This window comes from Musa acuminata, chromosome BXJ1-1, assembly GCF_036884655.1.
Source record: "Musa acuminata AAA Group cultivar baxijiao chromosome BXJ1-1, Cavendish_Baxijiao_AAA, whole genome shotgun sequence".
Taxonomy (NCBI): domain Eukaryota; kingdom Viridiplantae; phylum Streptophyta; class Magnoliopsida; order Zingiberales; family Musaceae; genus Musa; species Musa acuminata.
This window is the reverse complement of record NC_088327.1, coordinates 30,361,230-30,433,318: the sequence shown is the minus strand read 5'-3', so window position 1 is coordinate 30,433,318 and position 72,089 is coordinate 30,361,230. Positions and strand designations below refer to the sequence as shown.

Below are 72,089 nucleotides of genomic sequence, written 5' to 3'. Positions count from 1 at the left end.
GTTCAAGAAAGAGGAGTGAGACTTGTAAGGGTTATCTCCTAAACACGATAAAAGGAGATAGAGCTGTAAAAAATAGTTGGTCTTCATCTATTAAAGGAAGGCTATTAGTAGACACCGGTTACCTCGACGGAGGAGGAATCTGAAAGTGGATGTAGGTCACAACGACCGAACCTCTCTAAATTCTGGTTTTTATTTCATCTTAAGTAATTTGTCTTTCTTGCAAGCTACATTACCTTCTTATTTCCTTCTCTTCGCTCCAATATGCTTTCAAGTTAAAATCTTTACGAAACAATTTTTATCGGAATCGGGTTTAATTGAAACGAAGACTTTTGAAACGAATAATTTTTTCGCTGCACTAATTCACTCCCCCTCATAGTGCAACTCTTGATCCTAACAATTGGTATCAGAGCGAGGTCACTCTCATTTGGTTTGAAACCCAAGAGAGATGGCATTTGCCGATAACCAAGAGTGTCACTCAATTACATGTTCGCCCATGTTCAATGGACCGGATTACATATATTGAAAGACTAGAATGAGGATTTTTTATTTCTATAGATTTTGAACTATGAAACATTGTTGAAAATGGTTTTCAAAAGTCTTCTCTTCCAATAAACGATTTGAATGAGTTAGAGAAGAAGACTTTCGCTTTATACGCCAAGGCTATGAATGCCTTGTTTTGTGCTTTAGATAAAAACGAATTCAATCGAGTATCTATTTGTGAAACAACTTTTAATATATGGCACACTCTCAAAGTGACTCACGAAGGCACTAGTAGAGTAAAGGAGTCAAAAATTAATCTTTTAGTCCATACTTATGAGTTGTTTTGAATGAAACCAAGTGACACCATTGGAGACATGTACACCTGATTTACGGATGTCGTCAATGATCTAAAGGGACTTGGTAAAGATTTCTTAGATTTTGAACTTGTTAATAAAATCTTAAGATCCCTTCCAAAGAGTTGAGATCCTAAAGTAACGGTCATTCAAGAGGCCAAGGATTTAAATACTTTCCTCTCGAAGAACTATTCGGGTCACTAATGACCAATGAGATGACTTGTAATGCTCATGAAGAGCTTGAGAACAACCTTCCAAAGAACAGGAAGGATATGACACTAAGAACTCAAGAAGACCACTTGAAAGAAAAATCAAGTGATGAGGACTATGATGATGACTTGGCACTCTTGACAAGAAAGTTCAAAACATTCATAAAAGGAAATAAATTTAGAAATGACACTAAAAATAAATCTGAACCCAAGAAAGAACAAGTCATATGCTACGAATGCAAGAAGCCAGGATATTTCAAAAGCGAATGTCCCCAAGCAAAGAAGAATTAACCAAAGAAGAAGAATGCTCTTAAAGCAACGTGGGATGACTCAAGTGCATCCGAAGAAGAGGAGCAAACCAACACTGAGCAAATTGCTCACTATGCGCTAATGGCTATTGGAGATAAGGTAAGCAGTTCAATCGATGCAAATTTATCTTTTGATGAATTACTATGTGCCTTTCATGATTTATTCGATGAATATAAATTAGTTAGTAAAAAATATAAATTATTAAAAAAGGAGCATGCCTCTCTTGTGAGTGATTATGATAGACTAAAATTGAGCATGATGATAGTTTAGCTCGTTACACAAAATGCGATCAGTTAGAAACGCTTAGAAAGAAAAACTTGCTACTAAAAAAAATCTTAGAAAAAATTGAGGTTAGTAGTAAGTCCTTGAATATGATCCGTGCCAATAAAGGTCACATTCATAAAAGAAGTAGAATTTGATTTGTGAGTAGCTCTCACCAAAATCCAACCGCCTTTGTTAAAGGCCCTACTTTGCATGTTTCACCCCAAAACAAATACAACTTTTGTTACAAATTTGGACATGTTGCGTACAAATGTCCATTTAAGATATATAGTCCACATAAATTGATTTGGGTTTCTAAAGGAACCTCAAATGACTCAATGCAACATGATAAGTTGTGTAGATCGATTTTTAAGGCACCCAAGATCAAATGGGTACCTAAAAATCACCCTTTTTTTAGAAATGTTTACCATCACAAGCTAGGAGCAAGAGATAGTACCTTGATAGTGCATGCTTAAGGCATATGATCGGAGATCCATCTCAATTCTCTAAGATCACTAGCCTACACGAAAGATATGTCACATTCGGAGATAACAACAAGGGTAAAATCATTGGCAAAGGAACCATAGGTAACAAATCAAACTTCTTTATTGAAGATGTGTTATTGGTTGATGGCTTAAAGCATAACCTTTTGAGCATTAGTCAATTGTGTAATAAATAATACATCATTAGATTTGAATCCAATGCTTGCATTATTGAAAAACCAAACAAAAACACATCTATGATTGCCCTAAAACAAAATAATGTATACACTATCGATCTTGATAATCTTTTACAATAAAATGTGTTTTTCGATTTTAAATGACGATGCTTGGCTTTGGCATAGGAGATTATGTCATGCTAGCATGAAACTAATCTCTCAAATCTCATCTAAAGAACTTGTAAGAAGAATTCCTCACATTAAATTCGTTAAAGATAATGTGTGTGATGCATGGCAACTAGGAAAACAAATAAAAGGTAGTTTCAAACCAAAGAACCAAATAAGCACCTTAGACCATTGCAATTGATCCATATGAACTTGTTCGGACCAATTGCTATATCAAGCCTAGGAGGTAGCAAATACGCTTTTGTCATCATAGATGATTATAGTAGATACACTTGGACTTATTTTTTTGCACATAAAAGTGATTGCTTTAGGTATTTTTCTATGTTTTGTAAACTTGTTCAAAATGAAAAGGGTTTTATGATTTCATCAATTCGAAGTGATCACGGTGGTTAATTTCAAAATCATAATTTCCAAGAATTTTGTGAATCTAATGGATACAACCACAATTTCGCTACTCCAAGAAATCCTCAACAAAATGGAGTAGTAGAAAAAAAAATAGAAACTTATAAGAAATGGCTAAAACCATGTTAAACGAACATAGCCTACCCAAATATTTTTGGGCCGAAGCCATAAATACAGTATGCTATGTCATGAATAGGGTTCTAGTAAAGACCATTACTCTCCAAAACTCCTTATGAGTTGTGGAACAAAAAAATACCCAATGTTTCATATTTTAAAGTTTTCGGGTGTAAATGTTTTATCTTGAATGAAAAAGATGTCTTAGGAAAGTTTGATATAAAATCCGATGAAGAGATTTTTCTTAGTTATTCTTCTATTTCTGAGGCCTTTTGTATCTTTAATAAAAAGAACTTTAGTTATAGAAGAATCTATTCATATTGTTTTTAATAAAGTTTCCAGAGTAAAAAAAAATGATTTTGATGATGATCTTAATTTGAATGCTTTGAATTTAAATGAAACCCTTTCTCCATCTAGCAACTTGGAGCATCTTCTTCTGAAACATCCTTACCCAAAGAATGGAAGTATGTAGATGCTCATCCTAAGGAGCTAATCATAGAAGACACATCAAAAGGGGTTCAAACTCATTCTTCTCTTAAGAATTTTTGTGCCAATGCCGCTTTTCTCTCCCAAATTAAACCTAAATGCATTGACAAGGCCTTAAAAGATGATTCTTCGGTTATTGCAATGCAAGAAGAGTTGAATCAATTTGAGAGAAATGAGGTATGAAAGTTTGTTCTTAGGCCAAATGATCATTTAGTTATTGGTCCTATATGGGTCTTTAGAAACAAGCAAGATGAATTTGGTATCGTGGTTAGAAACAAGGCTATATTATGTTGAATCTCGAATTTTAATGATGAAGTCAATTGTCATTTGTTATCTAATCCATATGTTGAGATAAGTGTGCAAGATTAACTACGATGAAAGTAAGACATGCAGCTTGTTGAATCTCAGAATTTGATGATGAAGTCAATTATCATTTGTTGTCTAACCTATATGTTGAGATAAGTGTGCAGGATTAACTACGATGAAAGTAAGACATGCAGCAGGAGTTGCCCCGGAGTCATGACAATGATCACGTTGGAAGTTCGAGAGCTCGACGGAAGTTCGGACTGTCGTCGGAGGTTCTGCGGGAACAAATCCGAGAAGTCCATAAGCTTGCCAAAGAAGCTCATCGGAACTCGCTCTGATACCAAGTTCGAGAGCTCGACGGAAGTTTGGACTATCGTCGGAGGTTCTGCGGGAACAAATTCGAGAAGTCCATAAGCTTGCCAAAGAAGCTCATCGGAACACGCCAAGTGTATCGTCGCAAGTCCAGGAGTTTGCCAGAAGTCCGCAGGAGAATCACCGAGGGTTCATAGGATGATCAACGGAAGTTCGCCGGAAATTCGCCGGAAGAAGCGATTGACGCACCGGAGCAAGCTGCAGAAATTGTCTTAGGATTTATCGTAGTTAGCACAATGATTAAGTTGGAAATGGGAGGTGATCCCAATAGCTTAATCTTGGGGCAATTGGGCCCTTGAAAAACCCAATTTGGGCCGAATATATCTACCCATTCGGACCCTGATTGCTGTGGGAGGTGCAACCGCCCAAGCCAGGAGGTGCAACCGCTTGGGCTAAGTCTCCCAGGGAGACTGGGAGGTGCAACCGCCCCAGCCAGGAGGTGCAATCGCCTGGGCTCAGTCTCCAAGCGAGACTGGGCGGTGCAACCTCTCCTAACAGGAGGTAGCACCGCCTGAGCTCGGTCTTCGAGCTCTGGCAGGCGGTGCAACCACCCCAGTCAGGAGGTGCAACCGCCTGAGCTCGGTCTTCGAGCTCTGGCAGAGAGGTGCAACCGCCCCTGACAGAGGTGGCACCGCCTAGAGGCTCAGTCTTCGAGCTCTGCCAGGCGGTGCAACCGCCCCAGTCAGGAGGTGCAACCGCTTGATCCCGGAATTCTGGGAATTGACAGTTTTGAGCTCCAAATTTGAACTGGGTTGTGGCCTATAAATACCCCACCCATTCAGCACTGAAAGGTAGTAACTCACACTCAAAATATTGATATCTTTCTATGGTTCTTAAAGCTCAAAATTGTTTTAAAGGCCAAAAGTTCTCCTCCCTCCGTTCTTCAAAGTTTTGAGTTGTAAAGAGAGGAGAGAAAATTTCTGTAAGGGTTGTCTCGTAAGCCCGTCAAAAGGAGTGAAACTGTAAAAGGGTGGTTGGCCTTCGCCTATTGAAGGAAGGCCTCTAGTTGACGTCGGTGACCTCGTCGGTGGAGGAAGCCAAAAGTGGAGTAGGTCAAGATTGACCGAACCACTCTAAATCTCGGTTTGCATTTACTTTGAACATTTTATCTTTACTGCAAACCTCCTAAATAGGTACTGCCTTCTGCGCTTTTACGAACGAGTTTCTAAGTTTAGAGCTTTCCGAATCTGCGTCTAAACGTAAATCGGCTTTTTCGTACGATCATTACATTTCAGTTTACGTTTACGTTTTGATTTCAATCATAACTGAAAACTACCTTCTGCGCATTTATAAAACATATCTCGAAGTTTAATATCTTCAAAATTGACATTTAGATGTAAACCGGTTTTATCGTACGAACGTCGCATTTAAGTTTGCGCTTGCATTCTAATTTTCATCATAAACTGCAAACTGCCTTTGTAGATTTACTTTAACGTCATCTCGCTTAATCTTAAGTTAAAGTAATCTTAGAATCAGCTTTTACGTCGAAATCATTTTTTATTAAACGAACGCAGCTTTCGGTTTTTATCGCTGAAAAATTTCCACTGTACTAATTCACCCCCCCCCCTCTTAGTGCTCTCGATCCTAACAATTGGTATCAAAGCAGGGTTAACTCTCAAACGGATTAAAACCCAAGGGAGATGGCTTACGCCGGAAACCATGAGGGCCATTCTAGTACACGTCCACCCATGTTCAATGGGACGGACTACACCTATTGGAAGACCCGAATGAGGATCTTTCTTATTTCGATGGATTTTGAACTTTGGAATCTTGTCGAAAACGGTTTTTCGAAGTCTTCTCTTCCAATGATCGATTGGAATGATTTGGAGAAGAAGGCTTTCGCTCTTAATGCAAAGGCTATGAATGCCTTATTTTGTGCACTTGATAAAAACGAGTTTAATCGTGTTTCGATTTGTGAAACCGCATTTGATATTTGGCACACACTCGAAGTGACTCATGAAGGCACAAGTAGAGCGAAAGAGTCAAAAATCAATCTTCTGTTACACTCTTTTGAACTTTTCCGGATGAAACCAAGTGAGACTATTGGCGACATGTTTACCCGTTTCACGGATATCGTCAACGGTCTAAAAGGACTCGAAAAAAGTTTTTCGGATTTTGAGCTCGTAAATAAGATTCTAAGATCCTTTCCTAAAAGTTGGGATCCTAAAGTCACTGCTATTCAAGAGGCGAAAGATCTAAACAACTTCCCTCCTGAAGAACTAATCGGGTCATTAATGACCTACGAGATGACTTGTACAGCTCATGAAGAGCAAGAAGACATCCTTCCAAAGAACAGGAAGGATATGGCACTTAAAACTTCAGAAGACCACTTGAGAGAAAACTCAAGTGATGAGGACTGTGACGATGACTTGGCACTTCTAACAAGAAAATTTAAAAAGTTCATTAAAAGAAACAAGTTTAAGAATGACACAAAAAACAAACTTGAACCCAAGAAGGACCAAGTTATTTACTATGAGTGCAAAAAGCCGGGACACTACAAGAGTGATTGTCCCCAAGTCAAAAAGAGAACATCAAAGAAGAAGGCGCTCAAAGCAACATGGGATGATTCGAGCGCGTCCGAAGAAGAGGAGTCCAACACCGAGCAAGTTGCTCATTACGCCTTAATGGCCATCGGAGAGGAGGTAACGAATTTAATAGATGCAGATTTATCTTTCGATGAATTATTAAATGCCTTCCATGACTTATTTGATGAATGCAAGATTATCAATAGAAAATATAAATTGCTAAAAAAGGAGTATGATAGTCTTACTTATGATCTTGATAAGTTAAAAACTGAATATCATGATAGTTTAAATTCATGCATCAAATGCCATGATCTAGAAACTCTCCAAAAAGAAAACCTGCTACTTAAGGACACCTTGAAGAAATTCGAGGTTGGTAGCAAGTCATTGAACATGATCCTTGCAAACAAGGGTCACGTTCCCAAAAGAAGTGGAATTGGATTTGTGAGAAGTTCTCACCAAAATCCAACCACCTTCATAAAAGGCACCATCTTACATGTTCGACACCAAAACAAATACAACTTTTGTTGCAAATTTGGACACAAGACGCATTATTGTCCATTCAAGAAAATTAGTTCAAACAAATTGATTTGGGTTCCTAAAGGAACCATGATAAATTCTATACAACATGATAGACAATATAGATCTATTTGTGAGGCACCCAAAAGCAAATGGGTACCTAAAAATCATCCCTTCCTGTAAAAACATTAAAAACATAAAAATTTTGGGCTGGAGCAAGAAATAATATTCTGCTCCTTGATTCTCGATATTCGTAACCCAAGATCCAAAAAAGAACTCGCAATGCTCTCTAGCCTAAATTACAGACGGAGATTATAAATTTAAAATCACAAATGCGACTTAGATACAACCTTATTTGACTTTTCAGAATTAGAAATGTATGATTCCCAAATTCACATATCCCATGGATTTTCGAACCCATCAATTTCATCCGTTCATAACCTTCGAATCTAACTCTGCATCATGAAGTGACTAAGTCTGTCATGAACTTGCAAGTCTTACCAACTTGAAGAAACTATCACAAACATGTGTACGACATTGAGAGTATGCACGTTAAAAATCTATCTTGATCGTGCAAAAGTCCTTGTCTTAAAATGAAAATTCTTACGTAATTACGTAAGTAAAGTTGATTGCTTTGAATGAAAATTCTCCTCAAGATAGAAAAATTCTCAGATCAGATCACACTGATCAGAACAAGTGCTCACCGCCTGCAGGCGGTGGCACCGCCCCAGCTGGAAGTAGCACCTCCAGCTGTCACGTGTTGCAAGCGGTTGCACCGCTCTAGCCAAAGGTGCAACCGCCCGCAACTCTGCCCCTTTTTAACCCAAGCTAGGGCCGGCGGTGAAACCGACCCCAACTCACTCCCTTCCCTCCTTTACTCTTCCAAGCCTCCTCCATCCCCATTTCTCCCATCTTAGCATCCCAAATACCCCTCATTTCGAAGCAAAGCATCAACTCTATTTTTTGATTCATTTACTCTTGCTCATCACTATTGTTCTAAACAGCAGTAGTTATGGGATCTAGAAGATCCTCAAAGGACAAAGGAAAGAGGAGATTAGTAGAAGATTTTGATCTCACCCTTTTCGATTCAAAATACCATGCTGAAAAATTTTCCTCTTTCGAACTTAGGAGTGTCAATAAGGGAAAATACATAGATTTAAATGAACTAAGAGACTTAGAGACAATCCAATGGTTTGCAAACTTAGATCTACTTCCAATTTTGCAAATTAACGAACCCATCTATCCAAGACTTGTTAGATTGTTTTACAACAACATACAAGTAGATGAAGAAGAAAGAATGTCCACCTATCTTTTAGGACAACACATCTCAATTACGGATAGATTCATTTGCGACATGATAGGCATTCCCATGAAAAGTAAAGGACTTTACTTTAGAGGATCATGGGATGATGAAACTGTTGGAACAACATATGTTGAAGCCTTAGGAACAATTTTTGCCAATCCCAACTTAGCATTTGTTCCTAAAAGTTGTGAACATCTACTGCCTCTAAACACTAAGGTACTTCATCATATCCTAACTAGCATCATTCTCCGTAAACAATACCATCATGATGAAGTAAGCCAATTAGAATTAGGAACTATGTATTTGATCATGAAAGGACATGACATCTGTCTTGGTTATCTTATCCAACAAAACATGTTAAAACTATCTAAGAAAGACATGATGCTCCCATATGGTGGTATAATCACTAGAATAATGAAAACCTACGATATTCTAATACCACCGGAAGAAGAAGTAATAAAAGTAGATAGATTTAGCATAATAAATAAAAATCTACTTCACCGATTAAGATGTTTTTATAGAAACGGTAACTGGGTTAGAATGCCAAGAAGAACTGATCCCCCTCAACCTGAACCAGAACCGGAAACACCAGTATTTAGGGGTACCCAATCTCCTCCGATCTGTCCCTTTGAGGAAACACATCCATTTAAGCAAACTCATACATCATCTGTCGAAGATATTGGGATTCGGATGGACCGATTCGAACAAAGACAAGAACGGCTTGAACAACGACAAGATCAAATCCTATCTGAGCTGCAGCAAATTCATCGTCAATTTGACTCCTTATTTAGGCACTTTAATTTTCCACCTCATGAATGAGCTTGTATGAACACAATCATCTGTTGTTATTGTAAACTTCTTATGTTACTGACCATGATGTGCTTTGACTTGATATGGTTACCTGATATATTTTGAGCATATGTAGAGTTGTAAACATCTATCGTGGTAAATATATGCCTTGTGCCTTGTGGTAAATATAAACTAAATGGTTATCTCGGATTTTATATTGAAACTAAAAGTTTTGAAAACCTTGTGCTTTGATTTCCTTGATAAACATAGTTTGAAAAAGTGATATACCAATGCAGTTGATAAGTCATTTTCATTGATACTAAACATCAACTAGCTGACATTTTTACAAAACCTCTAAGTGAAGAACAATTTGATTTCATAAGAAGAGGATTAGGAATGTTGATGTGTCCGAATAGATAAACTAGTCAAAATTATTGTTCAAACTTTATTGAATCACTTGATTGCCATGTGTTGAAATGTTTTGATTTTTGAAAAACTGTAGCATAATCTTGTCCAAATGCATGAAAGAATTCATCTCATTTTCGGATTCGCTTAACAGTTGGAATGACAAAAATCAAATACACTCTTATGAAAAATATTTTTTCGAAATGGATTTGATAAAATGACTTTCCTCCTTCATGCACAAAGGATTATAACATAAAAGGAGAAGAAGTATTCAAAGCATTATACGTATCATGTCTTCCTTTATATGCTTGATAACTTGCTTATATTGTTCTCCTGGTATCACATCTACCATGCTTTTTGTTGATGACAAAGGGGGAGAAATATATGAATTGATGCTATAAACACTGATGCTATGATTATGCCATGCCTGCATCATCAAGGGAAATATGAACAGATGCCATATATAATGCAACACTTACTAAAATATTTGAAATGTGTACATCATGTAATGATATCAAAATCTTACTTCATAGCTTTACATGTTGATATCTTACAATATGATGAATTGTTACAATTACCATCATTCAAAATTGTTATGTAAGAATGAATGTCAAGTATTGACATCATCTTCAGAGATGTCACTTGAATTCTTAGGTCTTGAATTCAAGAATGACTTATCTCAAGTATGGCATGTAGATAGGGGGAGTTAAGGTTAACTCCATTATCAATTGATTGCCATCATCAAAAAGGGGGAGATTGTTGAATCTCGGATTTTGATGATGAAGTCAATTGTCATTTGTTGTCTAACCTATATGTTGAGATAAGTGTGCAGGATTAACTACGATGAAAGTAAGGCATGCAGCAGGAGTTGCCCCGGAGTCATGACAATGATCACGATGGGAGTTCGAGAGCTCGACGGAAGTTCGGACTGTCGTCGGAGGTTCTACGAGAACAAATCCGAGAAGTCCATAAGCTTGCCAAAGAAGCTCGTCAGAACTCGCCAAGTGTATCGTCGCAAGTCCAGGAGTTTGCCGGAAGTCCACAGGAGAATCACGGAGGGTTCATCGGATGATCGACGGAAGTTCGTCGGAAACTCGCCGGAAGAAGCGATTGACGCACCGGAGCAAGCTGTAGAAATTGTCTTAGGATTTATCGTAGTTAGCACAATGATTAAGTTGGAAATGGGAGGTGATCCCATTAGCTTAATCTTGGGGCAATTGGGCCCCTGAAAAACCCAATTTGGGTCGAATGGATCTACCCATTCGAACCCTGATTGCTATGGGAGGTGCAACCGCCTGGGCTAAGTCTCCCAGGGAGACTGGGCGGTGCAACCGCCCTAGCCAGGAGGTGCAACCGCCTGGGCTCAGTCTCCAAGCGAGATTGGGTGGTGCAACCTCTCCTGACAGGAGGTAGCACCGCCTGAGCTCGGTCTTCGAGCTCTGGCAGGCGATGCAACTGCCCCAGTCAAGAGGTGCAACCGCCTGAGCTCGGTCTTCGAGCTCTGGCAGAGAGGTGCAACCAACCCTAACAGAGGTGGCACTGCCCAGAGGCTCAATCTTCGAGCTCTACCAGGCGGTGCAACTGCCCCAGTCAGGAGGTGCAACCGCCTGATCCCGGAATTCCGGGAATTGACAGTTTTGAGCTCCAAATTTGAACTGGGTTGGGGCCTATAAATACCCCACCCATTCAGCACTGAAAGGTAGTAACTCACACTCGAAATCTTGATATCTTTATGTGATTCTTAGAGCTCAAAATTATTGTAAAGGCCAAAAGTTCTCCTCCCTCTATTCTTCAAAGTTTTGAGTTGTAAAGAGAGGAGAGAAAATTTCTGTAAGGGTTGTCTCCTAAGCCCGTCAAAAGGAGTGAAACTGTAAAAGGGTGGTTGGCCTTCGCCTATTGAAGGAAGGCCTCTAGTTGACGTCGGTGACCTCGTCGGTGGAGGAAGCCAAAAGTGGAGTAGGTCAAGATTGACCGAACCACTCTAAATCTCGGTTTGCATTTACTTTGAGCATTTTATCTTTACTGCAAACCTCCTAAATAACTACTGCCTTCTGCGCTTTTACGAACGAGTTTCTAAGTTCAGAGCTTTCCGAATCTGCGTCTAAACGTAAATCGGCTTTTTCGTACGATCATTACATTTCAGTTTACGTTTACGTTTTGATTTCAATCATAACTGCAAACTGCCTTCTGCGCATTTATAAAACATATCTCGAAGTTCAATATCTTCAAAATTGACATTTAGACGTAAACCGGTTTTATCGTACGAACGTCGCATTTCAGTTTGCGCTCGCATTCTAATTTTCATCATAAACTGTAAACTGCATTTATAGATTTACTTTAACGTCATCTCGCTTAATCTTAAGTTAAAGTAATCTTAGAATCAGCTTTTACGTCGAAATCGTTTTTTATCAAACGAACGCAGCTTTCGATTTTAATCGCTGAAAAATTTTCGCTGCACTAATTCACCCCCCCCCCCCCCCTCTTAGTGCTCTCGATCCTAACACAGCTGAAGTTGCATCGGAGTCAAAACTATGATCACGTTGGGAGTTCAAGAGTTCGACGGAAGTCCGGACGGTCGTCGGAGGTTCTGCAGGAACAAATCCGAGAAGTCCAGGAGCTTGCCAAAAGAAGCTCGTTGGAACTCGCCAAGTGGATCGTCGCAAGTCCAGGAGTTCACCGGAAGCTCGCCGAAAGAAGCGATTGACGCACCGGAGCAAGTTGCAGTAAATATCTTAAGAAATATTGTAGTTAGCATGATGATTAAGTTAGAAATGGGAGGTGATCCCATTAACTTAATCTTGGGGCAATTGGGCTCTTGACAGACCCAAATTGGGCCGAATGGATCAGCCCATTCGGACCCAGATTTCTTGGTCAGCGGTGGCACCACCTGGGTCGACGGTGGCACCGCCCAGGGCTTAGTCTTCGAGCTAGGCTGGGCGGTGAAACCGCCCCGGATAGGTGGTGGAACCGCCTGAGCTCGGTATCCGAGCTTTGCCAAGCGGTGCAACCGCCCCAGTCAGGCGGTGGCACTGCCCAGAGGCTCAGTCTCCGAGCTGCCAGGCGGTTGTACCGCCTTAGTCAGGAGGTAGTACCGCCAAGACCTCGGAAATCCAGGAAATGACATTTTTGAGCTCCAAATTCAAACCAGTTTAGGGCCTATATATACCCCACCCTTTCCTGCATGAAAGGGCACCGAAAATCCAATCTTACTCTATGATTTTTAGAGCTTAAAAGTGTTGTATGAGTTAAAAGTTCTCCTTCCTCTTTTCTTCCAAGTTTTGATCTATCAAGAGAGGAAAGAAAATTCTGTAAGGGTTGTCTCCTAAGCCCGTCAAAAGGAGTGAAACTGTAAAAGGGTGGTTGGCCTTCGCCTATTGAAAGAAGGCCGACGTCGGTGACCTCGTCGGAGGAGGAAGCCAAAAGTGGATGTAGGTCAAGATTGACCGAACCACTCTAAAATTGCGGTGCTCGCTGGTTTGCATTTATTCTTGCTGCTTACCTTACTGCAAACCTCCATATGTGCTTTACTTCCTCTTTACTTTTGCTGCACTCCTTTACGAACTCACTTTCAAGTTAAGTTTCCAAAAACGATTTTACATCGGAAATGATTTCATCGTATGAATGAAGTTTTAAACGTCGAAAATTTTCCACTGCACTAATTCACCACCTCCACCCCCCCCACCCCCCCCTCCCCCCTTAGTGCTCTTGATCCTAACAATTGGTATCAGAGCGGGGTTAACTCTCAAATGGATTAAAAGCCAAGAGAGATGGCATACGTCGGAAATCAAGAGGGCCACTTTATTACACGTCCACCCAAGTTCAATGGGACGGACTACACCTATTGGAAGACTTGAATGAGGATCTTCCTTAATTCAATGGATTTTGAACTTTGGAATCTTGTCAAAAATGGATTTTCGAAATCTTCTCTTCTAATGATCGATTGGAATGAATTGGAGAAGAAGACTTTTGCTCTTAATGCAAACGCTATGAATGCCTTATTTTGTGCACTTGATAAAAATGAGTTCAATCATGTTTCGGTTTGTGAAACCATGTTTAATATTTGGCATACACTCGAAGTGACTCACAAAGGCACAAGTAGAGTGAAAGAGTCAAAAAACAATCTTTTGATACATTCTTTTGAACTTTTCCTAATGAAACCGAGCGAGACTATTGGCGACATGTACACCCGTTTCACGGATGTTATCAATGGTCTACAAGGACTCGACAAAAGTTTTTTGGATTTTGAGCTCGTAAATAAGATTCTGAGATCCCTTCCTAAAAGTTGGGACCCTAAAGTCACTGCTATTCAAGAGGCTAATGATTTAAACAACTTCTCTCTTGAAGAACTAATCGGGTCATTAATGACCTATGAAATGACTTGCAAGGCTCATGAAGAGCAAGAATACATCCTTCCATAGAACAGGAAGGATATGGCACTTAGAACTTTAAATGACCACTTGAGAGAAAACTCAAGTGATGAGGACTGTGACGATGACTTGGCACTTCTAACAAGGAAATTCAAAAAATTTATTAAGAGAAACAAGTTTAAAAGTGACACAAAAAATAAACTTGAACCTAAAAAGGACCAAGTTATTTGCTATGAGTGCAAAAAGCCGGGACACTACAAAAGTGATTGTCCCCAAGCCAAGAAGAGAACATCAAAGAAGAAGGTGCTCAAAGCAACGTGGGATGACTCTAGCGCATCCGAAGAAGAGGAGTCCAACACCGAGCAAGTTGCTAATTACGCCTTAATGGCCATCGGCGAAGAGGTAACAAATTTAATTGGTGCAGATTTATCATTTGATGAATTATTAAATGCCTTCCATGACTTATTTGATGAATGCAAAACAATTAGTAGAAAATATAAATTACTAAAAAATAAGCATGATAGTCTTGTTAGCAATTTTGATAAATTAAAAACTAAATATCATGATAGTTTAGCTCAATGTGAAAAATGTCATGATCTAGAAACTCTCCAAAAGGAAAACTTGCTACTTAAGGATACCTTGAAGAAATTCGAGGTTGGTAGCAAGTCTTTGAACATGATCCTTGTAAACAAGGGTCACGTTCCCAAAAGAAGTGGAATTGGATTTATGAGAAGTCCTCACCAAAATCCAACCACCTTCATAAAAGGCCCTATCTTATATGTTCAGCACCAAAGCAAATGCAACTTTTGTTACAAACATGGACATAAAACATATCATTGTCCATTCAAGAAAATTAATATGAATAAACTGATTTGGGTTCCTAAAGGAACCATGATAAACTATATGCAACATAATAAATAATGTAGATCAGTTTTTGAGGCACCCAAAATTAAATGGGTACATAAAAATTATCCTTTCTTGTAGAGACATTCACCATCACAAGCTAGGAGCAAGAGATGATACCTTGATAGTTGATGGTTTAAAACATAACCTCTTAAGCATTAGTCAATTATATGATAAAGGATATATCGTCAAATTCGAATCTAATGCTTGCATCATTGAAAAACCATACAAAAACACATCTATGATTGCATTAAAACAAAATAACGTATACACCATTGACATCAATGATCTTTGCAATGAAATGTGTTTCTCGGTTTTGAATGAGGATGCTTGGCTTTGGCATAGGAGATTAGGTTATGTTAGCATGAAACTAATCACTCAAATATCATCCAAAGAACTTGTACAAGGAATTCCTCATATCAAGTTCATCAAAGATAATGTGTGTGATGCTTGTTAATTAGGAAAATAAATTAAGAGTAGTTTCAAATCTTAGAATCAAATAAGCACCTCTAGGCCCTTACAATTGATCCATATGGACTTGTTCGGACCAATCTCTACATCAAACCTAGGAGGTAGCAAATACGCCTTTGTCATTGTAGATGACTATAGTAGATACACGTGGACTTATTTCTTGAAACACAAAAATGAATGCTTTAAATATTTCACCAAGTTTTGTAAACTTGTTCAAAATGAAAAAGGTTTTATGATTTCATCAATTCGAAGTGATCACGGTGGTGACTTTCAAAACCGTGATTTTCAAGAATTTTGTGAATCTAATGGATACAACCATAACTTCTCTACTCCAAGAAATCCTCAACAAAATAGAGTAGTAGAAAGAAAGAATAGAAATTTACAAGAAATGGCAAGAACCATGTTGAATAAACATAGTCTATCCAAATACTTTTGGGCCGAAGCCGTAAACACTGCATGCTATATTTTGAATAGAGTTTTAGTAAGACCCTTACTCACCAAAACTCCCTATGATTTGTGAATAATTTCTTATTGAAAATAATTTCACAAAAGGCAAGGTCGATACTACATTGTTTATCAAAAATTTTGAAAATAATTTTCGCATTATTCAGATTAATGTTGACAATATTATCTTCGGTTCTACAAATGAATCTCTTTGTGAATCTTTTGCTGAAACCATAAGTCTCGAATTTGAAATGAGTTTGATGGGAGAATTAACATTTTTCTTAGGCTTACAAATTAAGCAACTAAGCAATGGCATCTTTATTAGTTAAACTAAATATGCCTTAGATCTGCTAAAAAGATTTAATATGAATAGCTCAAAAGCTATTAACACTCCTATAAGCACCTCCACTAAGTTAGAAGTTGATGAAAGTGGAGAAAGCTTCGATCAAAAAACTTATAGGGGTATGATAGAAAGTTTACTTTACCTCACTGCAACTAGACCAGAAATCATGTTCAGTGTAGGACTTTGTACTAGGTTGTAATCGAACCCTAAGATATCACATCTTAAAGCGGTTAAAAGAATACTAAGATATCTTAAAAGTACCACAAATCTAGGATTATGGTATCCAAAATCCGAGAATTTTGAGTTAATTGCATATGTTGATGTGGATTTTGCTGGGTGTAGATTAGATAGAAAAAGCACATTAGGATCATGTCAATTTTTGGGACATTCCCTTGTTTCATGGTCATCTAAGAAACAAAACTAGATTGCACTATCAATAACCGAAGCTGAGTATATTGCAGCTAGTGCATGCTGTGCACAAGTTGTGTGGATGAAAAACACCTTAGAAGATTATAAAGTCCATCTTAAAAACATTCCCATTAAATGTGATAACACAAGTGCAATATGCTTAACAAAGAATCACATTCAACACTCAAGAACAAAACATATTGATATTAGACATCACTTTATACGAGATCATGTCACTAATCATGATGTAATCATAGAGTTCATTGATACTAAGCATCAACTAGCTGATATTTTTACAAAACTACTAAGTGAAGAATAATTTGATTTCATTAGAAGAGAATTAGGAATGTTAATATGTCCGAATATATGAACTTGTTAAGATTATTTTTCAGATTTTTTTCAAATCACTTAATTACCATGACGATTTTACATAATTACATGCCTTAATTACATGTTGGAAATTATGTGTTTTGGATACAAAAATTTTCATGATAATAAGCATATTTTATCATCATGGTTGAATTTGAAAATCTATAGCAAAACCTCGTCTGAATGCATGAAAGTGTTAAATTTCATTTTCGGATCTTCTTAATCCTAACAATCGGATTTTCTTGATACATTATCCTCTTCCAAACTTAATAAACATACATCATATTGAGTTTGATTCTCATCATTGATTTAGATTCTCATCATTGACATATGTAATCAACTAGCAAATACATCTCTCATACACTTATCATGTAAAAAATATTTTTTGAGAAATGGATTTGATGAAATGATTCCTGCTTGTAAATTCCTTCTTATATGGATGATAGTGTTTTTACTTGCAAGGATTTGTTTCACATACATATCTTGATCCTTGTAAAAATGAAGTATGATTTAATCTCTCATCGATTTTAACTTCATTCAAATAAACTCACAAATAGCTGGTATCACAAATAGCCTTCCTCCTTCATGCAAAAATATAATAACAAATAAAAAGGAAGAAGTATTCAAAGCTATCTCCATGTCATGTTTTCCTTGAGATGTTTGTATAATTGGTATCCTATCACTCACTGTTGGAAAATGACATGAACCTAGTTATGGCATAATTACCGCACTTATGCTTAAAATTTGCTTATATTGTTCTCCTTTTTGTTGATGACAAAGGGGAAAAAATATATGAATTGATGCTATGAGTGCCATATTTGAATGAGAAATATATGAATTGATGCTACGAGTGCCATATTTGCACTATGTTATTGCCATATTTGCACTATGTTATTGCCATATCATGATAAAATATCAAGAACTTGCATAGCAACTTTACTTGTTGATATCTTGCCATGTGATGCTATGATTGCTAAACACTTGAAATGTTTGCTTTATGTTAAGATATCAAAAGCTTAAATTGTAAACCTAAATGCATTGACAAGGCCTTAAAAGATGATTCTTGGATTATTGCAATGCAAGAAGGGTTGAATCAATTTGAGAGAAATGAGGTATGGAAGTTTGTTCTTAGGCCAAATGACCATTTAGTTATTGGTCCTAAATGGGTCTTTAGAAACAAGCAAGATGAATTTGGTATCGTGGTTAGAAACAAGGCTAGATTATTATTGAATCTCATATTTTAATGATGAAGTCAATTGTCATTTGTTATCTAATCCATATGTTGAGATAAGTGTGCAGGATTAACTACGATAAAAGTAAGACATGTAGTTGTAGTTGCGCCGAAGTCAAGACTATGATCACGTTGGGAGTTTGGGAGTTCGACGGAAGTCCGGACGATCGTCGGAGGTTCTGTGGGAACAAATCCGAGAAGTCTAGGAGCTTGCCAAAAAAAGCTCGTCGGAACTCGCCAAGTGGATCATCGCAAGTCCAGGAGTTCGCCGGAAGAAGCGATTGACGCACCGGAGCAAGTTGTAGTAAATGTCTTAAGAAATATCGTAGTTAGCACGATGATTAAGTTAGAAATGGGAGGTGATCCCATTAACTTAATCTTAGGGCAATTGGGCCCTTGATAGACCCAAATTGGGCCAAATGGATCAGCCCATTCGGACCTAGATTTCTTAGCCAGCGGTGGCACCGCCTGGGTCGACAATGGCACCGCCTAGGGCTCAGTCTTCGAGCTAGGTTGGGCGGTGCAACCGCCCCTGACAAGCGGTGGAACCGCCTGAGCTCGATCTCCGAGCTTTGCCAAGCGGTGCAACCGCCCTAGTCAGGCGGTGGCACCACCCAAAGGCTCAGTCTCCGAGCTGCCAGGCGGTTGTTCCGCCCCAGTCATGAGGTAGTATCGCCAAGACCCTGAAAATCCAGGAAATGAAATTTTTGAGCTCCAAATTCAAACCAGTTTGGGGCCTATATATACCCCAACCTTTCCTGCATAAAAGGGCACCGAAAATCCAATCTTACTCTGTGATTTTTAGAGCTCAAAAGTGTTGTATAAGTTAAAAGTTCTCCTTCCTCTTTTCTTCCAAGTTTTGATCTGTCAAGAGAGGAAAGAAAATTCTGTAAGGGTTGTCTCCTAAGCCCGTCAAAAGGAGTGAACCTGTAAAAGGGTGGTTGGCCTTCGCCTATTAAAGAAAGGCCTCTAATAGACGTCGGTGACCTCGTCGGAGGAGGAAGCCAATAGTGGATGTAGGTCAAGATTGACCGAACCACTCTAAAATTGCGGTGCTCTCTAGTTTGCATTTATTCTTGCTGCTTACCTTACTGCAAACCTCCATATATGCTTTACTTCCTCTTTACTTTTGCTGCACTCCTTTATGAACTCGCTTTCCAATTAAGTTTCCAAAAATGGTTTTACGTCGGAATCAATTTCATCGTACGAACGCAGTTTTAAATATCGAAAGTTTTCCGCTGCACTAATTCACCCCCGCCCCCCCCCCCCCCCCCCCCCGCCCCTCTTAGTGCTCTTGATCCTAACAGAGTTATGATCAGCAAGAGTTGCCTACCTTTTGGGCTTAGTGTGATTGGTCGAGTCCCTCGAGGTTACACTAAGACACTGATTGGATCCTGATCCCCACTAGAAGTCTGTCGGAGACTTCCATTTCACGTATTGATGGTGTCGTGTGACTCGCTAGAAAAATAGTGCGAGTAGATTAAGATAAAAGTCCATATCTTATTTGTTTATTTTTCTACGAAATCTATATGTTATTTATTTATACTACATCTTTATTTTTAGAAAATGTCACTTTCAAATCCCTTACGTGGCATACTTGACGTCAATCGCCTCACTAGTCTGAATTATATGGATTGGCTCCACAACTTGAGAATTATTCTCATGGCAGAGAAAATCACGTACGTCCTTGATAGAGTGATGATGCCTATGCCTGAGGAAGGGGCAAGCGAGGATGAGATCGCTCGCTACGTGAAGTATATAGATGACTCCACTCTTTCTTAGTGTTACATATTGGGCTCCATGACTTTTGAGTTACAAAGACAGTATAAAAACATGGAAGCCAGATCCATTCTTCTACATGTCTGCAACTGTTTAAGGAACAAGGAAGGACTCCGCAATATGAGATATTCAAGCGTCTTTTTCGTGCTTGGATGACTAAGGGGACACTAGTTCAGAACCATGTCCTAAAGATGATTGAGTGGATAGAGAAACTCATAGGTTTAGGAATTGTCCTAGAGGGTAACCTATATGTAGATCTTGTACTTCAGTCCCTACCAGATTCTTTTTCACAGTTCATAATGAATTTTAATATGAACAAGATTGAGGTAACTCTCCATGAGCTCCTCAATATGTTAAAGGAGGTAGAGAGCACTATCAAGAAAGAGAAGTCATTTCTCTATACTAGTGAGACAAAAAAAAAAAGGAAAGTAGAAAAGTCCCTTAAGAAGGGTAAGGGCAAGGGCAGACCAAGTAAAGCAACGGTTTCTAAGAAAGACTTGGAAAAGGACAAAGGCTAGTGCTTCCACCATAGCAAAGATGGGCACTAGAAGAGGAATTGCAAAGAGTACCTTGTAGAGAGGGTGAAACAGAAGCTTGGAGAGGTTTTAGGTACATTTATGGTTAGTCTCCTTTTGTTAGACTCTTATGATAACACATAGGTATTGGATACTGATAGTGCTTATCACATTTGTAATTCATTATAGGTTCTAGCAAGACCAAGTGTTGAATCTCGTATTTTGATGATGAAACCAATTGATAATTATGTTTATGTTTTAATCTATGTTTTGAGTGATGCAGAATGCTTCGATCATGATGAGATAATTAAAGCAGGAAAAATCATGTTGTGCCGGAGGAACATGTCAGAAGATTAGACGTCGGGCCGGTGGATCGGTCGACGTATCGACAGAAGGCTTCGGGCCATGGACTCGGGCATCGGACCAAGAAGAGCAGTTATTATGCCAAGGATATCGGAGTTGCGGAGTCAACTAGTCGATTAGGCAATAGGCCATAGGAGAGGACGATGCTCCGAATAATCGGACGAAGCATCGAGGGACCAATGACATGCCGGACAACTTGGTTAATTGCTTAGGATTAATTGTCTCGATCAAAGTTTTATTTTACATGTGCAGGATTAACTACGATGGAAGAAAGACATGCAGCAGGAGTTGCACCGGAGTCGAGACCATGATCACGTTGGGGGTTCAAGAGTTCGACGGAAGTCCGGACGGTCGTCGGAGGTTCTGCGGGAACAAATCCGAGAAGTCCAGGAGCTTGCCAAAGAAGCTCATCGGAAATCGCCAAGTGGATCGTCGCAAGTCCAGGAGTTTGCCGGAAGTCCGTCGGAGCATCGCCGAAGGTTCGTCGGAGCATCGCCGAAGGATCGTCGGATGTTCGCCGGAAGCTCGTCGGAAGAAGCGATTGACGCACCGGAGCAAGTTGTAGTAAATGTCTTAAGAAATATCATAGTTAGCATATAGATTAAGTTAGGAATGAGAGGTGATCCCATTAACTTAATCTGGGGGTAATTGGGCCCTCGATAGACCTAAATTGAGCCAAATGGATCAACCCATTCGGACCAGAATTCCTACTAGGCGGTGGCACCGCCTAGGAGATGGTCTCCCAGGAAAGCTAGGCGGTGCAACCGCCCAGGTTAGGTGGTGCCACCGCTTGGGCTCAGTCTCCGAGCGAGACTAGGCGGTGGCACCGCCCAAAGGCTCAGTCTCCGAGCGAGACTGGGCAGTGGCACCGCCCAGAGGCTCAGTCTCAAAGCTACCAGGCGGTTGTACCGCCCCAGTCAGGAGGTAGTATCGCCAGGACCCCGAAAATCCGAGAAAAGACACTTTTGAGCTCCAAATTCAAACCAGTTTGGGGCCTATATAAAACTCACCCTTTCCTGCATGAAAGGGCAACAAAAAGGCACCGAAAATCTAATCTTACTCTGTGATTTTTAGAGTTCAAAAGTGTTGTAAAGGCTAAAAGTTCTCCTCCCTCTTTTCTTCCAAGTTTTGAGCTTTCAAGAGAGGCGAGAAATTCTGTAAGGGTTGTCTCCTGAGCCCATCAAAAGGAGTGAAACTGTAAAAGGGTGGTTGGCCTTCGCCTATTGAAGGAAGGCCTCTAGTGGACGTTGGTGACCTCATCGGTGGAGGAAGCCAAAAGTTGATGTAGGTCAAGATTGACCGAACCACTCTAAATCTCAGTTTGCATTTACTTTGAGCATCTTATCTTTACTGCAAACCTCCTCAGTAGCTTACTGCCTTCTGCTCATTTACGAACGTGTTTCATAATTAAGTATTTACGAATTGACTTTCATACTGAAATCGCTTTTATCGTATGAACGTCGTATTCCAGTTTGCTATTACATTCTGTTGTCTATTTTAAACTACAAACTGCCTCTATATATTTGCTTTAACTGCATCTCACTTAATCACAAGTTAAAGTGATTTTCGAATCAACTTTCTTACCAAAATCGCTTTTATCATACGAATGTAGTTTTAATCGTCGAAAGTTTTCCGCTGCACTAATTCACCCCCCCCCTTCTTAGTGCACTTGATTCTAATACTAAGGAGATTGGCGAGAGGTGAGATGGACCTCAAGATGGGTAATGGAGCAAAAGTTGTTGTAGTAGCTATTGGCGAGGTCACCCTACATCTGCCTAGTGGAGCTATTATTACATTGGATACATGCTATTTTATTCCTTCTATTATCAAAATCATTATTTCAATTTCATGTTTAATAATTAGTGGATATAATTTAGTTTTTGAGAACAATAGTTGTTTAATATTATTAGATGATGAGATAATCACAAGAGTAATATTGCATAATGGTTTGTTTATGCTAGACATTGCTCCACATATCATGAATGTAAGTGTGTCCAAAAGGAAACGAGATGAGGTGAATAGTGCATAATTATGACATTGTAGGCTTGGTCACATCTATGAGAGAAGGATTCAAAAGTTACTAAAGGATGGATATCTAGATCCATTCGACTATGAGTCATATGCAACTTACGAGCCTTGCCTTCGTTGAAAACTAACCAACTCTCCTTTTAGTGGAACTGGAGAGAGAGCCACTGAGTTATTGGAACTTATATATAGTGATGTATATGGACCTATGTCAACTTATACCATAGGTGGTTTTACATACTTTATTACATTTATTGATTATTTCTCAAGGTAAAGAAATGTATACTTGATAAAGTACAAGTTTGAGATATTTAAGAAATTTAGAAAGTATAAGAATGAAGTGGAGAACCATATTAGAAAGAGTATCATGACTCTTTGATTAGATCGAAGAGGTGAGTACTTGAGTATAGAGTTCACCCAATTCCTCAAGGACCATGATATTCTATCACAATGGACACCTCTTTATACACCTCTGCTTAATGGTGTATCTGAAAAGAGGAATCATATATTATTAGATATGGTGCGGTTCATGATGAGCTTCGCCGACCTAACCATCTCATTCTAGGGATTCGCCCTAGAGACCGTAGCTTACCTTTTGAATAGAGTTCCAACTAAGTTGGTAGTATCTAAACCATATGAAATATGGAAAGAGAAGAAGCTCGATCTTAAGGTTGTTAAGATTTGGGGCTGCCCTACCAATGTTAAAAGACACAACCCCGATAAGTTGGAATCGAGGACGGAGAGGTGAAAATTTGTGGGATACCCCAAGGAAACTTGTGGGTATTATTTCTATCATCCAAAGGACCAAAAGGTCTTTATAGCCAAGAGAGTGGTGTTTCTTGAGAAGGAACACATTCTTGGTGAAGACAATAGGAGCGTGATAGAGTTGAGTGAGGTTGGAGAACCTAGCTTAAGCACCACTCCATAGCCCGAGTCTGTTCAAGCACCTAGCACACAAGTTTTGACTTTACATAGATCTAGTAGAGTATCTCATCCTCTTGAGAGATATGTGAGACATATTAGATGAGAGGATGTTGAGGATATTGATCCTCAGACTTACGAGGAGACTATTATTAGTATAAATTCTGGGAAGTGGTAAAAAGCCATGAATTCTGATATTGATTCTATGTACTCCAACAAGGTTTGGAACCTAGTTGATGCACCCAAGGGTATTGTACCCATCGGTTGCAAATGGATCTTCAAGAAGAAGATCGGAGTAGATGGAAAGGTAGAGACCTAAAAGGAACTCCTGAACTAGGATTGTGGTATCCAAAATCTAAAAATTTTGAATTTCTTAGTTATGCCGATGCTGATTTTGCTAGTTGCCAAATAGATAGAAAAAACACATCTGGAACATGTCAATTTTTAGGATACGCACTTGTCTCTTGGTCTTCCAAGAAACAAAACTCGGTTGCATTATCCACAACCGAAGTTGAGTATATTGCAACAGGTGCATGCTGTGCTCAAGTTATATGGATGAAAAACACTTTAGAAGATTACGGAATTCACTTGAAGAATATACCTATAAAGTGTGATAACACAAGTGTAATATGTTTAACGAAAAATCCTATTCAATACTCTAGAACTAAATATATTGACATTAAGCATCACTTTATATGAGATCATGTTAATATCATGATGTAATCTTAGAATTTATCGACACGAAATATCAATTGGCTGATATTTTTACAAAACCTTAGGAATAATTTGAATTTATAAGAAAAGAATTAGGTATGCTAAATTTCTCGGATACATTAGTTCCTCTTTAAATTTTTCTATGGATTTTCTTATCGAATTTTATTTTACAAAATCATTCAATTGAATCATGAACTAGTGGTATTTAATCGAATCTTATACGATGTTTGTGTATGAATTTTATATGATGCATGAACTTATGGTACCAATTTTATATGAATCATGAACTTAAGTTGTGAATTTTTAGAATAGATTTTATGATGTTTGTATAAATGAGTGTGTGCACCTATTATCCTACAAGAAGGAACCACACAATGTCAGCACTACACCTCAATGCAAGCAATGCTCACTACCTGTAGACGGTGGCACCACCCAACTAGCAGTAGCACCACCTAGTTGGTCATGGGCTGTAGGCAGTAGCATCGCCCAGTTGGCGGTGCCATGGCCCGTAACCTACCCTATATATAGAACATGCTAGGGCCAGCGGTAGAACCGACCCCAACCCATTCTACACATCTCCAAAGAGCCCCAAACCTCTTGATCCTCTTGCTCTCCCTCTAGCAACTCAAAAAAAATCCTCATTTTCTACTAAATCAAGGATCAATCTCAAGCAACCTTTTGATGATTACAAGAAGGAAAAACTACTAAGGTAATCCCTAAATTGATACTCCCTTTGCATTACTTATCTTTTGCCTCTTATTTGTCTTCATAATTGTAGTCTCCATGACTTCTAGAAGATCCTCAAGGGACAAAGGGAAGAGGAGATTAGATGAAAACAATGACTCCCTACTTTTCGATTCTCATCAACATGCCCTTAAATTTTTAACCATAGAATCTAAAAATGTTCATATAGGTAAATATGTTGATTTAGAGGAATTAAATGATTTGGAACATATTCAATGGTTTGCTAACCTAGATATCCTACCAATCCTTCAAATATGTGAACCTATCTATCCTAGACTTGTTAGATTGTTCTATAATAATCTGCATGTGGATGAAAACGATAGCGTCTTCATATCTCTCTTAGGACATCATATACCCATTATGGATAGCGTAATTTATAGTCTCATAGGAATTACGGAGAAGGAAAGAGGTTGTTATTTTAGAGGCCAATGGGATGAAGCATCAGTTGGGATCACCTATTCTGAAGCCTTAGGAACCATCTTCGATAATCCTAATTTGTCTATTCTTCCAAAAAACTATGAATATTTATTATCTTTCAATACCAAACTACTTCATCACATCTTGATAAGCATTATAATTCCAAAACAATATCATCATGATGAAGTTAACCAAATGGAATTATGAAAGGATATGAAAATTGTTTTGGCTACCTAATTTAATAAAATATGATTGAATTATCGAAAAAGGATATGATACTTCCATATGGTGGCCTGATCACAAGACTAATCCATACTCATGACATAGTTATCCTACCTAACAAAGAAGTTATGAAACTAGATAGATTTAATATCATAAATAGAAACCTACTTCGAAGATTGAGGTGTACATTCAGAAATGGGATATGGTCTAGATTACCTAGAAGGACTGATCCCCTTCCACCTGAACCAGAACCTGAAATACCAATATTTAGGGGTAATCAATCTCCTCCTACTAGTCCCTTTGAGGTAACACCTCCAACAAAGCAAGTCCCCCCCTCATTTATGTCATTACATAGGGACTCGAATGGATCAATTTGAACAACGTTAAGATAGATTTGAACAATATCATGATCAAATTTTAACTGAGTTGCAACAGATTCATCAATAGCTTAATACCTTATTTAGACATTTTGACTTGCCACCACCTGAATAAGTTGTGCATATCTTTTTGCTAATGACAAAAGGGGAGAAGTGGACGAAATTTCTCTCTTTTATTGTGTTTACTTTGATGTTGTAATCTTATGTTGTTTACTATAATGTTGTAACCTTATATTGTTTACTTTGATATTGAAACTTTAAATGCTGAAAACTTATATGATATTGTGATCTCTTCAATGCTAAAAATTTTTATGATGTTGTGATCTCTTTATCATACAAATGATGCATTATCGAATTCTTAATGTTGTGAACTTTTGAATACTACAATGCAATAATAATGATATTTCATGCAAGTAGTGACGAAAGGCTATACCAAAACATTTTATAATGCATAAAGTGATTGTGCATTTAATATCTTGATAACTTGAAATTATGGTGATGCACAATGCATGTGATTTTTAGTTTCAATCAAAGCTTAGAATTCAAGGCTATGAATTCAAGTTTGTATGGCATATAGATAGGGGGAGTTAAGATTAACTCCTTCACCAATTGATTGCCATCATAAAAAAGGGGGAGATTGTTGAATCTTGGATTTTGATGATGAAATCAATTGGTAAATTATTTGACCTAATCTATGTGTTAAGATAAGTGTGCAGGATTAACTACGATAGTAGTAAGGCGTAAAGTAGATGATGAGCTAGAATCAAAGATTCGGACGATGTACTAGGAGCTCCCCGAGAGCTCGTCTGAAGATCGCCAAGAGTTCGTCGAAAGATCGCCGAGAGTTCATCACCGGAAGCACGTTGGAAGATCGCCGAGAGCTCATTGGAAGATCGCCGAGAGTTCATCGGGAGTTCGCCAGAAGTGCGCCAGAAGACTCGCCAAGAAGTTCGTCGAAGGATCGCCGAGAGAAATCGACATATCGGACTAATTGCTTGCCTTAATTATAGTTAAGTACATTAATTGGGATTGGGAGGTAATCCTACTAACTCAAATAGGGGCCAACTGGCCCCTTAATAGAGTTGATATGGGCTGGATTGAATAACTCATTCAGCATCTGAAATCACGGCCGACAGTGGTACCGCCTAGGACTCGATCTCCCAAGCGTTCTTGGTTATGGTGCCGCCAACATTTAATGCTGTCAGGCGATGGTACCGCCCCTATCAAGCGGTAGTACCATTAGAGCTCGGTCTTTGAGCTCTGTCAGGTGATCGTACCACCTAGACTGAGCGGTGGTACTATCCAGTGTCAGTCTGCAAGCAGTAGTACTGTTCAATTAAAAATAATTTAAAATTATAAATTAGTTAATCATTTTTAAAAAAATAATTTAAAATTATAATTTAGTTAATCAGTTAACTAAATCAGATTGATTAATTTTAAAATAATTTGATTAAATAAATCTAAATCAATTTCAATTTAGATTATACCAAACCAAAAATAGTTTGGTTTAAACTGATTTGAACATCCCAAACATAAAGGATAGAATATCACACAGTTACAAATCAAACTATGAGTTTCACCACTCACATATAATTTGTGAAAAAATATCATTTCATTAATTAATATATTATAATATTTTAGCTCCTTTTAGGGGTTCAAATAAAAAAATATATATAAATATAAAAAATTATAATTTTATCAAATCAGATATATAATTTGTTTTGGAAGATAATATAATGAATTGGTTTGAGAAAAGCAGATAATATTCTTGAATTGATTTGAAAATATTTTTTTAATATTCTTATTGATATACTTCCAAAAATAAAAATTTTAAGATCTTCAATCAAAATTATAATCTTCAATGAAATCGAATTTGATTTCTTTTCTGTTTTCTGTATTTGTTTTTTTTTTTTTTTGCCTCCTTAAGTGGATATTGCTATATGACAACCACTTACAACATATACAAAATATGTTTAAACTAATTAAATTTATTTAATAAGAGATAAACTAAATAGGTTTTGCATGAATGACACTACGATCAAAAGATTAGCTTACATACTCCAATTCCATTAGTTAAATAATCAACATAAACACATAGAATATACTAGAAGGCTTTTATTCTATAAAAGTTCCAAGTTTTCTTTTTCTTCAAAACTTTATGTGGATTATATTTTCGATGAAGGAATGATGTAACTGAGGACATGCAACCAAAGTAGATTTACTGTATTGAGTAGCCTAGTGCAAGACCAAGTTATGTTCATGCTTATAAAGCACAAATTGTTTCGGAATACTTACGTGATTCTTACATACACCTTTACTATGAACAAGTTATGTTAATGTCTATGCAGCACAAATTACATCGATGCTTATAGATATAGATACAGTTACTAACGAACAGTAGAAATTGTAATTGCACTCTGTTTTACCCCTAACGAGTCATTAATGGGCTTATCAAACCTTTAATCCAAAAGAAATCCAACAGTCCGACATACTTGTAGGCGACACTAAGCAGCCTTATGTTTATCCTTGGACGCGATTGGTTGCTGCATGGGTCTCACCAGTGGGTCCTCATTCCCGGGGCAGTCACGTACACGACGTCGGCAATTTTATTTAATGTCGACGGACTTGCTTCGCAAGCCATCACCGCACCGCCTTCGAGTCGAAGATTCCGCTTTGACTATCCGAATGACGGCGTCATCTCAAACGTCACCCTTTTCCCCGCCGCCGCCTCAACGTTGTACAACCCACAATGGTCAACTGTCCCCCATCCTTGGATGCCGTTCACGCCTCTCCAACATTCGTGGCGATCTCGCACTTGCGGAAACGAATCTTCGATCGTCCGATTTCAATCTGACGGTCCTAATATGTTCCTTGTGGGCCGTGCCAAGTCGGCCCGGCAAATCCCTGGTTTGGCTCACCAGTCTCGGCCCAGCATCAGCCAGTAAATTAGAGCTTGCCATTCGTCAGAAGCTGATTGCAGTCGAAAGGTCCCGTGGCGCCGCCAATGAGAAATGGTCTTTTCCTCAGTGATGGCTAGGACAAAACACGGTAATTGCACCCGTTGCTCCACGCGGAATCACGGAGAACCAACGAGGGACCCACTTGCCTTTTGACTGTGGGAAGCTAAGAGAACCGCGTGGGTCCCACTTTTGTTTTCTCTAATCAGAAGGTCGGCATAAGTCTTTAACGGGTACATAAAGCATCACTCCTCATCTCTATGGATCAGCCTGAAATGTCCAAATAAAGACAATTACAATATTATTTACAATATTAATAGATAATAATTACTGTTGCAAAAATTATTATTATTAGGTGGATTAACTTTCTCGTTGAATCTTCCGTGTTCTCTCGATTGCATCATCCATTCTCTCACCACACCACAGCTTTACATATATATATATAGTCCCATCATTTGCATCCCCTTCGCAATTCTCCGTCTACTCTCAGAGCAGATCGATAGACATGCCTTGCGAGGTGATGGCCGCCTGCGTCCAGAGCTGCTGCGCCAAGTCCGCCATGATCAAATCCGTCGCTTTTGACGCTACCCGATCTCTCATCCACGGGACCGGTCTCTGCCAGCTCATGGTCGACCTCTCCCTCGTCGACGAGGTGTGGTGCAGGATACAGGAAGAGGCGCGAGCCGTCGCCGAAGAGGAGCCCCTCCTCCACAAGCTCTACGACGACCTCGTCCTCTCTCATGAAACATTAGAATCCGCTCTCTCCGCCAACCTCGCCAGCAAGCTGGCCGTACCCGCCCTCCTCTCCACCAGCGTCCTCCGGGATCTATTCTCCGCGGTTCTGGGGAACGACCCTGAGATCCGACGGGCCATCCGCGTCGACCTCCGCGCCGCTAGGGACCGTGACCCGGCTTGCGATAAGATGGTACATTGCTTCCTCTACTACAAGGGCTTCATGGCGCTGCAGGTGCACCGGGTGGCCCACCGACTTTGGATCGAGGGTCGTAGGTCGGTGGCACTACTGCTGCAGAGTCGCGTGTCAGAGGTCTTCGCGGTAGACATCCACCCGGGGGCTCGGATCGGGGTCGGCGTGTTGTTGGACCACGCCACTGGGTTGGTGATCGGCGAGACGGCGGTGGTTGGAGATGACGTCTCGTTCCTGCACGGTGTCACGTTGGGCGGCACCGGAAAGGAGATCGGCGATCGGCACCCGAAGATCGGCGATGGGGTGCTGATCGGCGCTGGGACACAAGTGCTGGGAAATGTGAGGATCGGGGAAGGGGCAAAAATCGGGGCCGGGTCGGTGGTGCTGAAGCCGGTGCCGCCGAGGACAACAGCAGTGGGGAACCCAGCAAGACTGATCGGCGGCAAGGAGAAGCCGGTCCGTTTGGAGAGCCGAGCTGGCCTGACCATGGACCACACCTCGTGGTCGGCTTGTACCACCTGAGAACACTCGGTTGCTGCGATCATCATCATTAACAGTGTAATTGTCGAGTGCACTGAGGAAGGAGCTCAGCTCAATTTGTTTTGAGCCGTCTCTCTTTCTCTCTTCCTTTCCCTTATTACTTTGCATCAAAAGGGAGCTTCTGTAATCTTTTTTGTCTGCGTCTCTGTGTCTGGTTTGCTCCATGGTTGATGATAGCTGCAGAAAGCATCCGGTAAGGGTATATGCTTCGGTTGTGCAGCAGTGGCTGCTGCTCCCCTTGCGTGAGATGGAATGGACAAGGAACTGTCTCGCTTCCTATGCTTTTATTGTGGTCTCGGAAGAATCCCCTTACAAGATACTGTCTCTTGGTTTCTTCTCGCATTGTTTTGATCGGAAAGCTTGCACGCCATCGGTTGGAGAATTCAGACTATGTTTGAATGAGCGCCTCTTGTTTTTTTCACACACTTTATAGCGGCGCCCACATTTACTCCACGGATTCATGGATATCGCTGTGCCACCTTTCACTTTGACGACCAATGGAAAACAGCACCCTAACGTGCCACCTCCTCATCCTCGATCTAAAATAAACCCACATGTACCAGTGAGATTTCAAAGTACTAAGCTAGCTTGTGCGTCAATTACGTGTCGTCACCGAGTAGTAAAACAAAAAATATTTTTAATTAACATAAAAATATTTAAATCTTTATTTTACTAGATCCTTCTCTATCTCATCTCTTCTGATTACATCATCCATCTACAAATCTTCTTGGTATATGTTAACGTGTCTACTTAATTCAACTTATTCGCTCTCACTTGCACTGCCTCTTATGTCCTCTTGCTTTATTCGCCCAGTTTTGGGACCAAAGACAAGTTGATGGTGCCGCCTGAGAAGATATGGTTAGATAAGGTAGGATAAGCATAAGCACCAACGTTACCGTTACTTTTGTCATTATCACCAATACCATCATCGCCAAAGATATTATCCCTACATGATTAAATGAACGTCCTCATTCCCATCACTTTCTTAAGATCTCAAATCTTCTCTAAAACATCCCTAATTTCATTTTCTTTCGAGAACAAGAAGCCAATAACTCAAAGCCCTTTTTCTTGTTTTTTTTTTCCTGCCCAGCGGCAAAGAAAACATAACATGGTAGAAGAAGAAGAAGAAGAAATTTGAAAGATTCTACAGGACCATTGAATAGATTTAGAAGTTTTCATCAAATTTGCTTATGCTCCTCTCATGTACAAGAATCTTCCCATGAATTTAAGGTGAAATTAGCCAGCCCAAGATAATGCATTCTACCTTAATGTTGTTCCATTTGCACTAGATGAGATGAGACCTTGCAAACCCCAGCGAGTGAAGCCAATGCCACATCCTTGTGGCAGGCTACCAGCTCAGCATCTGTATGTAGGTCACCTGCACCTTCTCACAGACCTGGCTGATCTTGGCACTCCAAATGGTGTCAGGCTCAACAGAATACCAAGGAAACGCCACTCACTCTCACTACAGCTGACGCAGGTGGGTCATACAATTCCACCTGTAATTTAATTACCATGTTAGCATATCGTAGTCAACCCTTGAATAAAAACCCGAAATACCAGTTTTCTAAGTTGTAGTTAGGAAAGCAACTTATTTGAGCTATAAATAACTCATTTAAAATCCAGAAGCAGAAAGATGAAGGCTATTAGGTCAATCTTAAACATTGTACAATCCATCATTAGAAGATAATTTTTTAGAAACTTTTTATGATGATAATAAATTAAGTTCCCAACAATATTGTACTCTTAGGACACCTAGTCTGACCGAAAAAAACCTTCTAAAACTGTTGCCTAAATTTGACTCTGATAATCCTGGGAAAGAAATATGAACCAATTCTTAGAAGTAATCATTTTCATCGATTTTCTATCAATCAACACAAAAAAGTCATCTGCAAGAATGAAATCTATAGACTGACAAGACCCTACTCCATAAATAAATAAATTGATGAAGATCTACATTGGGTTTTTCCTCCACAACTAATATGTTTGAAGAGTAGAACTCATGTTTTTGGCAAATGCTATCTTTGACTATATTTGATGTCCACAAGTTTTTTCCATGATCAAAAGCCTGACAAGTAGAGCTTCGACCAATCGTGTGATTCAATGTCCTCATGCTAATTGTCATCCACCAATCTATAAAAGCAAATTGAAGACCTGGCATGTTATATACCATGTTTTATCCAAACATTTCAATGCACCTTAAGATATGTTGATGTGTCAAATACCCTGTCTTCCATTGCTTTTAATCATCATAGAGGTGAACTAAACAACACCGTGGATCTTCAAACAGGTCATTTCATATATTAAAAGCATAAGTAACAAAGGGAAAGCCAAAGAAGTTGTTCGAAATAAGCATAAACCTATTAAACCTGCTCTCAAATTTTTGGATCAACACCCCAACAGTTTCCCATATTTGATAACAAGAATTCTTGAGCTAATGGCCACATGTGAACACGTGAAAGGTATTGTATGTGTTTGCTGAGTTTGTACCGAAACATGCCTAAGCTAATGTTTGCCTTATGCTGATCATCATAGAGGAATGTAGGCCAATATCGTACAATGTCATGCTATCGATAGAGGCATCAGCATATGATCTTATCCATAATTATCCTTGTTTGAGGACAGCGAAACTGGACTTGTTTTTATGGAACCAAAAGCTCACCACTAATAACCTGCACTCAAACCTGTTAATCTATGCTGTTAAGGTTCATTCAGCAAATTCTTCAGGAGGAAGGCAAGGTAAGAACTAAGAGACATGCCAATACAGAATTCCAACTTGACTCCCAGGATCAGCCAAACCCAATCTGACTGAGCCAATCAGAATCAGAAGTGGTTGAGTCTGATCTTGAGTAGCCCAGTCACAAGGGGAATTTTCAGGACTCAGAATTAGACAGAGGAGCAATGTCCTTATTTTTGGTCTACTCTGGGCAATCCTGCCCGATACCAACAAACTTCTGCTCGATCTTTATCCTAGCAAATTCCAGAGTTTTGTCCAAGTATAAGCCACTTGCACCAATTGCTTGCTGATGTCCAGATATTGTAAAATAAAACAACCGATAAAAGAATCCACTTAAACTTAAATCCTACACGACCATTTCCAATTCTATGAACCTTGATGTAGAAGGCTCTCTATGAGAAACTATAAATCTCCAACCTTAGAGAAGGAGAATTCTGGTGAACCCTAGGAGAAAAAGGATTCAGAAAAATGATCTTTTGAGGGCACAAAAAGTAAGCAATGGTTATTTAGAACTTAAAAATCAAATTCGCTGCAACTAATTTCATTTTATATTATAAACAGGATGCCACAAGTATATAAGCTTAAATTACTTTAAAAGATCATCCAATAAACTTATTACCATCACTAATAACTTCGAATTTTAGTACTAAACAGAGGGAAAATTACTGATTAAGAAATATATAACAAAGATTATTGGGAAGGTACAAACTTGTCACAAGTCTCCCTGGAGGAGCAATTCTCCTTCATAGCCTGTCTCGGCAGCGATCCGGTTCGCTTCCATCCCACACATACATACTGCATTATACCCTCGAGTCCACCAATATCAAGCAAGCACATCCCCTTTCAAAACACCTTAATCCAAAATTAGAAAAAAGGTCTCATATCTCATTCTCATAACACTAAAAAGTCCTGAAAGAATCATTGTTTGGAACGAGAAAAAAAGAAGAAATCATAAAATTGGATGGGAAAATTACATCAAAGGGTATCTCCCGACGTTGTCGACGTTGGGAAGGGAGCGGCGGTGGTAAGGAGGATGTTCCGGTAGTAATGCAAAGGAAGCCTGGGGGAATTCTCCGCCGACGTGTCCCCCATCGCCAACTCAATCGAGGCGAAACAGAGGAGAGACTAATTAGGTCCGCCGATGGTTTTGTCCACGTTTCCATAGGGATTTCGAAGTAACTGATCGACATTCGTCCGGAAGCCAAACAAGAGGAAGAAATCGCACACGATGATCGTTCATGGGTTTATGACCGTTTGGATTGCCTTAAGATGCGCAAAAAGAAAATCCAACGGTGAATAGAAAATTATTACAAGGAATGCATGCCCTGACGATTAAAATGTGGAACAACTTGCAACGGATATCGAGCTTTTTATTCACACAACCCCCACATTTAAACATACATACGTATATAATGGTTTCATTATTTCATTAATATTTATTCTATCAACATAGGACTTATCCCCTGAAATAGAGTAGGAAGACTTGTTAGCTCACCAATAGCTGATTACCGCGTTATCAGATCAGCAGAAACAATTGATTTCATACTGAGCAATTCACTTACTGTTCTGCTTGTGACACCTACTGTTGAGACACAGGATGAAGACGACAGAGAAGACTTTTTTGAGAATATATATAGATATATATTTGGTGTGCTTTGCTTATTTCTAAGCATAAAATGTTTAGTAAAATGCTCTATCCAACTGTCTGTATCAGCTGAAGTATGCAAACTGATGCACTAGTGTTTCTGGAGGTGGATCCGATGAATGAATCCTTTTTTCTGCTAAAAAGAGATCTGCTATGTTAGTGATGACGCAGGGAATGCTCACCATAGAAACCACTATTTGATTTGTGATTACTGTTCCGATAATAGGAACGAAAAGAACACAGTGACAACCAACAAACCATGAAAGAAGAGACTGACAACCCAGCATACATGTCATAGGTGAAGGACTGTGTGTGTAGGTGGCAGTGTGAGTGATCGCTTAACAAGGAAGCGATTCTGTCTTACTGCATTAATTCACATAAAATGTTGATCCAGGATGATGCGAGGAGAAACTATTTAAGAAGAATAAATTTGTAACAGGTCCTTTTCTTTTGAGAGGCTTGGAAGATGGACTCTTCTCCAGCTTCCACGTCTTCTTCCAATTCTAAAATCTGATCAAACATTTGTTTGGTTACAGAGGAAAAAAATTAAACATATTTGTTTTATTTTATTCTACAGGTGCTTGCATCATCATGGGAGCACCAACACCAGTGAGCCCAGTCTAAGCAAAAATTCTGTTGGATCAGAAATTAAGCTAGATACATCTGATCAAAAGAATTAACAACAAATTTAATGCATGTGAGAAAAAGAGAGTTCAAAAAGAAAGAACCTGGAATATTTTGAGTTTTATCTCTTGTTTCCAATATATTGGTAAGTTGCCTCTAATACCTCATGAGTTGTTATTAACATGGGAGCAGTTTCAAGCTCTTATGTCTGCTAAGTTTTTATACCTTGCCTTGGAGTCATTAGGAATAGCCAGTTTCATAGCAGTTGATGCAAGCCGTTCTTTGTCATGCTTCTTTTTCTTGTTCGGAGTACTGCTATAATCTTCCAATCCCCATCCTTATTTTGCTTGTTCTCTGAAATAGTCCTTTGGATGGTCCTGATTTTCCATTTGCCATGGAATCAAATTCATCAAAATAGATTTTGGGATGAGTTGCAACATGGTCTCTAGGATGATGGATTGACAATAAGCAAATAAGAGCATTATAACTTAAAACAGGACTGTATCATCATTAATGAATCAGCATGCCCAAGTGCCAAAAATATGCCATGGATTACCATCTTTTGGCAATTTCAGAGGGAAGTTTCCACCCTCATAACAAGGTAGAAGCTGATTCAACCTATGGCTTCAAAGAACATTAAGATGCAATCGTGAGCTAGATAACATGAAGGTTTAGGCAGTGAATAACTTAATTTTGGAAGAGAGAAAAGAAGAGTAAAAAATGAGTGAGAATTTGAATGTCTGAAGAAAAGAAAAATAAGAACTTTTCATGCTTAACACAGTTAGCTCTACCACTGATTACTAATTTTCAAAAAATTAAAAGAATGCTGTACATGTTATGATATTAAATAAATAAATGTGTTCCGCTGTTGGAGAAAGGAACAGAACCAATAATTGCCAAGTAAAACTTTTTCTCCTACTAAAGCAAAAGCTAAATAAAGCAAAAGCTATGTAAAGCAAACAAGTAATTATCTCAAGGAAACAAATAAGATACAGTCAAACACAGCAAATTTTATTATAAAAAAATGGTTTGTTTTGACGTGAAAAACACATGGACTGAAAGTCCACACTGCAAACTTCCACTATATTGAATAGCAACCTTATAATGACGTCTTCTTTAGTCAAACCAGACAATAACTACGGCAATTACCATCAGAATAATGCAATCTTGAAATATTAGCATATACATGGCCATCACCATTATTATGATGGAACCAGATCAGGAGAAGAAAATGGACAGATCTCATAAAGATGGGCTGTAAAACATCATACAAAAGGCTGCTGTAAAGAACTCCAGTCCCGCACATGTTGGGACCGAAAATCGTGTAGATTATCAAGGTTGGAAAATAAGGTCATTCACATCAATTGTTAGCTGGTGGCTTTTCTGGGCTTCTTTTCTGGGTAGTCCTCAGAATATGATTCCCAACATTACCACACATTATACTTTCTGAGTGATAATTTATTCATATCAGTGTTATGAAAAGGCACTAGAGTGAAATGTGATGCTTTTCAATATAAAAATTATATAAAAATATATATATTTTTTGTGAGAGAGAGTATAGAGCAGAAAAGAAAAATTTGCATTTAGTTTTTATTGATTTAGAGAAAGCATTGCTAAAGATTTATTATGGTGGTCTTAGAAAACAAAAGTATATCCACTAGTTATATTGATATTATTAAGGATATGTATGATAATGTAACTACTAACGTTAGAGGTATAAGGAGTGTGTCTAGTGAGTTTCCTATTAGCATGGAATTATTTTAAGAATCTACACTATGTCCCTATCTTTTTATATTGATAATGAACCAATTTACTAGTCATTTACAAGATAAACCTCCTTGGAGTATATTATATGTTGATGATATTATCTTAGTTGTTGAGAGCCTAAAGAAATTAATTATAAACTTAAGTTATGAAGGCAATATTTAGATTTAAAAGTTTTAAATTAAATAGGACTAAAATTAAATATATGAGATATAGTTTTAGTAACTCTAGGAATAACAAGAGGATATGGTTAAGTTGGATAAACATGAAGTTCCTTTAAGTAAAAATTTTAGATTTTTTAGATTAATTATTCAACAAGATGAAAAGATTAATAAAGATATTATCCATAGAGTAAAATCAAGATGGTTAAAATGGTAAAGGGGCATCAAGAGTCTTGTATGATCATTAGATATATTTGAGATTAAAAGAAAAATTTTATAAAACAGTTGTTAGAACAACAATGCATTATGGATCCGAGTGTTGAACGGTTAAGAAATTACATATACAAAAAATTTATATTACTAAGATGAGAATATTAAGGTGCATGTGGAGTTAGTAGGAAAGATAAGAAAAAAAATATTTTTTCGTAAACAACTAGGTATTGTTTCGATAGATGATAACGTAAAAAAATTATTTAACATGATATAAACATTTGTTTAGGAGACTTACGAATATGATAGTTAGAAGAGGTGAAATAATTACGTTAGTGGTAGCAAAGGTAAAGGAAGCCCTAATGAGACTTTAGTAGAAATTATAAATAAAGTTTTAAATACATTTAACTTAACTAAATATATGACTTTTTATAGAACTCAATGATGGAAAATGATCTGTGTAGCTAACCCCAAATAGTGGGACTTACGACTTTGTTATTATTGATATGTTGTTTAGGGTGGTTTAGTACCAGTAAAAGATCAGAGGGATGATGAGGGTAGCTTGAGAGCTCTTCTCAAGCTGATTTGGTTCAGGCACTCACCCTAATCTTAGGCTCAATCGTATGCTTGGAATATTCCTAGTTAAAATAACCCATTGGAACCTAAATGAGGTGATCAGACCTCGCCTTACCCAAGTGCCTAAATGAACACCAACCATTATTCGTATACAAAAACCAAAAGTTGCCTATACAAACGAATAAATCTTGGGATTCTTTCACGGAGACAACTTCTTAAGTTCATAACTAATAGACTATAAATACTTGATAAAGTAACTAAAGCAATAAAACAGTTGCCACCCAGTATGATCCACACCACATATAATTTAAACTTTTGGTGCAAAAGTGGTGCATGGACCAACCACGCTGACAATTCCAAGCAGGTTAGCCCAAATCTTAGGTACTCAATTTTGTTTAAGTTTAATATTGGGCTAGTTCCATACTCAACCAGTCCAATACTTTAAGCATCTCAGTTCAAGGTTATCAACAGATTTGGGGTACGCTTGAGAACACATTTGAAATGTACATTGAGGGTTCAATACGCGTTTCAAATCTGAATTGGTGTTTAGAATTTCTTTTTTCAAATTCAATTTGGCTTGGATGATGTATTACCAATGCTTAAACACTAATGCTACCTTTGAATAGCATTAACATTTCAGCATTTGTGGAATACTAATGAAATTTTCAAAATTTTCAAAGTACCCTATGACATTCTCCAAAATCCACTGTATAATAGGAACCATAACCTTATGATATTTTCTTAATGTAATGACATGATTTAGTGAGAAACCAATATGATTTGTCTTCTATAAGGTAAAATTGTATTTATTTATTTTCAAATATTATTTTACACTCATTTATATGATTATTTATTTATTATATATCTAGGCCATATGAATTTTTTTTTTACAAGATTACATTAATTTATTTACTTATTATTTAAATAAAAATATGTATTCGCTTTTGAATGAATATTAAAAATGATACAAGGGTAAATTTATCACATAATATTCAATGAATTTTTGAAATATAATTTTATCAAACAACACTTATGTCAATGCATATTTAAAATGTAATTTTCATATAATTTTTACCAAACACTCAAAGCATTTCATAACTACATATTTACTCAAATCTCTTTCTCCAAATGCACATTAAAAATACAAATGTGTTCGCTAATGAACACTTGATCCTCTACTTCATATATCAATAAGACGAAAAGGATTCTTGCACAAGACAAAAACAGAATAAAAACGATAATAAGCAAGATATGAAACAAAATGACACAAAAGATGCTAGAAGAAGAATAAACAAACAAAAGAAAACAATGTTGCAAATGAATTCCCCCTTTTCCAGTCTCTGCATGGAGAGTCTAAAGTTTGGCTCTTCTATTATTTGTTCTTTTTACTTTTGCAATATCTTATTAGGAAGTTATCTTGTTGTCTTTGGTTGACACAGTAGCAAAAAATGAGATGAAACACCTTTTTAAGGAGGATATTAGTCATATCTAACGAATTACTATGTAATAGAGGCTAAAGATCCTAAAATAACCTTTATCACATATTTGATTGGAGGCTTGAATACAAAATGTAAAATTATGTTGTTGTATCAGCTAGTAACCATATAATCACATCATTTCACACTTTATCAATGAGTCTCATTGAAATATTTTATAGTCAAGAAGAATATACTTTTGAAGTGAACACTTCAATGTACATCTTTATTGTCTAAATAAGTAATCCATCTTTCACAAAGATGGTGACATGCACTAAAATATTATCATTTGACAAACAAATGGGATAATATAATCATCATTGTAAAAAATCTTATTTTAAATTGGAGTTAAATACTACCTTAAAATTGTTTGGATTTCTGGTTAAGAACTTCCGAGCTGTTTCTGCATTTGCTCGAGCCTCCCATTGGCATACTTCACTCATTCTCTGAGGGAAAAATCCTGGAAGTTGTACTTGGTAAGTTGAAAAGAAAAAAAGTAATATAATCTACTAAAAGATGATACTAGCATTTTTTTCAAGTTACACATACCTTTTGTTCGATCCCACTAATGACAAATATGTATTCAGCTGAAAAGTTGATTCTCATGAGAAATGATAGAATGATTACTGCAGAATTAATTTGTCTGAATCTGAAACTCACTTCACTTGGCTTACCATCAATTCAGCAGCTCACTTGAACAATGCCTCAATATTCAACAGCTGAACAAGAAATTAGTCTCAGGTCTCCAGTATCTCAACTATTGAAGTTTTTGATGATTTGTCTTTTGCAGACAATTCTCTGGCCAGAATAGCATGAGTATGTAAAGTGGGCTTGCAACCCTTAGCTTCCATTATCTGGAGAAACTCTGTGCATAGAGTTGGTTTGCCTCCCTTTATAAGTCCATCAATTAGTATTGTCCAAACAACTTCATCAGGGCTCCAGTGCTGCAGAAGCATACAATGGAAAAGATTCTGAGCTTCTTGCACCCTATCAACTTCGCATAAGGCACATATTAGTGACTTATAACCCATTAGACATGGCTCGAATCCAATGGAAGTCATTGCATTCAGTAATTCCAAAGCATGTTCAATTTTCAGATTATTTGCATAAACTTGTAGCAAGGAATTATAGATCTCTTCATCTAGAGGCAGGCCTTGCACAGCCATACTTTTGACAACCTGATCTGCCTCAGACCACCTACCTTCTCCACATAAGCCACATACCAAGGTTCTATACTCATCAATATTCAGTTCATATCCATACTCGGGTAATCTCATTAATAGACTAGAAAAAATATCTACACTGGTAGCTTTTTCATCTATGCTGCATGTGGAGACTGCATTTGGCACAGCTGCAAGTTTCTTTGCTGTCAGTTGTTTCTCCTTCCATAATCCTTTCATCAAAACACTGTATGTCCAATAGTTAGGTTTATTTCCGGTAGTGACCATCCGCTTCAATAGTGAAAAGGCATCATCGACCCTACCTACCATAATCCAACCATCCATCATCGAAGTATATGTAACCTCATCTGGAACTAATCCTCTGTCTTCCATTTCCAAAAACATCTTCTCAGCATCCTGAGCGTTGCCCTCCTGACATAAGCCATGGATGAGAGCACTATAAGTATGAAGATTTGGTGAACAGCCTTGCTCAACCATTTCATCCATGACTCTTATTGCAACAGATGTGGCACCATTCTTGGACAACCCATTGATCAGAGATGTATAAGTTACAACATTAGGCAACAAACCTTGTTGAACCATCTCACTACATAGTTTTTCTGCTTCTGCTAACTGATTTTGCTTTGCAAAACCACTAATAATAGCATTAAAAGTCTGCAAATTTGGCTTGCAGCCATTTTCCTCCATATTATTCAATAAGGACAAAGCAATATCTAGCTTCCCTTCCTTGCTATACCCATCGATTAAGGTAGTGTAAGTGACTACATTCAACCTTAAACCTTGTTCAGCCATTACTTCAAGTGCCTTGCAAGCTAAATCCAGCTCACCTCCTTTGCAAAATCCACAAATAAGTTCAGTATAAGTCCACTCATCAGGCTTGTGTCCATTTTCTTTCATCAGATAAACCATCCGAATGGCATTATTATGGTTGCCAATCTTACAGTATCCATATATGATAGTGTTATAAGTAATCTGGTTTGGTGGAGGACCTGACATGAGCAATCTGTGAAAGAGAACCATTGCCTTTTCAACAGCACCAACCAGGCAGAATCCCTTCATCATCTCATTGTAGGTCTGCAAATTCGGCATGCAACCTCGCCCCTCCATTGCTTCAAAAACCTTTGTGGCAGATTGAATTCTCCTCTTCTCACACAACCCATCGATCAAAGCATTATATGTGATCGTATTCGGAGTCATTCCTTCCCTCAGCATCTTATGAAACAACCCAATTGCCAAGTGAAGTCCATCAGATTTGCAGAACCCACTGATAAGGGCTGTGTAAGTTTGCACATTAGGCATGCATCTCCTACTCCTCATATCAATCACCAACCTGCAGGCCTTGCTTACCTGCCCAGAGTTGCAAAGGACTGAAATTGGGACAGTGTATGTGTATACAGTTGGCTGCACGCCCTTCTGCACCATCACATTCATTAGCCCTAATGCTTCATCCACCTTACCATCATCACATAGTCCATTGATCAGCGTCGAGTATGTCACAGAATTCGGGTTGCATCCCTCCTTAACCATCCATTCAAAGATCCAAAATGCTGAATTGAGATCACAATTCCTACAATGCCCAAGTATCAGCGAGGTGTAAGTAAAAGTATCGGGCTTCATCTCGAGCTGCAAAATCCTACTCAAGATGCATCCAGCCTCCTTGACCTTGCCATCCCTACACAAAATATTGATCATAGTATTGTAAGTCAAGAGATTCGGCTCTATGCCACGGCCCAACATCTGGCGGTAAACATTCATCGCAACCCCGACCATCTGAAGCTTCCCCAGCTGGATCAAGATGCCGTTATAGCAATAAAGATCGAGCACCAATCCGTCGCTCCTCGAGCCATTCAAGAAATCGATGACGCGGATCATATCATCCATAGTCTCGAAAGATCTGACCATCTGGCTGCAGGCGCGATTGGCGGGCGTGAGCATCCTCGCGGCGAGGAGCCGATCGATCAGCGCGAAGTAGTCGTCCGGACAGGGTTTGTAGAAATGCCGCTGAGAGAGCCAGCGGAGGAAAGAGACGGCGCGGCAGGGGTCGAGGTGGGTTCGCAGGATCTCAGGTACGTGGCGGGGGAGGAGGGCTTCGGCGAGGTGGATGAGATCGGGACTATTGGCCCACTTGGTCTGGGAGAGGATATGCTGGGCTTTGGAGACGACCCACTCTTCTTCCTCGTCGTCTTCTCCTCCCCCTCGTCTCGGTCGTTGCTGCAGAGATTCCTGGGAGTGGGGGAGGAAGGAAAGGAAGAGGTGGGAGAGAGGAGAAGCGAGGGAGAGGAGAGAGAAGGATGAAGGGTGACTCGGGAGAGAGAGAGGGAGGAGGAGTCTCACCATTAGAGGTGACGAAGAGTTTCATCTCATCTCATTGGGAGATAACGCAAGTAGGTTTCCAGAAGGGAACCGCCCCGGGGGCGCCCAGGGAGTGGGTGGGTGGGTGGGTGTGTGGGGAGGGGTTGGGTTTGGGGAGAGAGAGAGAGAGAGGAGAAATAACGTTTCTTGGTCAATGAGAAGCCATAGGTTTTGGATTTAGGTTTTGTTAACAGGAAGGGGGAAACCAGAAGAGGATCCGTAGATTTAAGGTGGGATACGTGTGGAGAGAGAGGGGAACGACTTGTGGCCATTTGAGGTAAGTGATGATGTATTATAGACGGCATTATTGTGTATACTAAAAAAAAATTACTATTCACATTTCTCTCTTTATAATCCCTTTATTATTAATAATCTTTAAAAAATAATAAAATATTATTTTATTATTTATATTTTTAATATTACCGATTTTATCATTTTTTTCTTCATAAGTCTCACTTGCCTTGAGCACCATCAAGTATGGTTGTCAACGTTGAGCCGTAGCTCAAACTCAGCCATCCCAACCTTTGTGCGCTCCATATTCTTCCAAGCTTGCTTGTTCTCATGGTGCCTTTTGCGCGAAGGATTGACCATTCCTCTGAATGCCAATCTCATATGCTCGCTCCTCCGAGCGACTCCTTTTCCCTATATCTCCATGCCCGTTTTCCCCCAAATGGTCACGCGTGTGCTGACTGCTCTCAACGCAGCCCCGCTAGGTCCCCCACATTTGTATGCTAAATGTTTCTATGAGTGCTTGTCCCGCTCTTATACTATCTGTCACGGACTTAGCTGGTTTTACCTAAGTCGTACGGCACCCTTGCATGTCCATTCGCAAAGATCAGCCTCCTCGAAGCCTCCCATGGTCCCTTAGGACCCACAAAAGAGAAAACGGGTTAGAGAAAATACCTCACTCGGGATCCATAAGCAAACATTCCAGGAAACACTTCATAGACAATGCAAATTACAAACAGACTTTACAAGCTCTGAAAAGTTGCACAACAAAGGGTCAAAATGATCCATTACAGATCGAAAATCTTTCACAAGTGTCCATATGACATAACCTTTATTTGCATGCCTAAAGCGGCCACCAAACCCAACTAAAATGGGACTATTAAGCCTTCGGTCATCCCTTTACATGTTGTGCATAGCATAAACATACCAAAAGACATGGACATACATAAGTATTACATCAAACATCTTGTTTAGAAGTTTGTTCGTGATAAGTTGTCACGGGTGGTAGGCGGTAGCACCACCCAGCTAGCGATGCCACCGCCCGTAACCTACCCTTTATAAACAACAAGTTAGGGCCGACGGTAGAATCAACCCCAACCCATTCTGCACTTCTCCAAACAGCACCAAACTTGAATCTCTTGCTCTCCCTCTAGCAACTCAAAAATCCCCACTTCCTCTTAAAACATGGATCAATCTCCGACATCCTTTTGGAGATCACTAGAAGGAAAAACTTCTAAGGTAAATATCTAAACCAAATTGATTTCCCCTTTGTATAACTTATTTTTGTCACTTATTTGTCTTCATAATTGTAGTCTCCATGAGTTCTAGAAGATCCTCTAGGGATAAAAGGAAGAGGAGATTAGATGAAAACTATGACTCCTTACTTTTAGATTCTAATCAACATGCCCTTAAATTTTCATCGAGTCTAGAAATGTTCATAAGGGTAAATATGTTGATTTAGAGAAATTAAGTGATTTGGAACCCATTCAATGGTTTGCTAATCTAGACATTTGCCCAATCCTTCAAATAAGTGAGCCTATCTACCCTAGAATTGTTAAGCTATTTTACAATAATTTACATGTAGATGAAAACAAAAAGGTATCTACCTATCTCTTAGGACATCATATACCCATTTCGGATAACATAATTTGCAACCTCATAGGAATTGCAGAGAAAGAAAAAGACAATTATTTTAGAGGACAACAGGATGAAGAATCAGTTAGGACTACTTATACTGATGCCTTATGTCACGCCCCTCCGAATAATATCGATAATATTAAAATTTTCCATCACAAATCAATCCAGGATCCAAACTAACATTTAAGGACACCGAGAAACATTCAGTCAAATTCACATCCATAAAACCTGTGCAGTTTATAATCATGTATCACATCACTCGATAATTCACATTTATGGAAACCCAAGCCAACTTAACAAAACATTAACAACACTTACAAATCCATAAGCTAAACAATTTATACAATCAAAACTTCAACCATTTACCACCGGTTCATATCATTGTAAACTAAATTTAACATTCCGAAATTCCAAATAAGAGAGATCTTCTAACACTTTTACACGATATATCCATTCAAGTTTATCGACAACATTTCATTACGTACAAAATATGCTTATACAACAATAACATAACAACCTACAAGACTTGCCCACAATTCTAAATAGCTCTCCACTGTCTCAGTCTAATTCAAACATCTCAAAGAGTGGTAAGCTAACTTGAAAGATTTATATAATAACGGAGTGAGCTAAAAAAATACCTCAGCAAGTGACAAAACATATCCAGAACAAAAGGAATAGTTTCAAACAAGTAAGGTATCACAATGCAAGGTAGAATACAAGAGATTCAAGGATACCATCTCATTAGATACAAAATCGTAAATGTTATTTCAATCAAAACATATTTGGTTCATAAAAATAGAGCACAGAGTAATTGAAGCATATCAATAGCGTATGAGATGTTCTGGAGCATATCAATGGCATATGGAACATTTCGGAGCATAACAATGACAGATAAAATATTTTGGAGCATATCAATGGCATAGGAAATGTTTCGGAGTATATCAATAATGAATGAAACATTTCGGAGCTTATCAATGGCGTATGAAATATTTTAGAGCATATCAATGACAAATGAAGCATTTCAAAATATATCAATGGTATATGAAATATTTCAAAGCGTATCAATGGTGTATGAACATTTCAGAGGCATAGGGAGCATTTCGGAACATATCAATAGCATATGAAATATTTCAGAGCATATCAACGATATATGAACCATTTCGAAGCATATCAAAGAACAAATACGAAACAGAAGCTCAAACGTCGTATTTGACGTTGCATTCATATCATTCTTATCCAAAGCATGTATAGAAAAACATAACCAAAGCTCTAGATATTATATCAAACATACAGAAGGTGTAGTGGAACCATAGACAGAATGTGATTCATCCATTTCTGAATGACCACCAGACATAAGTCTCCCACGTTTGGGAGCTCCAACCACCTACGTCTAGGTGAAGTCAAAGGGGGCCGGTAGAGCATCGTAGGCTCTATGTATAACTCCCTTTACCATTTCTAGCAAAGGTTCATAGTATCTCACAAACACCAAAGTACAAAAGGACAGTATGAACAATAAAATTAGCACATATCAGAAGCACATGCGGAACAACGAAACATACATGTGCTTTTATAAGTCAATACGATGCAAACATAATCTTTTACAAATGCATTCAAACTTGAAAAGAAACCAAGGCAAGAGCATACAAGGATTTTAGCATATATCATACGCACATGCGGAACAACGAAACATACATGTGCCCATACGAAACAATGCGATACAACATAAACTTTACATAATAAGTTTCAAGAATGCAAATAATTTAAGGACAAGAGCATACAAGAATACAAAGCAGTAATATAAAGCTCATTTGAAGAAAGAATGCTAAATAAAATCAATTTCCAAAGGAAATGGAACAAGAACAGGCGAAATCAACCAAAGCTCAATTTCTAACAGAATTCGAGAGGCACATTGGACAAATGATTCAAACTATCAATTATACTCTAATTTACTCAGGAAATATATCATTGAAAAGATATTTCAACCTACTTTCAGATAAAACAAGCTTTATATGAATTGAAGTTCCCAACAGAGAGTTATAAATAATTTGGTAAACAAAAGTCAGAGAACAAGATCTCTGTTTGGTCGAATTCATAGGATCGGTTTCAACAGATAGTTAGGCAAGTATTTGTACTCCAAATCTTTCATTCTAGGTATCAAAAAAAAGATATTGGAGTCTAGTTTCCAACAAAATAAATTTACATAAATCATTATTCTCAGCATAGACTTATAAGCAATTTAGTATCAAAAGGTTAGAAGGTACGGACTCTGTTTTGTAGAATCCGTAGGGTCAATCGAAACATAAGTTTAGGCAAGCAAATATACTCCAAATTATTCAAACAAGCTGTCAAAAGAAAGGTTTCCGAGTCTATATTCCGATCAAATAAGTTTTGTCCAGATTGAAAATCTATGTAGGGATTTATAGCTAAAACAAGGTGGAAGGGTCAGAATCTCAAAAGTTTTCTATATTCAAATCATTACGTCTAAACAAGAGATGTATCAAATGTAAGGATAGAACAATTCAAAGTTTTAATATTCAAGGCAAAAACAAAGATGGAATTGCAGTAGAAAAGATTGAAACACATGCAATAGGAAGGATCAGAACACTTGCAATAGGAAAGATCAGAACACTTGCAATAGGAAAAATTGAAACACTTGCAATAAGAAGAATCAGAACACTAGCAATAGAAAGGATCATAACACTTGCAATAGGAAAGATCGAAACACTTGCAATAGGAAAGATCGAAATTGAAACACTTGCAATAGGAAAGATCAAAACACTTGCAGAAGAAAAGGTTTAGGACACTTGCATGAGAAAAGATCGGGGCACTTGCATTTCGAAGGTTTTGATCCAAAGATCCGAAGAAGGTGTAAGCCCAAATCCTTCTTTTACTTTTCCTCCATGTCCTCTCCCTATTTCATTTTTTGCACCTATCTTCTTTTTCGCAGTCGCAGACGTAGCCACGGTCGCAGCTCCTTCCACTTCACTACTTCTTTTCTTCTTTCTCTCATTCCTTCTTTTTCTTTCCCAAATGCCGCAGCCGCAATCGTACCGCTGCCACAGCTGCAACCACAACCACTTTTCCCTCTTCCTCTTCCCTCTTTTCTCCCTCTTCTTCTTCCTTTCCTTCTCTTTTTTCCCAGCTGCAACTGCTGCAGTCGTAGCCGCAGCCACGACCGCAACCTCTTCTTACTCCTCTGCTCTTCTTCATCTCCTTCTTCTCTTCATGATGCAGCTGCCATTGCCGCAGCGCAGCCCCTTCTTCTTCTTCTCTTCTTCCTCTCCTTCCCTTCTTTCTTCCTCTTCCTCTTTCCCGGCCACAGTTGCAGCTGCCACAGTCGCAGCCACAGTTCTCCTTTCTTCTTCCTCACCTTCTTTTCTTCCTCTCCTTCTTCTCTTCCAGTTGCAGCTGCCACCGCCGCAGCCGCAGCTGCAGCCCCTCCTTTCCCTTCTCTTCTTCTCCTCGTCGTCCCTGCTTCTCTTCTTCTTCCCTTCTCCTCCCCGATGCACAGCGTCTCCTCTCCTTTGTTTCCTCCTGCAGGAAACAGAGGTGCTGCAGCTACCTCTCTCTCATCTCCATCATCCCTCTCTTCTCCTTCTTCTTCTTCTTTTCTTCTCTTCTCCCTCTTCTTCTTCTTCTTCTCGTCTTCTTCCCTTCTCCTCCCCGATACCCCATACCTTAGTTTCCTCGTCCAGGAAACAGAGGTGCTGCAGCCCTAGCAGCAGCTACCTACCTTTCCTCTCCCTCTTCCCTCTCTTCTCCTTCTTCTTCTTCTTATTTTCTTCTCTTCTCCCTCTTCTTCTCCTTCTCTTCTTCTCGTCTTCTTTTTCTTTTTCTTCCCTTCTCCTCCCCGACGCCTCACACCTCCTCGCTGCAGCCCTTGCCGCAGCCACCTTCCTCTTTTCTTCTTCCTGTTAGGATCGGAGCGGCACTAAGAGGGGGGGTGAATTAGTGCAGCGGATTAAAACTTCGGTTTTAATCAAAAAATCTTTCGTATGTTAAGAACAAAACTTGAGAAATTTAACTTGAAGGCGTGTTCTTAAAGTTGCGCAGCAAGAGTAATAAGGAACTAAAGCAGTAAGAAGATTTGCAGTAATGTAAATGATAATAATAAAAAGCAAACCAGAGATTACGCCGATTTTTAGAGTGGTTCGGTCAAATGACCTACTCCACTTGCGAGGCCCCTCTTCGATGAGGCTCCCACCTTCCACTAGCAAGTCTCTTGAAAGTGAAGGGTGAATACCCCTCTTACAACTTTTACAAGCGGTTCACTCTCTTACAGATTTTCAACAAGAAAGAAGGAGGTGAACACTAGCAAATTGAAAACAAGACAAGCTAACACTTTTCTAAGGCTTTTCTCTCAAACACTTGCTGCTCAAAAAATTGTTCTCTCAGCTGAGATTTGAGGGGTATTTATAGGCCTCAAGAGGATTCAAATTTGGGCTTCAAAATTTGAATTCTCTTTGGGTTCCCGCTGTTGGAGGTGCCACCGCCCAGCCAAGCGGTGCCACCGCCCAGGGCTCGGGTGCTGGGCGGTGCCACCGCCCAGCCAGGAGGTGTCACCGCCCAGCTCTCGGGTGGTGGGCGGTGCCACCGCCTACAGTGTTTTCAGCCCGACTACAGTGTTTTCAGCCACTAGTTGGGCTTCAATCTTGGCTCTCTAGTTCGCTGGTTTAGCTTAATTTTTAGCCTAAACCAACTCTGACTTTGGGCCCAGTTGGCCCCTAACCAGGATATAGGATTATCTCTTAATCCTAATCCTAATTACAAGTGGACTACATAACCAAAACACATCCTAAGCAAATTTTCAACCGCGAACGTCGAGTCTTGTTCTGGCGAGCTTTCCGACGAACTTTCTGCTGACGGGCTTCTAGCAAGCTCCCGAACTTGTGATGACTTTAATGAGTAGCCGAGCCTTCTCGGTGATCTCCGTGAACCTCCGACGATCTCTTCGGCGAACTTCCGAAAATTTCGACAGGTTCCCGATTTCTTCTCGGTTGGTTCTGGCAGCATCTCCGACGATTCTTCGGACTCTTAAACGTCCATCGAACTTGACTCCGGTATTCTCGCTTTGTGTTTTTTGGTTATCGTAGTTAATCCTGCACACACAAGCAAATACTCTACTCCGATCTAGACAATTATTATAACGCAAATTGACATTCTGTTGCCCGGCACGTCATTGGTTGGCGCTTCATCCGATTCTTCGGTGCATCGTCCTCTCTTGCAGCTTGTTGCCCAATCGGCGGTTGACCTCCGCAACCCCGATATCCTTGGCGCAATTTCGCTCTCCTTGGCCCGATGCCCGACGCCCGAAGCCTTCTGCCATCCAATATCCTGACGTGATCTCCTCCGACGCAACGTCAATTCCTCCTGCGTTAATTGTCTAATCCTGATCGAGTAGACCTGTATCACTCAAAATGTAGTCAAACATTTAAACACAATCAATTAGTTTCATCATCAAAATCCGAGATTCAACAATCTCCCCCTTTTTGATGATGACAACTAATTGATGACTAACGGAGTTAACCTTAACTCCCCGGAGTTTAACTAAACTCCCCCTATCAATATGCCATTGATAGAACACTTGGATTATCCCAAATCCAAGTAACATTCATCACATGTTATGAAAAACATTTAAACTATCATGCAAATATATAAAATATTTAATTCAATGCATGAAGTCATCAATATACTTCTCCCCCTATGTCATCAACAAAAAGGAGAAGTAGCTACTCTTATGTGTTTATTATATGGGTTCAAACCATTGCATGAAAAACATAATATTAAATTTTTATCATCATGCAATTTTGAAGATAGAAAATTTAGCAAGTAATGCATCATGCTTGGGACATTCAAGCTATCAAGTTTTAGATATACAAGTTTTACAGCATATAAGATAGCACTTTTGGTAATGTTCAAGATAGCAAGTTCTACATCATGCAAGCTAGCAATATTGAGATGTTCAAGAAAGCAACTCTTGCTTCTTGAAATATGCAAATTGTAAGCTAGCAAATTTTTGCTTCCTTTGCAATGTTTGAGCTAGCAATTTTGCTTCCGTTGCAAAGTGCAAGTTAGTATGTTTTGCATCTTGAGATAAACAATATTGTATTTTTGGTATGCAAATTTATAGTATACAAGCTATCAACTTTTGCACATAAAAAGTTAGCAAAATTTTACATCTTTTGAGATGTGCAAGATGGACTATTTTGCCTCTTTTCAAATTGTGCAAGCTAGCAAATTTGCTATCTAGCAAGTTTTGCTCCCCCTTTGTCAGTGTCACATAGAAGGGAATAACAATACAATCATGTAATTCATTTCTCTTTACTATAATATTCAAATCATGATAAGGGTAAATAATAAAGATGAAAAATGAATGTCAAAAGACATATATCATTTTTGACAAATTTCTTCTTTTGTAGATAGAAAACATGATAGGAAACAATCTTGATTCAAAAAGAAAACTCAAGTTATAAATTATCAAGATGTCAAGTAGCATGTCATGGTTTACAAAAACAAGTTTCTTGCTAGTTAATAGCAAAAAGAATCTCAATTCATGCATATAAAATCTTATGATTCACATAGAACATCTCCTCTTTTATAAAACGAGAGAATCATGATGAAGAATCTTGATTTACATAGAGTTTCAAAATATAATTATCAATATCATGAATACTAAAAGACCATGAAAATTTTGATAAATATCCTTTTAAATAGAAAACAAACTTGATTCATTCAATAGAAAATTGTGAGAAATCAAGATCATGATTTCAATAAAATCCATTAAATTCAAATCATTTTCATAATCCATGAGATTCATAAAAATAATACAAATAGATTCATCAAAATCAATAATATAGAAAAAATAATTTTCAAGAAGAAAAATGTTCTTCTCTTTTAGTTACTTCAATTCATGTGATTTATTTCATTCAAGCATGCCTCCCTTTTTTTTTTTTATGTCAAATAAAAACATGTATCATGTTTAAAACCGAAAGTGCTAGATTTATTATGACAAGGATCAATAAGGCACTTTCATTATGGTAAAAAGAAAATCGATAATCTGTAAATTACAAGATTCATTATGCATAATTTTAAAAATTTTATGCATAGAACAAAATCATCAATCATGATATCAAGACATTTATCATTTAAAGCATTCATGATTCACATCATATGCAATACATCACATATATTATCATAATAAAAGGCATAAGTATTGCATGCATCATTCCAAATTATAAATATTTCAAATCATAATGGTATTAATTTGTCAAATTGCATCCTACCATGCATGATCATAACTTTTCATTTGTATGCATCAAAATAATCTCAAGAGTATTTCATGCATGATTTTATATCACCAAATAAGGAATATCAAGAAGAAAATAATTGGTGATGAGATAAACATTTTATGAATATAAGGAATTACAGAAAAATTTTATCATGAAGGATTAGAACATGTGAATACCAGAAGACATGATTTCTTTTTGAAAAACCTACTCATTAATAATCAAAAGAAAATCTTAGGAGATCGATTAATGAAAAATCTTGATTCATAATAAATCTTAATTTGTAAATATCACGGAATCAAGATCATGATTTTAGATAAAACTCATTCAAATTCAAATCGTCTAAATCATCAAAATCTCAACATTTCTTTCAAGAGATTCAAAATGACATAAATAATTTTATTGGTCTCTTAGGTATAAATCAATAAGATAGAGAAAAAGAAAATTTTCAATAAAAAATCTTTCCTCCTTTTGTTTCAACTTATTGATTGATTCCATGCATGCATCTCCTTTTCTTTCAAATCCATGCATCATCGTTTTAAAACAAAAAAAAATCAAAGATCATCAAGATAAAAAAGTGCAACACATAATTCCAAAAAAAAAATGATTTCAACTCATTACTTCAAGTCAAATCAATATCATGATTTTGATATAACTCATTTGTAATTCAAATCATCAAACCAAAATCATTTTCAAGGGATTCATATAAATCAACAAGATAGAGAAAAATAATTTTCAAGAACAATGCTTTTCTCTTTTTAGTTATTTAAATTCATGTCATTTATGCTAGATAAAAATGTGCATCAACATTTAGGATCGAAAAATGAATTTTGTCATAAAAACCATCAAGACCAAAAAATCATCATGTATAACTTTACAATCTCATGCATAAAATCATCAAATCATAGCATCAAAACTTTCAATAGTTTCATTACAACATCAAGTAAGGTTTTATTGAACATAATTTTGAATGATTCTTATAGATATTTAAAATTTCTTTAGTTTTACTTTATATGATTGACTTTATATTAGCATGCTTCAAATTTTTGTTCTTATGTCAAAACTATACATCATGTTTGAAAACCAAAGATAAGGTTCATAAAAAAATCATAAAACCTTCCATTCAAAAGTCATGCATCGACATTGAAAATCAATATGGAAATCGTCAAAGTACAAATTCTTGCTTCTCAAGCACATATATAAGATTAATCTTACTAGGTGTATAAGCATTATATTTATATCTAACATTTTATTGCATTAACATAACACAAGCAATTTTCAAGAAAATTAATCCTAAACTAAATTAAAAATAACTCAAGAAAGTATTATGTAATTTCGAAATGAATTAGTGGGATTTTGATTACCTCATTGTTGAAAGAGGGTGAGGCATAGTTTGCCACCTCGCCTTTCTTGATTTTCTCCTCGTCTTCGGAAGAGCTCAATTCATCCCAACTTTTGTTCTTCTTGCGTTCAAAGCAAGTAGTTCCATTCTTTTTGCTTTTTAATTTTTGTTTCATTTGTAGTTTAAGTTCACCATCACTTGAGCTTATGCTCGAGTGGTATTCATGTGTTCTATGTCCCAAATCCTTCCTATCATTTGGAAGGTTGTTCTCGAGTTTCTTTTTTGCCACATTGTTCATTTCGTAGGTCATTAGAGACCCAATAAGTTCTTCGAGAGGGAATGTTTTAAGGTCCTTGGCCTCTTGAATGGCCGTAACTTTTGGATCCCAACTTTTTGGAAGGGATCTTAAGATTTTAGTGACTAGTTCAAAATTAGAAAAACTTTTACCAAGAGCTTTGAGTCCATTGATGACATCCGTGAACCGGGTGTACATGTCTCCGATGGACTCACTTGGTTTCATCCGGAAAAGTTCATAAGAATGCACAAGAATATTGATTTTGGACTCTTTCACTCGGCTAGTGCCTTCATGAGTGACCTCTAGAGTTCTCCAAATATCAAAAGCCGAGTCACACATCGAAACGCGATTAAATTCACTTTTGTCAAGTGCACAATATAAGGCATTCATAGCCTTTGCATTTAAAGAAAACATCTTCTTCTCCAAATCATTCCAATGGTTCATTGGGAGAGAAGACATTTCAAATCCATTTTCGACTATGTCCCATAAATTCAAATCCAAAGAAAGTAAGAAAACTCTCATTCGAGTTTTCCAACAAGTGTAGTCCGTCCCATTGAAAAAGGGAGGACGAATGAGAGAGTGACCCTCTTGAAAGCCATAAAGAGCCATTTCTATTTGGGTGTTAAACCAAAGTAGAAAACCGTGGCTCTGATACCAATTGTTAGGATCGGAGCGGCACTAAGAGGGGGGGTGAATTAGTGCAGCGGATTAAAACTTCGGTTTTAATCAAAAAATCTTTCGTATGTTAAGAACAAAACTTGAGAAATTTAACTTGAAGGCGTGTTCTTAAAGTTGCGCAGCAAGAGTAATAAGGAACTAAAGCAGTAAGAAGATTTGCAGTAATGTAAATGACAATAATAAAAAGCAAACCAGAGATTACGCCGATTTTTAGAGTGGTTCGGTCAAATGACCTACTCCACTTGCGAGGCCCCTCTTCGATGAGGCTCCCACCTTCCACTAGCAAGTCTCTTGAAAGTGAAGGGTGAATACCCCTCTTACAACTTTTACAAGCGGTTCACTCTCTTACAGATTTTCAACAAGAAAGAAGGAGGTGAACACTAGCAAATTGAAAACAAGACAAGCTAACACTTTTCTAAGGCTTTTCTCTCAAACACTTGCTGCTCAAAAAATTGTTCTCTCAGCTGAGATTTGAGGGGTATTTATAGGCCTCAAGAGGATTCAAATTTGGGCTTCAAAATTTGAATTCTCTTTGGGTTCCCGCTGTTGGAGGTGCCACCGCCCAGCCAAGCGGTGCCACCGCCCAGCCAGGAGGTGTCACCGCCCAGCTCTCGGGTGGTGGGCGGTGCCACCGCCCAGCTAGGCGGTGCCACCGCCTACAGTGTTTTCAGCCCGACTACAGTGTTTTCAGCCACTAGTTGGGCTTCAATCTTGGCTCTCTAGTTCGCTGGTTTAGCTTAATTTTTAGCCTAAACCAACTCTGACTTTGGGCCCAGTTGGCCCCTAACCAGGATATAGGATTATCTCTTAATCCTAATCCTAATTACAAGTGGACTACATAACCAAAACACATCCTAAGCAAATTTTCAACCGCGAACGTCGAGTCTTGTTCTGGCGAGCTTTCCGACGAACTTTCTGCTGACGGGCTTCTAGCAAGCTCCCGAACTTGTGATGACTTTAATGAGTAGCCGAGCCTTCTCGGTGATCTCCGTGAACCTCCGACGATCTCTTCGGCGAACTTCCGAAAATTTCGACAGGTTCCCGATTTCTTCTCGGTTGGTTCTGGCAGCATCTCCGATGATTCTTCGGACTCTTAAACGTCCATCGAACTTGACTCCGGTATTCTCGCTTTGTATTTTTTGGTTATCGTAGTTAATCCTGCACACACAAGCAAACACTCTACTCCGATCTAGACAATTATTATAACGCAAATTGACATTCTGTTGCCCGGCACGTCATTGGTTGGCGCTTCATCCGATTCTTCGGTGCATCGTCCTCTCTTGCAGCTTGTTGCCCAATCGGCGGTTGACCTCCGCAACCCCGATATCCTTGGCGCAATTTCGCTCTCCTTGGCCCGATGCCCGACGCCCGAAGCCTTCTGCCATCCAATATCCTGACGTGATCTCCTCCGACGCAACGTCAATTCCTCCTGCGTTAATTGTCTAATCCTGATCGAGTAGACCTGTATCACTCAAAATGTAGTCAAACATTTAAACACAATCAATTAGTTTCATCATCAAAATCCGAGATTCAACACTTCCTCCCTTTCTTCTCCCTCTACTTCTTCTTCTTTTCTTTTTCTTCTTCTTCCCTTCTCCTTCCTGACGCCACACACTTCCTCTCCTCTGTTTCCTCCTACGGGAAACAGAGGTGCTGTAGCCCTAGCTGCTGCAGCTACCTCTCTCTCGGCTGCTGCAGCTACCTCTCTTTCCTCTCCCTCTTCCCTCTCTTCTCCTTTCTTCTTCTTCTTTTCTTCCCCTCATCTTCTTCTTCTCCTCTTCTTCCCTTCTTCTCTACTTCTTCTCCCCAACGCCCCACAACTTCTCTCTCGCGTGGGAGGCGGTGGGATAAAACCTTCACCCTTTCATTCTCTTTTTTTTTTTTTTTTACAACTTAACAGTTTAGTCTTTAAAATTTTTATATTTACATATAGGTCCTACGATTTACATAAATTTCAGAAAGGATATTACACCTTAGAAATAATTTTTGGTAATCCTAACTTATCTATTCTGCCTAACAACTGTGAATATTTATTACCTTTCAATACCAAACTACTTCATCACATCTTGACAAGCATAATAATTCTAAAACAATATCATAATGATGAAGTTGACCAAATAGAAGTAGGAATGATGATTGGATTATGAAAGGACATGAAATTTGTTTTGACTACCTAATTCAATAGAATATGATTGAACTATCGAAAAAGGATACGATGCTTCTATATGGTGGCTTGATCACAAGACTAATCCATGCTTATGACATAGTTATCCCACCCGACGAAGAAGTTATAAAACTAGATGGATTTAATGTCATAAATAGAAACATACTTCGAAGATTAAGGTGTATATTTAGAAATGGGATATGGACTAGATTGCCTAGAAGGACTAATCCCCTTCTACCTGAACCAAAACCTAAAACATCAATTTTTAGGAGTAATCAATCTACTCCAACTGGTCCCTTTGAGGTAGCACCTCTAGTAGAGCAAGCACCTCCTTCATCTACCCATGACATAGGGACTCGAATGGATCGATTTGAACAACGTCAAGATCGACTTGAATAATGTCAAGATCAAATTTTAACTAATTTACAACAGATTCATTAACAACTCAATACCTTATTTAGACATTTTGACTTACCACCACCTGAATAATTGTGTCTTTTTGCTAATGGCAAAGGGGGAGAAGTACATGAAATCCCTCTCTTTTACTCTGCTGTTGTAATCCTATGTCGTTTACCTTGATGTTATAAACTTAAAATGTTGCTTACTTTGATGTTGAAATTCTGAGCTTTGATAATGTTGTGATTTCTTTAAATGATGAGCATGTTATCATACAATGATGCAATATCGTGCTTACTTTGATGTTGAAACTCTATGCTTACTTTCATCTCTATGATAGTGTGATATCCTTAAAAGCTGAGAATTTTGAATGTTATATTGGATTCTTAATATTATCAACTTTTAAGTATTACAATGCTATAATTGTTGAATCTCGGATTTTGATGATAAAATCAATTGATGGGTTATTTGATCTAATCCATATTATTGAGTTAAGTGTGCAGGATTAACTACGATAACCAGAAAACATAAAGCAAGGATACCGGAGTCGAGCTCGATGGACGTTTAAGAGACCGAAGAATCATCGGAGATGCTGCCGGAACCGTCCGAGAAGAAATCGGGAACGTGTCGGAAGTTCGCCGAAGAAATCGTCGGAGGCTCGCGGAGATCACCAAGAAGGCTCGGCTACTCGTTAAAGTCATCACAAAGATTGGGAGCTTGCAGGGAGTCCGTCGGAAGAAGTTCGTCAGAAAGCTCGCCGGAACAAGACTCGACGTTCGCGGTTAAAAAACTTGCTTAGGATGTTTTTTTATGTAGTTCACCTGTAATTAGGATTAGGATTAAGAGATAATCCTATATCCTGGTTAGGGGCCAACTGGGCCCAAAGTCAAATTTGGTTTGGGCGAAAAATAAGCCAAACCAATGAATCGGAAAGCCAGGCGGTGGCACCGCCCAGCACCCGAGTGCTGGGCGGTGACACCTCCTTGGCTGGGCGGTTGCACCGTCCAGCACCCGAGCGCTGGGCGGTGGCACCGCCTGGCTGGGCGGTGGAACCGCCAGCACCGGGAACCCTAAGAGAATTCAAATTTTGGAGCCCAAAATTTGAATCCTCTTGAGGCCTATAAATACCCCTCAAATCTCAGCTGAGGTTACAACTTTTGAGAAGCATTTTGATTGAGAGAAAAGTCTTAGAAAGTCTTAGCAAGTCTTGTTTTCAATTTGCTAGAGAGTTCTCCTCCTTCTTTCTTATTGAAAATTTGTAAGAGGTTGAGCTGCTTGTAAAAGGTTGTAAGAGGGGTGTTTACCCTTCCATTTCAAGAGACTTGCTAGTGGAAGGTGGGAGCCTCATCGAAGAGGGGCCTCGCAAGTGGAGTAGGTCATTTGACCGAACCACTCTAAAAATCGGCGTAATCTCTGGTTTGCTTTTTATTATTGTCATTTACATTACTGCAAATCTTCTTACTGCTTTAGTTCCTTATTGCTCTTGCTGCGCAACTTTAAGAACACGCCTTCAAGTTAAATTTCTCAAGTTTCGTTCTTAACGTACGAAAGATTTTGATTAAAATCGAAGTTTTAATCCGCTGCACTAATTCACCCCCCCTCTTAGTGCCGCTCCGATCCTAACAAGTGGTATCAGAGCAAGGTTATCTCTCATATTTGGTTTAATACCCAAGAGAGATGACTTACTCCGGCATGCAAGAGGGCCATTCTATTGCACGACCACCTTTGTTTAATGGGTCGGATTACACATATTGGAAGACTCGCATGAGAATCTTCCTCATTTCTATGGACTTTGAGCTTTGGTCTATTGTCGAGAATGGATTTCAAAAATCTTCTCTTCCGATGAGCGAATGGAATGAATCGGAGAAGAAGGTTTTTGCTTTAAATGCAAAGGCTATGAATGCCTTGTTTTGTGCACTAGACAAAAACGAATTTAATCGTGTTTCAATGTGTGATTCGGCTTTTGATATTTGGAGAACTCTTGAGGTCACTCATGAAGGCACTAGCCGAGTGAAAGAGTCCAAAATCAACATCCTTGTGCACTCTTACGAACTTTTCCGAATGAAACCAAGTGAGTCCATTGGAGACATGTACACCCGGTTTACGGATGTCATCAATGGACTCAAAGCTCTTGGTAAAGATTTTACTAACTTTGAACTAGTAACTAAAATCTTAAGATCCCTCCCTAAAAGTTGGGATCCAAAAGTTACGGCCATTCAAGAGGCCAAAGACCTTAAAGCATTCCCTCTTGAAGAACTCATTGGGTCTCTAATGACCTACGAAATGACATGTCAAGCTCATGACGAGCTCGAGAACCCCCTTCCAAAGAACAGGAAGGATATGGCACTCAAATCACAAGAAGACCACTTGAAAGGAACATCAAGTGATGAGGACAGTGACAATGACATTGCACTTTTGACTCAAAAGTTTAAAAAATATTTAAGAAAGAACAGATTTAAAAATAATACAAAAAATAAATTTGAACAAAAGAAGGACCAAGTGATTTGCTATGAATGCAAAAAACCGGGACACTACAAGAACGATTGTCCTCAAGCCAAAAAGAGGACATCAAAGAAGAAGGCGTTCAAGGCAACGTGGGATGATTCAAGCACATCCGAAGAAGAGGAGTCCAACACCGAGCAAGTTGCTCATTACGCGCTAATGGCTTTAGGAGAAGAGGTATGTGATTTACTTAATGAAGATTTATCTTTTGAAGAACTCTCTATCGCTTTTCATGAATTATTTGATGAATGTAGAACTGTTAGCAAGAAGTTAAGTATCTTAAAGAAAGAGCATGCTTTGCTACAAGATAAGTTTGATAATATTCAAACTCCTCCATGCTCTAAGTGTGAGCACTTAGAAGCTATAAAAAATGAAAATTTGCTTCTTAAGGAAACCTTAAACAAGTTTAAGGTTGGTAGCAAAGGATTAGATATGATCCTTGCACACAAGGGTCACATCGCAAATAGAAATGGAATTGGATTTGTAAAAGGATTGCATCAAAATCCTACCACTTTCATAAAAGGACCTACATTACATGTTTCCTCTTATATGAAATGCAACTTTTGTTGCAAATCCGGACATATTGCCTACAAATGCCCATTTAGGAAGATTAGTTCACAAAAATTAATATGGGTTCCTAAAGGAACTATAAAGAATTCAATCATAAATAACAAAGTTAGTGGGTCAATTTTTGAGGCACCCAAAATCAAATGGGTACCTAAAAATCATCCTCTTTTGTAGACAAACCCACAAGCTAGGAGCAAGAGATGGTATCTCGATAGTGGATGCTGAAGACATATGACTGGAGATCCATCTCATTTCTCTATGCTCACTAGCAAAGAAGAAGGGTACGTTACCTTCGGAGACAACAACAAGGGCAAAATCATTGGCAAGGGAACTATTGGTAACAAATTTAATTTTTCCATTGATGATGTCTTACTAGTTGATGGATTGAAACATAATCTCTTGAGTATTAGTCAACTATGCGATAAAGGTTACATCGTTAGATTTGAATCAAATATGTGCATTATTGAAAAACCAAATCATAACATGACTATGATTGCTTTAAAACAAAATAATGTCTATACCATCAATCTTGATGAACTAAGTAATGAAATGTGCTTCTCCGTCGTAAATGATGATGCTTGGCTTTGGCATAGGAGATTAGGCCATGCAAGCATGAAAACAATATCTAAGATCTCATCTCAAGAATTAGTACGAGGAATTCCAAATTTAAAGTTTATTAAGGACAAAGTATGCGATGCATGTCAACTAGGCAAACAAATAAAAACAAGCTTCAAACCAAAAAATCAAATTAGCACTACTAGACCATTACAATTGATCCATTTGGACTTATTTGGACCAATTGATACAACAAGTCTAGGTGGAAGCAAATATGCTTTTGTGATTGTGGATGACTACTCTAGATATACTTGGACCTATTTCTTAGCTCACAAAAGTGATTGCTTCAAGTGTTTCTCTAAATTTTGTAAACTCACTCAAAACGAAAAAGGCTTCATGATTTCATCAATTCGGAGTGATCACGGTGGTGAATTCCAAAACCGTGAATTTCAAAATTTTTGCGAAAGTAATGGGTACAATCACAACTTCTCAACTCCAAGAAATCCTCAACAAAATGGAGTAGTTGAAAGGAAAAATAGAAACCTACAAGAAATGGCAAGAACTATGTTGAATGAACAAAGTTTACCTAAGTACTTTTGGGCCGAAGCTGTAAATACGGCTTGCTACATCATGAATAGAGTCCTAATAAGACCATCCTTATCCAAAACTCCCTATGAATTATGGAATAACAAAAAACCAAACATCTCCTATTTTAAAGTTTTTGGTTGTAAATGCTTTATTTTAAATGAAAGGGATGCTTTAGGAAAATTTGATGCTAAATCCGATGAAGGCATCTTTCTTGGTTACTCTTCCGTTTCTAAAGCTTTTCGGGTTTTTAATAAAAGAACTTTAGTAATTGAAGAGTCTATTCATGTAGTTTTTAATGAAATTTTCGATTTAAAGAAAAATGATTTTGATGATGATCTTGGTTTTGATAATTTGAATTTAAATGAACCCTCTCCTCAAAATAGCCATTTGAATGCATCTTCTTCCGAAATTTCTTTACCAAAAGAATGGAAGTATGTAGATGCTCATCCAAAAGAGCAAATTATAGGAGATACATCAAAAGGGGTTCAAACTCGTTCTTCTTTCAAAAATTTTTGTGCTAACGCCACCTTCCTTTCTCAAATTGAACCTAAATGCATTGACGAAGCCTTAAAAGATGATTTTTGGATCATTGCAATGCAAGAAGAATTGAACCAATTTGAGAGGAATGAGGTATGGAAGCTTGTTCCTAGACCAAGTGACCACTTAGTCATAGGTACTAAGTGGGTCTTTAGAAACAAGCAAGACGAAAATAGTATTGTGGTTAGAAACAAGGCTAGATTAGTGGCCAAAGGTTTCAACCAAGAAGAAGGTATCGATTACGAAGAAACCTTCGCTCCCGTGGCTCGATTAGAAGCCATAAGGATGCTCCTTGCCTATGCTAGTAGTAATAATTTTAAACTATTTCAAATGGATGTTAAAAGTGCTTTCTTGAATGGTTTTATTTCCGAAGAAGTATTTGTCGAACAACCTCCCGGATTTGAAAATTCTCTTCTTCCTAATCATGTATTCAAATTGACTAAAGCTCTCTATGGCTTAAAACAAGCTCCTAGAGCTTGGTATGAAAGGCTTAGTTCCTTTCTTATTTTAAATAATTTTACCAAAGGCAAGGTTGATACTACATTGTTTATTAAACATTTTGAAAATAATTTTCTTATTGTGCAAATTTATGTTGATGATATTGTGTTTGGCTCTTCGGATGAATCACTATGTGAATCATTTGCCAAATGTATGAGTCTTGAATTTGAAATGAGTTTAATGGGTGAATTAACTTTCTTTTTAGGATTACAAATCAAACAACTTAAGGATGGTATATTTATTAACCAATCTAAATACACATTAGAATTGTTAAAACGATTTAACATGGATAATTCAAAAGCAATAAACACCCCTATGAGTACTGCGACTAAGTTAGATATGGATGAAAATGGTGAAAGTTTCGATCAAAAAACATATAGGGGAATGATAGGTAGTCTACTCTACCTCACTGCGACTAGACCGGATATTATGTTTAGTGTAGGACTTTGCGCTAGGTTTCAATCTAATCCTAAATTATCTCATCTTAAAAGTGTTAAAAGAATATTTAGGTATCTTAAAGGAACTTCAAATTTAGGATTGTGGTATCCAAAATCTGAAAATTTTGATTTAATAGCCTATGCGGATGCCGATTTTGGCGGATGCAGAATAGATAGAAAAAGTACATCCGGAACATGCCAATTTTTAGGACATGCACTTGTTTCTTGGACTTCCAAGAAACAAAATTCAGTTGCACTATCTACGGCAGAAGCCGAATACATAGCTGCAAGTGCATGTTGTGCACAAGTCATTTGGATGAAAAATACATTAGAAGACTATGGAATTCACTTTAAAAATATTCCCATAAAATGTGATAATACTAGTGCCATATGTCTTACTAAAAATCCAATTCAGCATTCTAGAACTAAGCACATCGACGTTAGGCATCATTTCATACGCGATCATGTCCTTAACAATAATGTTGTTCTAGAATTCATTGACACAAAGCATCAATTAGCAGATATATTCACAAAAGCTCTGAACGAAGATCAATTTGAATTCATTAGAAGGGAATTAGGCATGTTAAATTGTCCCTAAAATGAGCTTCACGAAAAATGACTTGTTCTTTTCCTTTCCTTTATGGATTTGATTTCTTCTTCAATTCAAAATGATCCATTAAAGTATAATCTATTATCTTGAGGGAAGCAAACAAAAAAAGGGAGGGTGAGGAAGAAAATTTTTTTTCCTCCACGGGATGCCAGCGGTGGCACCGCCAGATTTGGCGGTTGCACCGCCTGAGCGCTCGGGCGCCAGGCGGTGACACCGCTCGGTTTGGCGGTGGCACCGACCGAGCGACCCTTATTAACCCAAGGGGTTAGGGCCGGCGGTGACACCGCCCCCAACCCGAAGAGAGAGTTCTCAAAACCCACTCCCATTTCCTCTAACCCTCATTCTAACTCTTAGACACATTGGAGAAGGATTCTTGGTGGTCCAAGCCTTCCATCTCTCAACATAATCTCCACGAGGTAACTCTTGAAATCCCTCCTTTCTTTTCTCTTTCTCTTGCTTATTTTTAACAATTGGTATCATCATCCTGTCTAGAAAATGGCTCCAAAGAGATCAAAAGGAATAAGGATTCAAGGAGATTCATATAACCATGACCTTTTTAGATCAAAAGAGGTAGCCCTTAGCTTTCCAAAATTTGAAATACGATGTGTCCATAAGGGAAAATACATTGATTTGGATGAACTAGAAGACTTAGATCCAATTAAATGGTTTGCTCAACTAGAAGCTCTACCTCTACTACAAATAGATGAACCAATCTATCCACGGTTAGTGAGATTGTTCTATACCAACCTATATGAAGACAATGATAGCCTAAGCACTTACATTCTAGGAACACCCATTAGAATTTTTGACAGCACCATTTGTGAGCTAATTGGCATAACTGAAAAAGATAGGGGATGCTATTTTAAAGGTAAATGGGACGTCAAAAAAATAGGAGCAACCTATTCCGAAGCCGTGAAAACAATTTTTGCAAATCCAAACCTTGACTTCCTACCCAAGAGCTGTGAACACTTAATGCCTTTCAACTCTAAAATTCTTCATCACATTATCACGAGCATCATATTCCCCAAACAATTTCATCTTGACGAAGTAAGTCAGTTAGAGATAGGAACCATGTATTGGATTATGACCGGTCAGCATAATTGTTTCGGGTACTTGATTCGCCAACACATGCAGGAAATTATGACTAAGGATACTATATTGCCATATGGGAGGTTAATCACTAGAATTCTTCATGCCTATGACATTTGCATTCCACCCAATGAAGAATCTATTCAAAATGATCGATATAACATAATAAATAAAAACCTGCTAAAAAAACTTAGGTGCACTTTTAGCAATGGCATATGGGTTAGGCAGCCTAGAAGAACGGATCCAATTCCTACACAAATAGAACAACCCGAAACACCAATTCTTATGGGAAATGAATCTCCTCCTCCTAGTCCCTTTGGAGCAGCACCTTCAGCTCCTGTTTCCTCCTCTGAAGATATCATTATGGCGGAGCTATCTCAGATCAAATCACAGCAAGAACAAATTCAGAATCAATAAGTTGAAATTTTGAAGACACTACGACAGATGAATGAAAAAATAGATATCATGTATCAGCACTGTGGATTACCTCCTAAGGATTAAATTGATGTATCTTTTTATTTTGTCCTGTTTGCTGTTCAAAAACAAGTTCATGTTTGTCATCGATTGTACGATAACTGATCTTTCCTTTAGATAACTACTGTCTTAATCTGCATAGATGATGATGTCTTTTGGACAAACTATTTCTGGAAAATTTGAATGAAGAACTTTGATAAATGCTAAACCTTTTTCTATGATCATCAATTAGCTGGCTTGTCTCTTTTTGTTGATGACAAAGGGGGAGAAGTGATGACTTACACCAGAACGATAGCATGGCTAATATGAATTTGTGATATGAATGTCTTATATAACTTGCAAATCCCTGAAAATATCACAAGATTGATATCATGAAATTTATATTGAAAATCTTTATCTTCTATCGTGGCAAAACTCGTCCCGTATCATTTAACTTATGATTTTCATCAAAGTTTCGCATTTACATTATGCTTAATGAGAATAACGATAAGTTCTACGGTTAGAGCTTATAGGTTTATACTTGAATTCAATGATGAAATTCAAGTGTTTTATCTTCTCATAATATGGCATATAGATAGGGGGAGTTACGTTTAACTCCGTCATCAATTGATTGTCATCATCAAAAAGGGGGAGATTGTTGAATCTCGGATTTTGATGATAAAATCAATTGATGGGTTATTTGATCTAATCCATATTATTGAGTTAAGTGTGCAGGATTAACTACGATAACCAGAAAACATAAAGCAAGGATACCGGAGTCGAGCTCGATGGACGTTTAAGAGACCGAAGAATCATCGGAGATGCTGCCGGAACCGTCCGAGAAGAAATCGGGAACGTGTCGGAAGTTCGCCGAAGAAATCGTCGGAGGCTCGCGGAGATCACCAAGAAGGCTCGGCTACTCGTTAAAGTCATCACAAAGATTGGGAGCTTGCAGGGAGTCCGTCGGAAGAAGTTCGTCAGAAAGCTCGCCGGAACAAGACTCGACGTTCGCGGTTAAAAAACTTGCTTAGGATGTTTTTTTATGTAGTTCACCTGTAATTAGGATTAGGATTAAGAGATAATCCTATATCCTGGTTAGGGGCCAACTGGGCCCAAAGTCAAATTTGGTTTGGGCGAAAAATAAGCCAAACCAATGAATCGGAAAGCCAGGCGGTGGAACCGCCTGGCTGGGCGGTGGCACCGCCCAGCACCCGAGTGCTGGGCGGTGACACCTCCTTGGCTGGGCGGTTGCACCGTCCAGCACCCGAGCGCTGGGCGGTGGCACCGCCTGGCTGGGCGGTGGAACCGCCAGCACCGGGAACCCTAAGAGAATTCAAATTTTGGAGCCCAAAATTTGAATCCTCTTGAGGCCTATAAATACCCCTCAAATCTCAGCTGAGGTTACAACTTTTGAGAAGCATTTTGATTGAGAGAAAAGTCTTAGAAAGTCTTAGCAAGTCTTGTTTTCAATTTGCTAGAGAGTTCTCCTCCTTCTTTCTTATTGAAAATTTGTAAGAGGTTGAGCTGCTTGTAAAAGGTTGTAAGAGGGGTGTTTACCCTTCCATTTCAAGAGACTTGCTAGTGGAAGGTGGGAGCCTCATCGAAGAGGGGCCTCGCAAGTGGAGTAGGTCATTTGACCGAACCACTCTAAAAATCGGCGTAATCTCTGGTTTGCTTTTTATTATTGTCATTTACATTACTGCAAATCTTCTTACTGCTTTAGTTCCTTATTGCTCTTGCTGCGCAACTTTAAGAACACGCCTTCAAGTTAAATTTCTCAAGTTTCGTTCTTAACGTACGAAAGATTTTAATTAAAATCGAAGTTTTAATCCGCTGCACTAATTCACCCCCCCTCTTAGTGCCGCTCCGATCCTAACAATAATAATAATATTTCATGCAAGTAGTGATGAAAGGCTATGGCAAAACATTTTATCATGCATGAAGTAAGTGTGCATTTGATATCTTGATAACTTGAATTTACAATAATGCATAATGTATATGATTTCCAATTTCGATTGTGAATTCAAGTTTATATTTTCTCAAGTATGGTATATAGATAGGGGGAGTTAAGGTTAACTCCGTCATCAATTGATTGTCATCATAAAAAATTGGGAGATTATTGAATCTCAAATTTTGATGATGAAATTAATTGTTAATTGTTTGATCTAATCTATATGTTAAGAAAAGTGTACAGGATTAACTACGATAGCAGTAAAACATAAAGCATGTGTTGTGCCGAAGTTAAGATCGAGATCTCGTTGGAAGTTCAAGAGTTCATCGGAAGTTCTACCGGAACCAACCGAGAAGTCTAGGAGCTTGCCAAAGAAGCTCGTCGGAACTCGCCAAGAAGATCATTGTAAAGTTCAGGTGCTTGCCGGGAGTCCGCCGGAATATTACTGAGAGTTCGTCGGAAGATCGCCAGAAGAGCAATTGACGTACCGGAACAAGAGTGCTTTGATTATGTCTTAGTTATTATAGTTAGATAGTAGATTGAGTTAAAATTAGGAGATAATCCCACTAACTTAATTAGGGGCCAATTGGGCCCTTAATAGGGCTAAATTGGGCTGGATTGAATAACCTATTCAGCCCCTGAAAACATAGTCGGCGATAGCACCGCTTAGGAGACCCGTTCTCCCAGGTGGTCTGGGCAGTGGTACTACCCCTGTCAGGCAGTGGTACTACCCCTGTCAGGTAGTGGTACCACCCAGTGTCAGACTGCAAGCGATAGTACCACCTAGTAATAGCGGTGGTACCGCTAGTACCCCGAAATATGGGGATGTGATACTTTTTAGCTCCAATTTTGAAGTCATTGGGGCCTATAAAAACCCCATCCTTTTCTGCATGAAAGGGCACGAAAAGTATTGGCATAATCTTGAGTCTTTGAAGTATTAAAGAGTTGTAAAAGTGCTAGAGTCCTCCTCCTCCCTTTCTAAGTATTGAGATCATTCAAGAGAGATGTGAGACTTGTAAGGGTTGTCTCCTAAGCCCGTGAAAAGGAGAAGGCACTGTAAAAGGTGGTTGGTCTTCGCCTATTGAAGGAAGGCCTTTAGTGGACGCTAGAGACCTCGACGGAGGAGGAATCCGAAAGTGGATGTAGGTCACAACGACCAAACCACTCTAAATTCTAGTTTGCTTTCCATTTGTGTAATTTATATTACTACAAACCTCCTTAATCTTCTCTTTGCACTTTTACGAAAGCTTTCAAATTCAATCTCTCTCCGAAACGGATTAAATTGAAATGAATATTTTTTGTAATCGGGTTTAATCGGGAAAGTTTTCCGCTGCACTAATTCACCCCACCCCCCCCCCCCCCCCTCTTAGTGCGCTCTTGATCCTAACACCATCATTACAAGATGAGTCTGATTCGATGATATACCCTCGAGGGACTCGACCAAGCATACCATATCCTCAAAACACAGATGACATCTCTATGTCATAGGCAAGATAGCAAATCGTGATATAGGTGAGTATCGAGGGACTCAACCAACTTAACCTATATCGAGAATCGGTCCCTACATATAACGATGGAAGGCCACGTGGGTCAATCTAATTGCCTCACGTTTACCGACTTAATATTATTGAGAGAGGAGATTTTGATTTGGTCTCCTAATATGATATGTCACACACATATATACATATTTAATATATATCTATATCATACGCAAATATATATATATATATATAGTAGGTGTACAAGCAATCACACATCACATGAGCAATCACACCAGATGATCATGAACCATAACCTAATGTGATCAAGCTCGAGCCAATGGGCCTAATCACTCACATCACGATCTATATGTGCAGCGGTGCATCTCTATGCCCTGTGATCATCTATCTCATCCTCGTTAATTCTATCGGCATCTCGATGCATCTCCATGCATCGTGATTGTCCGCCTTGTGGATCCCGCTATCGCTTCTATGCTCCCGCTATGCCTCCTCATGTGATTACAACTTAATCATAGGTATGGCCCGACAATAAACGAGAAATAAAATGGAGGCTCGCAGCCCCAATAATAATAATAATCACAAATACACATACATCACATGATCCATGATCATCCATCCACGTCATACATCACATGCACACATCATCATCATGTAGAACTACTAGATAATAATAATAATAATAATAATAATAATAATAATAATAAAAATAATAATAATAATAATAATAAAATAACATATTTAATTAATTAATATTTTTTGAAATTAGGGATAGATAGAGAATTTTTTAAATTATTAAGGGTATTTAGGTAATTTGGATAAAAGGACATATTGTGGAATTTCTAAAATTCACGGGGGGTAAAAATATCTTTTGCCAAAAAAACCTAATTCCCTAATGTTCTCCAACATTGTGGCCATCGCCACCCCACCGACGAGGCCATTGGGCGAGGGTGGGGGGAGCCGTGCCGCCCTTGCCCGTGGGCGTAGTGCTTGTAGGTGGCTAACCCGAGAGGCGGCACCCCCCTTTTGCGGGCACTATGCCACCCGCAAGCGCAACGCCTGCAAGCGCCACCACCCCAACAAGCAAACTGCTTGCAAGCGTTGCCATTAGCGAGCCTCGCCCCTGCGGGTGGCTCGCTCACGGGCGGTGCCGGTTGTTGGGGCTCTTGCGCAAGCCCAATGCCCACAACCGTTGCCCTTGCGTGCGAGCGCAGTGTTTGCACGCAGGTGGCTATCGCTGCAGGCAGCCCTGCTTGTGGTTGCCATGCCTACAGCAAGCAGACTACAAGCGCTTGCATGTGTAAATGGAAATGCTCCCATCTACGAGGGCAGCAACAGTTGCTGCCCTTTCTCACTATTGCATCAATGATTTTGATGTCAAAAGCTTTTCTAAAATATAACGCATAATTTAAAACTAATCTATCGCACGAACAACCTGGTTTTGATACCACTATTGGGAAATCTAGGGCGTGACATCACATGGACAATGGAAGAATAGAAAATAAAATCCCCAAATATCCCAAAGAGGTGTTCATCGTCGTGTGAAGATTAGTGCGTAAAATCCATAAAACTGAAAACTACGTATATGAAAGATTGTGTTACCTAGGGAGATCATATATCCTTGAATCCCTATAGATCTGTAGGAGAGGGTGAAGAAGGTCAGGCGTCCTCCTCTCTAGCCGTGATCACATAGTAGGGCTATGATTACGCTCCTCGAATCTCCAGACTTGCTATTTGAGGAGGAGAATAGGAGGTGGCAACCAAAAGAAGCTCTAGCCTATGAACCTTTGGTTCCCTCCTATTTATAGAGGCCTCATGTCAACTTAACCCTAATAAATCCTGCCCTATTGGGTATTGGATCTCCATCTAACTACCAAAGCCTCTTAGATTAGTGGATCTATATCCAATAATATCTCATTGGCTCTTATTGGATCTCTTCCATAGGATCAAATAATTTAGAAGCTTATTGGATATCCAATAAGATAGGGTCTCCAACAGATATCTCATATCTGAATCTCTACTCATCGCAATGCCTACCATATATATATGACCCTTTAGGCTTAATATCGAGCTGGCTATTAGTCATACATATCAGAACTTCTTTTTACTTAGTGAATTATTATCTCCATAATAATTTACTCGACTCATCGATTGCCGACGTACTAGGCCACTACGCTGTAGTCCCTAGACGATATAGGGGAATCCAATCTATTAGACATGTCTGTCCTCAGTTACTGTGTACCTATAGTCCCTCATCCATGTAATATCCTAGAGATCGTATACCGTGCATGGTGTTGTCAGACCCATATGGTTTTTGCTTGAGTCTCGCTCTAATCAGATTCTCCCGAAGAATTCTTTTTCTCTCAATCTGAATGACCCTGGCTAGGGATTTGTCTGAGCAAGAACACATGATATATTCCTCTCATGATACTAAGAGCAGATGATCCTCTATCGACATTCAATAGCCCTCGTAAGGTTGGCTATCACTTCTGATGACCGGCTGTGCTAGATCTAGAACATCTAGACCTATAAGTCCGGTATCAAAGAGTAGAGTACTCATACATGACATCTTTAGTGACTCAAGTTTAAGGACTAGATAAACCGCTAGGACTAGGGAATCACTATATAACAATAAAGCATCATCAACCATCCAGCATTCTATGAGCGGATCAATCAGTGAACTCATTCTCCAATGAGCACATTGTAGCCCTAGTGTCCTCACATAAGCAACTATGAGATCAGCCACCTCCATCATATTTACGGGTATATAGTAAACTAGTCCATCCGGTTATCTCAATGTCTCTCTCGAATAACCTATGACCGGGATTATTTATGGTATATGTTTAAAGGTGAATCGGTCTCATTATCGTGATCTCATCACGATCCGATTCCTATTACACAGATCCATGGACATCACTATATATATATATATATATATATATATATATATATATATATATATATATATATATATATATATATATATATATATATATATATATATATATATATACGTGATTGGCATATTGGGCACCTATAACTAGCATGATATGAAACTTCCACACCTATAAATCTAGTATCAAAGAGTGTAAAAATCATACAGAACATCCTTGGTGTCTCAAGTCTAAGGACTAGATACACCACTGAGATGACGAAATCATTGTTTGACAATAAGGTATCATCAACTATCCAGCATTTCGTGAGCGGATCAATCAGTAAACTCATTCTTTATTAAGCACTTATGCGGTATCCCTAGTGTCCCCACATGAGTAGCTATGAGACTAGCTACCTCCATCATATAAACGGATATACAGCATACCAGTCTATCTGGTCATCTCGTTGTCC

General features: G+C 38.5%; 2 protein-coding genes and 1 long non-coding RNA gene across 5 annotated transcripts; 1 reads left to right on the top strand and 2 right to left on the bottom strand.

The window, feature by feature from the left end:
- Positions 1 to 29,714: 29,714 nt before the first annotated feature.
- On the top strand, positions 29,715 to 30,836 carry LOC135677628 (probable serine acetyltransferase 4). Its single transcript, XM_065189996.1, has one exon. It carries the CDS (start codon positions 29,750 to 29,752, stop codon positions 30,689 to 30,691), a length of 942 nt encoding a protein of 313 aa, XP_065046068.1. The 5' UTR covers positions 29,715 to 29,749; the 3' UTR covers positions 30,692 to 30,836.
- A 922-nt stretch (positions 30,837 to 31,758) lies between these two features.
- LOC135587555 (uncharacterized) lies at positions 31,759 to 34,943 on the bottom strand. The gene is made up of 3 exons (XR_010475911.1): positions 34,421 to 34,943; positions 34,156 to 34,298; positions 31,759 to 32,208 (listed from the first exon to the last, which is right to left on the bottom strand). It is a non-coding gene; the product is annotated as an uncharacterized LOC135587555 (long non-coding RNA).
- A 690-nt stretch (positions 34,944 to 35,633) lies between these two features.
- Positions 35,634 to 43,521, bottom strand: LOC103972969 (pentatricopeptide repeat-containing protein At5g65560). Of its 3 annotated transcripts, XM_009387395.3 has the most exons (4): positions 40,576 to 43,521; positions 40,451 to 40,488; positions 40,261 to 40,361; positions 35,634 to 36,092 (listed from the first exon to the last, which is right to left on the bottom strand). In XM_009387395.3, exon 1 carries the CDS (start codon positions 43,417 to 43,419, stop codon positions 40,639 to 40,641), a length of 2,781 nt encoding a protein of 926 aa, XP_009385670.2. In that variant the 5' UTR covers positions 43,420 to 43,521; the 3' UTR covers positions 35,634 to 36,092; positions 40,261 to 40,361; positions 40,451 to 40,488; positions 40,576 to 40,638. The 3 variants fall into 3 exon arrangements, with proteins under 3 accessions (XP_009385670.2, XP_065046055.1, XP_009385669.2); XM_065189983.1 differs by having other exon boundaries at positions 35,634 to 36,339; positions 40,451 to 43,521; XM_009387394.3 differs by having other exon boundaries at positions 40,451 to 43,521.
- Between the last annotated feature and the right edge of the window lie 28,568 nt (positions 43,522 to 72,089).

Coding starts and splice junctions, on each gene's coding strand:
- LOC135677628 (XM_065189996.1), top strand. CDS start 29,750: ATGCCTTGCGAGGTGATGGCCGCCTGCGTCCAGAGCTGCTGCGCCAAG.
- LOC103972969 (XM_065189983.1), bottom strand. CDS start 43,419: ATGGTGAGACTCCTCCTCCCTCTCTCTCTCCCGAGTCACCCTTCATCC.